The sequence below is a fragment of the Ranitomeya variabilis genome, chromosome 2 (assembly GCF_051348905.1).
Source record: "Ranitomeya variabilis isolate aRanVar5 chromosome 2, aRanVar5.hap1, whole genome shotgun sequence".
Taxonomy (NCBI): domain Eukaryota; kingdom Metazoa; phylum Chordata; class Amphibia; order Anura; family Dendrobatidae; genus Ranitomeya; species Ranitomeya variabilis.
This window is the reverse complement of record NC_135233.1, coordinates 1,100,012,479-1,100,084,567: the sequence shown is the minus strand read 5'-3', so window position 1 is coordinate 1,100,084,567 and position 72,089 is coordinate 1,100,012,479.

Below are 72,089 nucleotides of genomic sequence, written 5' to 3'. Positions count from 1 at the left end.
CTCATGTAGCTCCAGATTCTGGTGAATTTCTTTCTATCTTCTTTGAATCTTGAAATTACGGGGTTGTAAAAGTAATAAGAATTAAATGTTTGTCCAGGAATCAGATGACAGATGTCAGAGTTCAATTTCCTTCTATATGATTCAATAGTTTTCTAAAAGTTTAGTTTTATTCTTTAAAGACAATCCGGCAATGTAATCTTTCAAAGTCAGATTCATGGTCCAGGATTTCTGCTGAGCTTCAAGCACCGAGGAGGTCCTATACCCCTCCACCATCAGTGAGCCATGGATTTTTATAAATGAGAAAGGTTTATGTTTCTCATACATAAAAATCAATAAGGAAAAATATACAGTAAGTTAGTTATGTGTCCATGTCACGGTTTGCACCATGCTGCCAACACTATGTCACAGATCCCACCAATATGTCAGGGATCCCGGGGAGGATATCTTTATCGTCCCCACTACTCACACCAGTTTGTCATGAACCAGGGTTGTTTGGCTGCCCCTGGTTCCTTCTGAAGGGGATTTATCTATATCCCACTTCCCAGTTCCGGTTTGGAGCTTGCAGCTCTCTGGCGCCCCCTTTACCCTCAGGTCAGACTAGGTACTGCACCTAGAGTAATTAGTCATCAGAAAGGCTGCCTGCTATGTACTGGCTATTGGGCACGCTGCAGCGAGGGCGATATAACTACTCCCACACAGGCGGGAACAATAATTATCAACGCTGCCGTCTCTACAAAGCCTCCCCAATCGCACAGAATAAAGTATGCTGCCACCATCTCCGATTTCCTAAGGATTAACGGGTCCAGAGCCAACCCAAATCAGTAGCATAATTCACTTCAGAGGACGCATCAGTTCGTTTATAGAGCAGGGGAGACAAGCTAGTAAATTATATATTTTACTCCATAAACAGGTAGGCAGTGTTTACAAAGTATTAACAAGATATTATAAAGAAGACAATTCATATGTACAATACAGATTACAAATAAAATAAGGATTAAAATGGAAAAACACTTGCATAGCGTTCAGATCATTTCATATCATCATGGCTGGCCTGTGGGCTTTGTAGGACACATACATCAAAATGCATGTCCCATTTATATATCAGCCACATCCCAGACCCAAACACCCAGCAAGAATGCTGTCTCAGTAAGTTATTCTTAACTCAAAACCCAGGCAATCCCCCTGTGGTGACATCACTTAGAGGCTGACCCCTCCCCTTTACTTAGAATATGAAAACTATTTTTTATGCCTAGCTCACAGTAGGAATCTCATATACGAAATACACGATGATCAGGATGTGCCTCACATCATGAGGATTCTTTTAAGTGTAAACCCGAATTAATTACCTGAACCGCTTACTGAGAAATCCGCACTTTGCACTCGTTGCGTTTAGCTGCTAGCGCTTTCAGTGAGTGATAAATCTACCGATGGACATCCGGAATATATAATTCTTATCTCTCTAGGCCAAATCGGTGCTGCTATATATAACTTTAATAGAACAAAGAAACTCAGGGCTTCCACACCCGTTTTTGCTGGTATTAGATGGGAGGAGGGAATGAGTAGTTTGCAGCTAAGCCATAAAACTTCTCACACATTGGTATCAAGTTGCACAGAGTATCTGCCATAGGGCTTTGTTTGTTGTATGAGCAAATGCAGAGGGGGAGAAAGTGGGGTCGAAACTGCAGTGTGTGTGTCTGTGCCATGGTACTTTCTAGAACTAATCTCACTTTATGAAATTTTAAATTATCGTGACAGTCGAGGACAAACATTTACTCCTACAGAGATGACAAATAACTAACAAATACAAATTGTTTTTTAGAGAATAATGCAAACGTAAAATATATGTAGAGATGGGATCAACCATAAAGTTTGCTAAAAAGCTCAAGGTAAAAGAATAGATGGGGTGAGTATAGCCGCATAGATGTAACATAAATATACATATAGTAAAAAACAACAATGAATAACCAGTGGCGCTGGCGTGGCTTAGGACCGTGCTGCAAATAATGAGACAATGCTACCCCTTTGTCCCACTGTATTTAAACAAATATAAAAGATATATATTTGCACTCGGTTCAATACCTCATTGATGTTAACGCTTTGATGGAAAGTGTTTAACAAATGAATGGCAGTTGCGGATCTTTAGACCGCCCGTAATAATAGTGTGACAATGTAGTAGTTAGATGATGGCAAAGGATTAGAATAGTACTTTGCCTCTGTTCCACGTAACAAATAAAACTGTAATACAATTTGGGAAAATAAGGGCACTTAAGTTAAAAGCTGAATTGAATTACCTGTTCTGCAGCGGTGCTGGACGGATCACTGGGTTCTTCCAGTTCTTCAGTGCCATCGTGAGAATATTGTATGCTTGGTAGTCAGAGATTCTATCTTGGATGTGAGGAGCCTGGGCGCTGCCCCGGCCGGTGGCAAGAATATCCCAGGAGTCAGAATGCAATGCCGCTGCAGAAAGTAGCCACTAGTTTCACTGTAGGTACAGGACCTTACGGGACGTCACGGTCACGTGACTGGCTATAGGAAGCGGGATGGACCAATATCCGATGCGTTTCGGAATAGACGCATTCCTTCTTCAGGGATGGTCCATGGAAGCACATCTGTACCTTTATAGTTAGCGGCAATCATGTGACCTCCTCACGTGTTAAAAGCGAACAACTCTATCTCACTGTTGAGGCCCTTGGGGATTAAAGTGTCCAATTCAAAGATCATCCTACTTTCTTCCCTTGACATTTGCAGGATGTAGTTACCCTTTCTCCAGCTCTTTTGGACTATTTTCAGGCATGTAATGATGGTGCCTCTTGAAGAACCTCCACGATGAGTCACAAAGTGTTTTGATAGTGGATGGCCTAGGAATTTTTAATTTATGTTCCGTAAATGCTCATTTATTCTCACATGAAGCGGACGCTTCGTTCTACCTATGTATAGTTTCGCACAGGGGATTGAATAACTAACGCCTTCTGTGCTGCATGAGATGAAATCCTTAATTTGTAAATCAATGGTTCCGTTACAAATCAAAAGTTGCTTTCTTGTATTTAATTTCCTGCAAGGTTTACATTTTGAGCATGGGTAGAAGCCTGAACACTTTTGTTGAGAAGGATGTGTAGTTGGAACCAGGGAATTTGGGATGGTAGGAGCTATTTTGTTGCCCAGATTATTGGCCTTTCTGTTAGAATAAATGAGCACTTATGGAACATAAATAAATAAGAAAAAACGGGCGGGCAGGCGGATCCCCTGGGCCACCACTGATACATCTGACAGGTAATAGTGCGGACTATATAATCAATCCACTATATTTGACCATATACCTCAGCACATTAGCACTTTACCATTTTATGCTGGAGCCAGGATTATTTGGTCCTTGATTCCATAGGTCCCTATTCTGTTGGACTGTCTATTATATGTTTGCATATTTGATAGAGGCACCTAATATTATACAGTATATGGTGCCATCATGCAAGGATACTTTCTATGCGCCTTCCTGTCTCTAGTGATGTAAGTATTTACTATTTGATTTATTTGGACTATTGGCCCATTCGGGTCTTGCGTGTCCTCAAGCGTTTTCTTGTGTGTTACACAGTCGTTGTAATATTCCCTTTACTATGTATTTGTCAATAAAGTATAATTTTTCTATATATTCACAACTTTTTGTACTTTTTGATCGTGAGGTTCGTTTCTCTGTGTTTTGCTTGTCTAATTGACGATCTGTCCAAATTTGGTCCTCATTATTCATTGGTTGGCTATTGTCTTGGAGTTTGATTTTCATATTTAGAATTTATCCAATACTATTCATAAGATATTGTTGTGAACTCACATATGTATAACACAGTAACTTAGTATATAGTGTACTCACTTATTATGTATACCACAGTCCCTTAGTATATAGTGTACTCACTTATTATGTATAGTGCCATCCTTAGCTACATAGTTTCCTCTTGTATTATGTATAACACCGTACCTTATTACATCCCATCCTCTCTAGTTATATATGGTGCTGTCCCTTATTATATAGCTTGCTCCGCTGTTATGTACAGTGCTGTGTCTTGTTGCTGTCCCCTCTCTTGTTAGAAATAAAATTACTTCTGATGTAGGAGCCGGTGACCAGATGACTAGTCCATCATCTCCTCCACTAGAAAAGAAGGTTTCCCATGCTCCATCAGCCGTCATGACTTTATACATCTAACAAGAGAGGACGGTATGTAATAAAGACAGGGGGCTATATAATCCGATATATAAGGGACAGTGCTGTACATAATAAGAGAGGGCACTGTGTAATGAGGGATGGCAATATACATAATAAAGGAGACTATGTAATATATATATACATGTATGTGTGGCGCTATATATACTGTATATATATACACACATGTAGCTTTGTCATCATAAAAGGAGGGGGGCCCAGACACATTTCTTGCACAGAGGCCCCAAGCTGTCAGTGTCCACCCCTGTAAAAGGTTATGCTTCATATAAGGTTATGCTTCATGTAGGGTTATGCTTCATGTAAGGTCATGCTTTATGTAGGGTAATTCTTCATTTAGAATCATACTTCATGTAGGAATATGCTTTATGAAGGGTCATGCTTTATATAAGGTTATACGTCATGTAGGGTCATGCTTCATATAAGGTTATGATTCATGTAGGGTTATGCTTCATATAAGGTTATGATTCATGTAGGGTTATGCTTCATATAAGGTTATGCTTTATGTAGGGTTATGCTTCATATAAGGTTATGCTTCATGTAGGGTTATGCTTCATATAAGGTTATGATTCATGTAGGGTTATGCTTCATATAAGGTTATGCTTCATGTAGGGTTATGCTTCATATAAGGTTATGCTTCATGTAGGGTTATGCTTCATATAAGGTTATGCTTCATGTAGGGTCATGCTTCATATAAGGTTATGCTTCATGTAGGGTTATGCTTCATATAAGGTTATGCTTCATGTAGGGTTATGCTTCATATAAGGTTATGCTTCATGTAGGGTCATGCTTCATATAAGGTTATGATTCATGTAGGGTTATGCTTCATATAAGGTTATGCTTCATGTAGGGTTATGCTTCATATAAGGTTATGCTTCATGTAGGGTTATGCTTCATATAAGGTTATGCTTCATGTAGGGTCATGCTTCATATAAGGTTATGATTCATGTAGGGTTATGCTTCATATAAGGTTATACTTCATGTTGGGTCATGCTTTATGTAGGGTTATGCTTCATATAAGGTTATACTTCATGTAGGGTTAAGCTTTATGCATGTAGAGTAATGCTTTATGTAAGGCTATGCTTTATTTAGGGTCATGCTTTATGCTTCAGCTGGTATTTTCTTCGACACCTGCAGGATGCTGGACAGAACTTCAGACTTGACATTGACATGAGAGTGACAAGCAAATAAACCAGAATGAGACAAGGAAATTACTGAGAAAAGCAAATTATGGCCGTGACAGTGACCACAAAGTATATTGTGCTTTATTGATGTAAGGCGGCGATTCTTGCAGGATGGAATGTTCCAGACGTTACATGGTAACACAAGACCAGCTCACTATAAAAACATAACAATCATTAATGAAAAAATAAACGGAAACAAATGTTGGATCAAACAGGCCGTGATGTTTTATTAAGAGTTACTAACAAAATTTAAAAAAAAACAACCTAGATAACCAACATTAAATAATAAATAAACATCAGAATCACCGAATGTCCAAATCCACCGGGCCTAATCTGAGCGATTATCCATATGCCAAGGCTCAAAGAGACTTGGTGCCGCTACAACACCACAGACACTTCTCTATTAAGGTTTGAAAACCCAAATTTAAAATGTCCAATCCAATATCCAAAAAATGAACATCGTCGTTTCTATATGAGCCTGGAGTAAATCCATCCAAATCAACATGATTGAAAGAAAAACTACCTAACACAGGAAGGAATTTCTCCAAGGCTCTATTAATCCTTTTCTGAATTGTCTCCACCAACAAAAAAACCATTTAATGCCCAAACTAGTTTTGGAACCACGAATTTGTGAAACATATACCGTAATCCCTTAAAACATACCATATATATTTTTATTTATTAGTTCCTTCAAAAACATTACCCAGTATGGAACACTGACAATATATTAGGATTAGTGTTGACTGTTGAGCGATACCTTCCGATATTGGGAAATATCGGATCGGATTGGATCGGACCGATACTCAAAAAGTATCGGATATCGCCGGTTCCGATACCGGAAACCAATGCAAGTCAATGGGACAAAAATATCGGAATAAAAAAAAAAAACCTTTCTTTCCTTGTAGGTTAATTCTACATGAAGGAAAACAACTAAGAATAATGTAGAATGTATTGGGGGAGGTGGAGGAGACAGTAAAGGCATAGAGGTTTAGCCCAATCAAATGGAATAGCAGGAATTAAAAAAAATTTTTAAGACGTTCGGAGTTACAAAAGATATTGACTATATTAATCTTTTTTATATTTTGTCAGATATTTATGTTTCACTACTTCCATGCTCTTCACCTTCTTTTTTACTTCTCCCACACTTTCTCCTTCATCATCCTCAGCAGCAGCATCTTTTTCATCAACTTCTTCTTCACCTTATTCATCTTCTTCTTCTTCACCTTCTTCCTATTATTTTTTTCTTAACATTATTCATATTCTTCTTATTCAACTATTATTCTTCTTCATATTATACTTCTTCATATTCTTCTTCTTTATCATATTCTTATTTGTGACAGGCATTCCTGTAGTTGTTATCTATAAAAGTTTGAAGATTACGCCTTCCGTTCTGCCTGTCACAAAAGATTTACAACAGGATTTGTCCGCGTTCAGTTTGGCCTGCAGCAGCAGGTTTTTTTCCAGGGGCAACACGAGGAGGAACGGACTTACCCCCATACACTGCTTAGTCTTCTTCTGCTTATAATTTAGATAATATCTACCGGATAAGGTACAAGAGCCAATGGAACTAACGAAGACCAGCTGACAGTACTGGAACCTGGTTACTAAGCAGGAGGTACCTGTGCCCAAAAGCACTACCAAGGACCAGCAGACGTTACTGGAACTTGGATACCGAGAAGGAGGCAGCAAAGCCAAAGGCTCTGCCGAGAACCAGCTGATGGTACTGGAACCTGGATGGGTAGCAGAAGGTGCAAGAGCCAATGGAACTACTGAGGACCAGCTGACGGTACTGGAACCCAGTTACTAAGCAGGAGGTACCTGTGCCCAAAAGCACTACCAAGGACCAGCAGACGTTACTGGAACTTGGATACTGAGACGGAGGCACCAAAGCCAAAGGCTCTGCCGAGAACCAGCTGATGGTACTGGAACCCGGATGGGTAGCAGAAGGTACTTATGAAAAAAAAGTAGCAAGGCCGTGAGCCGACTGCAGTTACCAAAACCCACAGTCCTACAGGGGGTGCTGTTGTGAATTCCGTTCTCGGACTCCCTCCTGTGGTCATGAATGGTACTTTGGTTAGTTCTGCTCTTGGACTCCCTCTGGTGGCTTTGAGTGGAACTGCTGGTCACTGAGGTTGGCTTCCTCAGCTGCCCTCGTTATTGCTTCTGGCTTCCCTATTTAATTCCACTTAGATCGTTACTTCATGCCAGCTGTCAATGTATCAGTACTGGTTCAGTTCTCTCTTGGATTCCTCTGATTACCTGTCTACTCCAGCAGAAGCTAAGTCCCTGCTAGTTTATTCGTTGTTCATTGCTTACTGAATATATTTCTTAGTATTTGCTAAGTTCTAGTCCAGCTTGCTATCATGTGATTTCCTTGCTAGCTGGAAGCTCTGGGGGTGCAGGGTGGCACCTCCACACCGTGAGTCGGTGAGGAGGTCTTTTGCACACTCTGCGTGGTTTTTTGTAGATTTTTATGCTGACCGCATAGTTTACTTTTCTATCCTCTGACTATTTAGTTATACTGGCCTCCTTTGCTAAAACCTGTTTCATTCCTGCGTTTGTGACTTTCCTCTTAACTCACAGTCAATACTTGTGGGGGGCTGCCATTTCCTTTGGGGAATTTCTCTGAGGCAAGGTAAGGCTTTATTTCCTATCTTTAGGGGTAGTTAGCTCTTAGGCTGTGAAGAGGCGTCTAGGGAGAGTTAGGTACGCTCCACGGCTATTTCTAGTGTGTGTGATAGGATTAGGGTTTGCGGTCAGCAGAGTTCCCACGTCCTCAGAGCTTGTCCCGATTTCCAGTTTAACCATCAGGTCATTCTGGGTGCTCCTAACCACCAGGTCCATAACAGGGTGCGTGTCCTATTTGCACTAAGTAACCAGCCTTCATTGCCAGATCCCGCAGCCCACATAGGAAGCACCTAAACTGCAGGCACCATAGAGTCGGCTAACCTGACCACAACACGACCGGACAACGTATTGGAGGCAAAGTGACGTTGACACTACCCGGAAACAGCTGGCGTGCTGGAACCAGGCTGGGTAGGAGGGAGTGCCTATGCCAAAGACACTGCCGAGAACCAGCTGATGGTACTGGAACTCAGATGGGTAGCAGAAGGTGCAAGAGCCAATGGAACTACCGAGGACCAGCTGACGGTACTGGATCCCGGTTACTAAGCAGGAGGTTCCTGTGCCCAAAAGCACTACCAATGACCAGCAGACGTTACTGGAACTTGGATACCAAGATGGAGGCACCAAAGCCAAAGGCTCTGCCGAGAACCAGTTGAAGGTACTGGAACCCGGATGGGTAGCAAAAGGTACCCATGAAAAAAAGTAGCAAGGCCGCGAGCCGGCCGCAGTTACCGAAACCCACAGTCCTACAGGGGGTGCGTGTCCTATTGGCACTACGGAACCAGCCTTCATTGCCAGATCCCGCAGCCCACATAGGAAGCATCTAAACTGCAGGCACCATAGAGTCGGCTAACCCGACCGCAACACGACAGGACAACGTATTGGAGGCAAAGTGACATTGACACTATCCGGAAACAGCTGGCGTGCTGGAACCAGGCTGGGCAGGAGGGAGTACCCGTGCCAAAGACACTGCTGGGAAACAGCTGGCGGTGCTGGAACCCAGGGTAAATACTCAAAACAGAGTGGAGGCAGAGGCGTAATTGGAGCAAGTTTAAAGGGAACCTGTCACCCCCAAAATCGATGGTGAGGTAAGCTCACCGTCATCAGGGGCTTATCTACAGCATTCTGTAATGCTGTAGATAAGCCCCCAATGTTACCTGAAAGAAGAGAAAAAGACGTTATATTAAACTCACCCAGGGGCGTTCCTGCTGCGGTCCAGGTCCGATGGGTGTCTCAGGTCCGGTTCGGGGCCTCCCATCTTCATTCCATGACATCCTCTTCTGGTCTTCACGCCGCAGCTCTGGAGCAGGCGTACTTTGCCTGCCTTGTTGAGGGTAGAGCAAAGTACAGCAGTACGCCTGCGCCGGATCAGCGGCGTGAAGCCCAAAAGAGGACGTCATGGAATGAAGATGGGAGGCCTCGGACCGGACCTGAGACACCCATCGGACCCGGACCGCAGCAGGAACGCCCCTGGGGTGAGTATAATCTAATGTCTTTTTCTCCCCTTTCAAGTAACATCGGGGGCTTATCTATATTCTGTAATGCTGTAGATAAGCCCCTGATGACGGTGAGCTTACCTCACCATCGATTTATGGGGTGACAGGTTCCCTTTAAAATCAGTAGTACTGTGAATGTGCACACAGCAGTAGAAATTGCCATACACACAGCAGGGGAACAGCTGACGTTACTGAACCCCAATAACACCGGAGCAAGTGTTGACTGTGCAGACGGCACTTCTGAGCAGCAACTGGCGGTGTTGAAGCCCAGGATCAATCAGAGCCACAGAGTGCAGGCAGAGCAGGAGAAATTGCCGGACACACAGCTGGGGATCAGCTGACGTTACTGAACCCCAATAACATGGCAGCAAGTGTTGACTGTGCAGATGGCACTTCTGAACAGCAACTGGCGGTGTTGGAGCCCAGAGTCAATCAGGGTGTAGGCTGAGGCATAATTGGAGCAAGTTTAATGTTGTGAATTCCGTTCTCGAACTCCCTCCTGTGGTCATGAATGGTACTTCGGTGAGTTCTGTCCGTGGACTCCCTCTGGTGGCTGTGAGTGGAGCTGCTGGTTCTGAGATTCCTTCTCCAGCTGCCCTCGTTTAGGGCTAGGCTGGATTCTCTATTTAACTCCACTCAGATCGTTACTCCATGCCAGCTGTCAATGTTCTAGTACTGGTTCAGATCTCTCCTGGATCTTTCTGAGGACCTGTCTACTCCAGCACAAGCTAAGTTCCTACTTGTTCATTTTTTTCTTATGGTTTTTCTTGCTAAGTTCTAGTCCAGCTTGCTATCATGAAACTACCTGGCTAGCTGGAAGCTCTGGGGGTGCAGAGTGGCACCACCGCATCGTGAGTCGGTGCGGGGGTATTTTTTGCACACTCTGCGTGGTTTTTTTGTAGCTTTTGTGTTGACCGCAAAGATCCCTTTTCTATCCTCAATCTGTTTAGTTAGTCTGGCCTCTCTTTGCTAAAACCTATTTCATCCTGTGTTTGTGATTTCCTCTTATCTCACTGTCAATACTTGTGGGGGGCTGCTTTTACCTTTGGGGAAATTTCTCTGAGGCAAGTGAGGCTTTGTTTCCTTTCTTTAGGGGTAGTTAGCTCTTAGGCTGTGAAGAGGCATCTAGGCAGAGTCAGGCACGCTCCACGGTGTGATATATGTGATGCAGTAACCCCTGTAACAGGTAGGGGGCGCTGCATGGTCTCCCCGGGATGTGCACAGAGTTGTATTGAGGCCGTGAGAATTGACCTGCAGTGATGTCAGGATCACGTGACCAGTCCATGTGATCCATTACTGTGGGTCACATGTTCCTGTGTGGTTCCAGTGTTTGGACCTGAAGGGTCCAAGTGCAAAATCCCTGAGGGAGTTCCTGAGGGCTCGGTGTGTTCCTGTGTTGGAAGCCTGAGAGGAGGCTTCCTGGAAAGCACCTGCTGGCGTGGGAGGTCCTAGTAGGAGGACCGGATCCCGGAGCAGTGCACAGTGGAACTGGGGAAGCTGGAGTCCTTCGGTGAGGTCTGGACTGACTACTGTATGCCGGACAGGCAAGTTGGGGATCCCTGTTAGGCAGCTTACCCAGAAGAGTGTTGACGGAGTCTGGGGAAGCTGGAGTCCTTCGGTGAGGTCTGGACTGACTAGTGCGTGCCGGCCAGGCAAGTTGGTGATCCCTGTAAGGCAGCTTACCCGGAGGTGCGGACTGGCAAGGAGTCAGCAGGTGGAGCCGGAGCTCCCGTCAGGTATCGTACAGGCCGGTAGTGCTTGTGAAGTTCTATGAACTGTGTGGTCTCCCTTGGGAACTGGTTAAGGGAAGACCAGCGTGTTAGTGGCCGTGAGGCAAAGCTGTACACTGAAGTGTTAGATGCTGCAAGTAAATATCACCAGTTGGTGCCTGTTGTGTTTCATGTTATGAACTGTGCGTACCCCGGTTTATGAGGCTTAATAAACCGCATGGACTGCTTTGTTTTATAAACCCGCGCCCGTGTGCTTGAATATCGCGGCCAAGTGAGTGTCCCCCAACACTCTCAGTAAGAGAAACCTTACAATTGGTGGAGAATTTTGGCAACAATCCCGCTAGCACACGTGGAGTTAATTGCTGTGGCAGAGCCACGAAGGTGACAAGCGTCTAGCGGTAACTCGGCGGGGTTACGAAAGTGACAAGCGTCTGCTGTGACTCGGCGGGGTCACGAAGGTGACAAGCGGCGGCGGTGGACCCGTGCAGAGCCGTGTGGAGAGTAGCCGTGGTTGCAGCGAGAGGTTCCACAGCAGGCGGAGCTGTAGTGGCTTGTGGTTGGCAGCACCTGGAGGTGCCGGTTGTGTGTGACTGCAGCGGGAGCTGTGGCGGTACCAGCAGGAGCTGGTGAAGTGACAGAGAAAAAAAAAAAAATTTTTTTTTTTCCTTTCAGGTTGTGCAGCCTCTTAAAGGGCCAGTACAAGCCCAGAGACAAAGGGGTGTACTGTATGAACTGGGGCCTGAGTGCCGTGGGGGAGTCCACGGGGTGTATCCCAGGGAGGGTATTATCCCTAATAGTGAGCGGTGGCCCAAACGGGGATGGTTGCCCAAAAGGGGGCGGAGACCCAAAAAGGGGCGGTAACCCGAATAGGGGTAATGGCCCAAAAAGGGGTGGAATCCCGAAGGGGGGCTGAATCTCGAACCGGGGTGGTATCAAAAAGCGGAGCACTTGCCCAGAAAGGGGGCGGAGCCAAAAAAGGGGCGGCAATCAGTGAGGTGTCACGACTGCGTCCTTTTTGGCTGGATGGAAAGTGTGTGCAAGGGTTGATAGACCCGGGGAGAGAAGCGTCTGTGCTGAGAACCCGTCCAGGAGATTCTGTGTCACCTGGCGACACTGAATATCTCCAGGTAGCCACTATCTACATTGTCGCAGCGGAGGTTTCCACATACCATGAGGTGGTTGTAGACCCGATCTTGCCGTATCCTATGGTAATAGGACAAGATTTGGTAGCACTGTGGGAAAAGGCTGAAGTGTTTGTGGATATAATGTGGATGTCAGTTAGTAATGTTGAGAAGGCAGGCCTGACCAGAGGGAAAGGTTCGACTGCCCAACTAACTGACCTGACGTCACTTGAAGTGTGCCACAATACGACTGGAAGTGGTCTGCTGGATAAAACATGTGGAGCTGACACCCAGACAGAGAGTGACTTGCAGGGTCCTCAGACTGTGGGGTGTGACACAGATTCTGGGGGTGACTGTGACAAGTCATGGCCAGTAACAAACGCGTATGCCCTGGTGACAGGTGGAGGACGGGGTCCAGGACCTGTGGTAACGGGTGGAGGACGGGGTCCAGGACCTGTGGTAACGGGTGGAGGACGGGGTCCAGGACCTGTGGTAACGGGTGGAGGACGGGGTCCTGGACCTGTGGTGACGGGTGGAGGACGGGGTCCAGGACCTGTGGTGACGGGTGGAGGACGGGGTCCAGGACCTATGGTGATAGGTGGAGGACGGGGTCCAGGACCTGTGCTGACGGGTGGAGGACGGGGTCCAGGACCTGTGCTGATGGGTGGAGGACGGGGTCCAGGACCTGTGCTGACGGGTGGAGGACGGGGTCCAGGACCTGTGCTGACGGGTGAAGGACGGGGTCCAGGACCTGTGGTGACGATTGGTGGCGACTCCCATTCAGACGGTGACGCCAGTGGAAAAGAGTGTAATAAGGTTGACTCAGGCAATTCTTCCTCCCGTCGACGGAGACGTAAAAGAGCCAAAGGGGCTGAACCCGTTGCTCCGTGTGGGGAATTGACGGAAGATGCTGAGGACCTGGGGTGTATGAAGAACTCTGAAGTCCCAGGGAAAAGGGACGAACCTAATGACGTCACCGCTGAGACGCAAGAGAGGGCCGACCCTGACAGTGCAGAGTCGGAGGGTGCGGAAGTGGAGGAGGCCACCAAGGAGATGGTGCCGGAAGTGAATACCTCCTCAAGTGATGGATGTTTCACCAGTCCGGAGGATGGGAGAAGCGAGATGGAATTGGTTATAGAGACGGTGAACGACCATGTCGAACGAGAAAGGGTCCTGAGACAAGCGGCTGAGAGCAGAGTGGATGAGCTGGAGAAGGAAGTCTCTGAGCTCAGAGGCCACCTGTTCAGATGGCAAAGTGTGTATCAGACCCTAAAGGAAGACATTGTAGTGCTTAGAGAAGCACTAAAAGGCCCTCTACAAGGAAAAGAGGTGGTGGTCGCAGACTTCTCGTGCCAGTACCAGAGTGGTAATGAGAGTAAAGCTGAAGAGGAGTTGGCGCTAAAAGCAGAACAAGATGGTCACCCGATTGTGACAGGTGTCTTGATGGAAAGGTCCATGGCAAGGCAGGAGCCATCTGTGTTGTGAAATTGGATTCTGGGCTCCCCCGGTGGCCACTTGTGGAATTGTACTTGTGTGCATCATCCCCTCTGTTCACCTGCTCCTATCAGGATGTGGGAGTCGCTATATAACCTTGCTCCTCTGTCAGTTTCATGCCGGTCAACAATGTAATCAGAAGCTTTCTGTGCATGTTCCTGCTACTAGACAACTCCCAGCTAAGTTGGACTTTTGTCCTTGTGTGTTTTTGCATTTTGTTCCTGTTCACAGCTGCTGTTTCGTTACTGTGTCTGGAAAGCTCTTGTGAGCGGAAATTGCCACTCTGGTGTTATGAGTTAATGCCAGAGTCTTAAAGTAATTTCTGGATGGTGTTTTGATAGGGTTTTCTGCTGACCATGAAAGTGCCCTTTCTGTCTTCCTGCTATCTAGTAAGCGGACCTCGATTTTGCTAAACCTACTTTCATACTACGTTTGTCATTTCATCTAAAATCACCGCCAATATATGTGGGGGCCTCTGTCTGCCTTTTGGGAAAATTTCTCTAGAGGTGAGCCAGGACTGTCTTTTCCTCTGCTAGGATTAGGTAGTTCTCCGGCTGGCGCTGGGCATCTAGGGATAAAAAAACGTAGGCATGCTACCCGGCCACTTCTAGTTGTGCGGCAGGTTTAGTTCATGGTCAGTATAGTTTCCATCTTCCAAGAGCTAGTTCTCATATATGCTGGGCTATGTTCTCTCGCCATTGAGAATCATGACAGTTTGACCGGCCCAAAAAAGGGTTAAATTACTGGCTGAGAAAGGAGAGAAAAAAGAAGTCTGCTACAATTTTTTTTTTTTTTTTTTTTCCTCTAGTTCTGAGTGTGCTCTTAATTTAATCACTTGCTAGTCTGCCTATACTGCAGCCTTCCTCTCTTTCTCTCCTTCTAATCCTTGAATGGCTCTGTGTTCACCTGTTTCAAATGGATCTTCAGAGTGTAGCTACAGGTTTGAATAATCTCGCCACAAAGATACAAAATTTGCAAGATTTTGTTGTTCATGCACCTATGTCTGAGCCTAGAATTCCTTTGCCTGAATTCTTCTCGGGGAATAGATCTCACTTTCAAAATTTTAAAAATAATTGCAAATTGTTTTTGTCCCTGAAGTCTCGCTCTGCCGGAGACCCTGCACAGCAGGTCAGGATTGTAATTTCCTTGCTCCGGGGCGACCCTCAAGACTGGGCTTTTGCATTGGCACCAGGGGATCCTGCGTTGCTCAATGTGGATGCGTTTTTTCTGGCCTTGGGGTTGCTTTATGAGGAACCTCATTTAGAGCTTCAGGCGGAAAAGGCCTTGATGTCCTTGTCTCAGGGGCAAGATGAAGCTGAAATATACTGCCAAAAATTCCGCAAATGGTCTGTGCTTACTCAGTGGAATGAGTGCGCCCTGGCGGCGATTTTCAGAGAAGGTCTCTCTGATGCCATTAAGGATGTTATGGTGGGGTTCCCTGTGCCTGCGAGTCTGAATGAGTCCATGACGATGGCTATTCAGATCGAGAGGCGTCTGCGGGAGCGCAAACCTGTGCACCATTTGGCGGTGTCTACTGAGAAAACGCCAGAAAATATGCAATGTGATAGAATTCTGTCCAGAAGCGAGCGGCAGAATTTTAGACGAAAAAATGGGTTGTGCTTCTATTGTGGTGATTCAACTCATGTTATATCAGCATGCTTTAAGCGTACTAAGAAGCCTGACAAGTCTGTTTCAATTAGCACTTTACAGTCTAAGTTTATTCTATCTGTGACCCTGATTTGTTCTTTGTCATCTATTACCGCGGACGCCTATGTCGACTCTGGCGCTGCTTTGAGTCTTATGGATTGGTCCTTTGCCAAACGCTGTGGGTATGATTTGGAGCCATTGGAGGCTCCGATACCTCTGAAAGGGATTGACTCCACCCCATTGGCTAGTAATAAACCACAATACTGGACACAAGTGACTATGCGTGTTAATCCGGATCACCAGGAGGTTATTCGCTTTCTGGTGCTGTATAATCTACATGATGTTTTGGTGCTGGGATTGCCATGGCTGCAATCTCATAACCCAGTCCTCGACTGGAGAGCTATGTCTGTGTTAAGCTGGAGATGTAAAGGAACTCATGGGGACGTACCTTTGCTTTCCATTTCATCATCTATTCCCTCTGAGATTCCTGAATTCTTGTCTGACTTTCGTGATGTTTTTGAAGAACCCAAGGTTGGTTCACTGCCTCCGCACCGGGAGTGCGATTGTGCTATAGACTTGATCCCGGGTAGTAAATACCCTAAGGGTCGTTTATTTAATCTGTCTGTGCCTGAACACGCGGCTATGCGAGAATATATAAAGGAGTCCTTGGAAAAGGGACATATTCGTCCTTCGTCATCTCCCTTAGGAGCCGGTTTTTTCTTTGTGTCTAAGAAAGACGGCTCTTTGAGGCCGTGTATTGATTATCGACTTTTGAATAAAATCACGGTTAAATATCAATATCCGTTACCACTGCTGACTGATTTGTTTGCTCGTATAAAGGGGGCCAAGTGGTTCTCTAAGATTGATCTCCGTGGGGCGTATAATTTGGTGCGAATCAAGCAGGGGGATGAGTGGAAAACCGCATTTAATACGCCCGAGGGCCATTTTGAGTATTTGGTGATGCCTTTTGGTCTTTCAAATGCCCCTTCAGTCTTCCAGTCCTTTATGCATGACATTTTCCGCGATTATTTGGATAAATTTATGATTGTGTATCTGGATGATATTCTGATTTTTTCGGATGACTGGGACTCTCATGTCCAGCAGGTCAGGAGGGTTTTTCAGGTTTTGCGGTCTAATTCCTTGTGTGTGAAGGGTTCTAAGTGTGTTTTTGGGGTTCAAAAGATTTCCTTCTTGGGATACATTTTTTCCCCCTCTTCCATCGAGATGGATCCTGTCAAGGTTCAGGCTATTGGTGATTGGACGCAACCCTCTTCTCTTAAGAGTCTTCAGAAATTTTTGGGCTTTGCTAACTTTTATCGTCGATTTATTGCTGGTTTTTCTGATGTTGTAAAGCCATTGACTGATTTGACTAAGAAGGGTGCTGATGTTGCTGATTGGTCCCCTGATGCTGTGGAGGCCTTTCGGAAGCTCAAGCGCCGCTTTTCTTCCGCCCCAGTGTTGCGTCAGCCTGATGTTGCTCTTCCTTTTCAGGTTGAGGTCGACGCTTCTGAAATCGGAGCTGGGGCGGTGTTGTCGCAGAGAAGTTCCGACTGCTCCGTGATGAGACCTTGTGCTTTTTTTTCCCGTAAATTTTCGCCCGCCGAGCGGAATTATGATATTGGGAATCGGGAGCTTTTGGCCATGAAGTGGGCTTTTGAGGAGTGGCGTCACTGGCTTGAGGGGGCCAGACATCAGGTGGTGGTATTGACTGACCACAAAAATTTAATTTACCTTGAGTCTGCCAGGCGCCTGAATCCTAGACAGGCGCGCTGGTCGTTGTTTTTCTCTCGGTTTAATTTTGTGGTGTCTTACCTACCGGGTTCTAAGAATGTTAAGGCGGATGCCCTTTCTAGGAGTTTTGAGCCTGACTCCCCTGGTAATTCTGAGCCCACAGGTATCCTTAAAGATGGAGTGATATTGTCTGCCGTTTCTCCAGACCTGCGGCGGGCCTTGCAGGAGTTTCAGGCGGATAGACCTGATCGTTGCCCACCTGGTAGACTGTTTGTTCCTGATGATTGGACCAGTAGAGTCATCTCTGAGGTTCATTCTTCTGCGTTGGCAGGTCATCCTGGAATCTTTGGTACCAGGGATTTGGTGGCAAGGTCCTTCTGGTGGCCTTCCCTGTCACGAGATGTGCGAGGCTTTGTGCAGTCTTGTGACGTTTGTGCTCGGGCCAAGCCTTGTTGTTCTCGGGCTAGTGGATTGTTGTTACCCTTGCCTATCCCGAAGAGGCCTTGGACGCACATCTCGATGGATTTTATTTCGGATCTGCCTGTTTCTCAGAAGATGTCTGTCATCTGGGTGGTGTGTGACCGTTTCTCTAAGATGGTCCATCTGGTTCCCTTGCCTAAGTTGCCTTCTTCTTCCGAGTTGGTTCCTCTGTTTTTTCAAAATGTTGTTCGTTTGCATGGTATTCCGGAGAATATCGTTTCTGACAGAGGGACCCAATTCGTGTCTAGATTTTGGCGGGCATTCTGTGCTAGGATGGGCATAGATTTGTCTTTTTCGTCTGCTTTCCATCCTCAGACTAATGGCCAGACCGAGCGGACTAATCAGACCTTGGAGACATATTTGAGGTGTTTTGTGTCTGCGGATCAGGATGATTGGGTTGCTTTTTTGCCTTTGGCGGAGTTCGCCCTCAATAATCGGGCCAGCTCTGCCACCTTGGTGTCCCCGTTTTTCTGTAATTCGGGGTTTCATCCTCGATTTTCCTCCGGTCAAGTGGAATCTTCGGATTGTCCTGGAGTGGATGCTGTGGTGGAGAGGTTGCATCAGATTTGGGGGCAGGTGGTGGACAATTTGAAGTTGTCCCAGGAGAAGACTCAGCTTTTTGCCAACCGCCGTCGTCGTGTTGGTCCTCGGCTTTGTGTTGGGGACTTGGTGTGGTTGTCTTCTCGTTTTGTCCCTATGAGGGTTTCTTCTCCTAAGTTTAAGCCTCGGTTCATCGGCCCGTACAAGATATTGGAGATTCTTAACCCTGTGTCCTTCCGTTTGGACCTCCCTGCATCCTTTTCGATTCATAATGTTTTTCATCGGTCATTGTTGCGCAGGTATGAGGTACCGGCTGTGCCTTCCGTTGAGCCTCCTGCTCCGGTGTTGGTTGAGGGTGAGTTGGAGTACGTTGTGGAAAAGATCTTAGACTCTCGTGTTTCCAGACGGAAACTCCAGTATCTGGTCAAATGGAAGGGATACGGTCAGGAGGATAATTCTTGGGTCACTGCCTCTGATGTTCATGCCTCCGATCTTGTCCGTGCCTTTCATAGGGCTCATCCTGATCGCCCTGGTAGTTCTGGTGAGGGTTCGGTGCCCCCTCCTTGAGGGGGGGGTACTGTTGTGAAATTGGATTCTGGGCTCCCCCGGTGGCCACTTGTGGAATTGTACTTGTGTGCATCATCCCCTCTGTTCACCTGCTCCTATCAGGATGTGGGAGTCGCTATATAACCTTGCTCCTCTGTCAGTTTCATGCCGGTCAACAATGTAATCAGAAGCTTTCTGTGCATGTTCCTGCTACTAGACAACTCCCAGCTAAGTTGGACTTTTGTCCTTGTGTGTTTTTGCATTTTGTTCCTGTTCACAGCTGCTGTTTCGTTACTGTGTCTGGAAAGCTCTTGTGAGCGGAAATTGCCACTCTGGTGTTATGAGTTAATGCCAGAGTCTTAAAGTAATTTCTGGATGGTGTTTTGATAGGGTTTTCTGCTGACCATGAAAGTGCCCTTTCTGTCTTCCTGCTATCTAGTAAGCGGACCTCGATTTTGCTAAACCTACTTTCATACTACGTTTGTCATTTCATCTAAAATCACCGCCAATATATGTGGGGGCCTCTGTCTGCCTTTTGGGAAAATTTCTCTAGAGGTGAGCCAGGACTGTCTTTTCCTCTGCTAGGATTAGGTAGTTCTCCGGCTGGCGCTGGGCATCTAGGGATAAAAAAACGTAGGCATGCTACCCGGCCACTTCTAGTTGTGCGGCAGGTTTAGTTCATGGTCAGTATAGTTTCCATCTTCCAAGAGCTAGTTCTCATATATGCTGGGCTATGTTCTCTCGCCATTGAGAATCATGACACATCTGTTCTTGAACTAAGTGAGACTCCGCTCTTCAAGTGCGTGATAGATGTACCCGTAGAGGCGCAAGATGCATGTACCCGCGAGGGTGTGCATGAGGCCTTTAAAAAGGCGGTGGAAGCGTCTAGTGTGCACTGGGCACTAGAGACGAAACAGTTGGTGGTACTGTCTACTAAGGAAGTCACAGTGAAGAGGGTGGCTGTCCTGAGGGACATACACCTACGGTGCCTCCGCACGAAGCAGAGGGTCCTGTTGGGGAATGGTGAGGCCACTCGTTGTTTGGAGCAAGCCAGGAAAGCTCAAAGTCGTCTGGGCTTGGTAGAGGACACAGTCCAAGTGCCCAGAGCTCTGGTAGCGAAGCTCACTGGCCGATTTGGAAAAGCGATGCAGGAGATGGTGGTTGTGTCCGGTGTGAAGAGACTGAGGATTCCGGCTGAAGACAAGGCCCAGGTGGGTGAAGATGGAATGGTGTCATTCCTGGTTGTCGGGTCCAAGGAGAGTCTAGCGAATATCCGGATGCTCCTGAAGTATCGCGTGGCCTACTTGAGAGAAATAGAGCAGCTAAGACTGTACAGACGGCAGGTCAATAAACAGCTGCAGAACATAAGGTGGCGGCCGCCTTCTTCCCAAGGAAAAGGAAACAAAAAGGACATGTACAGTAGTAGACGTAGTGATGGAGGGTCAGACTCTGATCAGTTGCTAGTCTCGACTGTAAGTGGGACTAATGTCCGTACCAACCGTGGGTGGCGACCCTGGAGAGAAAGGTCGAGTAAAGAGACAAACTTGACTAAAGGTTTGGTGTCACGGACAGACTGTAACTTAAGGGCCAAAGCTCAAGGCCTACATGTTGACCGCTGGGGGCGGGGTAAACTCAACAACTGGATGGGTCTGTGTGATGCTCAAAACCGACTGAGACGGTTCTCTCGACAGGTAGGGCAAGGCAACGTGCATGACATATCCCGTGATCCCACGTGTATGACAGGTGTTCAACCCTACAGGTGTGAACAGAGGGGGGGATATGTGATATATGTGATGCAGTAACCCCTGTAACAGGTAGGGGGCGCTGCATGGTCTCCCCGGGATGTGCACAGAGTTGTATTGAGGCCGTGAGAATTGACCTGCAGTGATGTCAGGATCACGTGACCAGTCCATGTGATCCATTACTGTGGGTCACATGTTCCTGTGTGGTTCCAGTGTTTGGACCTGAAGGGTCCAAGTGCAAAATCCCTGAGGGAGTTCCTGAGGGCTCGGTGTGTTCCTGTGTTGGAAGCCTGAGAGGAGGCTTCCTGGAAAGCACCTGCTGGCGTGGGAGGTCCTAGTAGGAGGACCGGATCCCGGAGCAGTGCACAGTGGAACTGGGGAAGCTGGAGTCCTTCGGTGAGGTCTGGACTGACTACTGTATGCCGGACAGGCAAGTTGGGGATCCCTGTTAGGCAGCTTACCCAGAAGAGTGTTGACGGAGTCTGGGGAAGCTGGAGTCCTTCGGTGAGGTCTGGACTGACTAGTGCGTGCCGGCCAGGCAAGTTGGTGATCCCTGTAAGGCAGCTTACCCGGAGGTGCGGACTGGCAAGGAGTCAGCAGGTGGAGCCGGAGCTCCCGTCAGGTATCGTACAGGCCGGTAGTGCTTGTGAAGTTCTATGAACTGTGTGGTCTCCCTTGGGAACTGGTTAAGGGAAGACCAGCGTGTTAGTGGCCGTGAGGCAAAGCTGTACACTGAAGTGTTAGATGCTGCAAGTAAATATCACCAGTTGGTGCCTGTTGTGTTTCATGTTATGAACTGTGCGTACCCCGGTTTATGAGGCTTAATAAACCGCATGGACTGCTTTGTTTTATAAACCCGCGCCCGTGTGCTTGAATATCGTGGCCAAGTGAGTGTCCCCCAACACTCTCAGTAAGAGAAACCTTACAATGGCTATTTCTAGTTGTGATGATAGGAGTAGGGTTTGCGGTCAGCAGAGTTCCCATTTCCCCAGAGCTCGTCCCGATTCTGTGTTTAACTATCAGGTCATTCCGGGTGCACCTAACCACCAGGCCCATAACAGTACAGCTGGCCACAAAGTGTTAATGCATCTCAATAGAGGGAAAAGAGAAGTTCTGAGACCATTTTTTTTTTCCTCTGCAGTGTGTTCTGCCTTTCTTTTCCCCTTAAACTCTGGTGGTTCAGAACTCAGGTGTGGATATGGACATTCAAGGTCTGTCCTCTAGTGTAGATCAACTCGCTGCAAGGGTACAAAATATTCAAGATTATGTAGTTCAGAATCCTATGTTGGAGCCAAGAATTCCAATTCCTGATTTGTTTTCTGGGGATAGATCTAAATTTCTGAATTTCAAAAACAATTGTAAACTGTTTCTTGCTCTGAAACCCCGCTCTTCTGGTGACCCTATTCAGCAAGTAAGAATCATTATTTCTTTGTTGCGTGGCGACCCTCAAGACTGTGCATTCGCCCTGGCGCCAGGAGATCCTGCATTGCGTAATGTAGATGCGTTTTTTCTGGCGCTGGGATTGCTTTATGATGAACCTAATTCTGTGGATCAGGCAGAGAAAATTTTGCTGGCTTTGTGTCAGGGTCAGGATGAAGCGGAGGTATATTGCCAGAAGTTCAGAAAGTGGTCTGTGCTTACTCAGTGGAATGAGTGTGCCCTGGCAGCAATTTTCAGAAAGGGTCTTTCTGAAGCCCTTAAGGATGTTATGGTGGGGTTCCCCACGCCTGCTGGTCTGAATGAATCAATGTCCTTGGCCATACAGATCGATCGGCGCTTACTAGTGTTGAGCATTCCGATACCGCAAGTATCGGGTATCGGCCGATACTTGCGGGTATCGGAATTCCGATACCGAGATCCGATACTTTTGTGGTATCGGGTATCGGTATCGAAACAACATTAATGTAAAAATGTGTAAAAGAGAGAATTAAAATAAAAAATATTGCTATACTCACCTCTCCGACGCAGCCTGCACCTTACCGAGGGAAGCGGCAGTGTTCTTTGTTTAAAATTCGCGCTTTTCTTTCCTTTACGTGAAGTCCCGGCTTGTGATTGGTTGCGTCGCAGTCACATGGGCGACGCAACCAATCACAGCAAGCCGTGACGTAATTTCAGGTCCTTAAGGATTTTAAAATTACGTCCCGGCTTTGTGATTGGTTGCGTCGCAGTCACATGGGCGACGCAACCAATCACAGCAAGCCGTGACGTAATTTCAGGCCCTTAAGGATTTTAAAATTACGTCCCGGCTTTGTGATTGGTTGCGTCGCAGTCACATGGGCGACGCAACCAATCACAGCAAGCCGTGACGTAATTTCAGGCCCTTAAGGATTTTAAAATTACGTCCCGGCTTTGTGATTGGTTGCGTCGCAGTCACATGGGCGACGCAACCAATCACAAGCCGTGACGTCACGGGAGGCTAAACACGCGCGCATTTTAAAATGCGCGCTTGTCCAGCCTCCCGTGACGTCCCGGCTTGTGATTGGTTGCGTCGCGGTCAACCAATCACAAGCCGGGAGGCTGGACACGCGCGCATTTTAAAATTTTAAAATGCGCGCGTGTCCAGCCTCCCGGCTTGTGATTGGTTGACCGCGACGCAACCAATCACAAGCCGGGACGTCACGGGAGGCTGGACAAGCGCGCATTTTAAAATGCGCGCGTGTCCAGCCTCCCGGCTTGTGATTGGTTGACCGCGATGCAACCAATCACAAGCCGGGACGTCACGGGAGGCTGGACAAGCGCGCATTTTAAAATGCGCGCGTGTCCAGCCTCCCGTGACGTCACGGCTTGTGATTGGTTGTGTCGCCCATGTGACTGCGACGCAACCAATCACAAAGCCGGGACGTAATTTTAAAATCCTTAAGGGCCTGAAATTACGTCACGGCTTGCTGTGATTGGTTGCGTCGCCCATGTGACTGCGACGCAACCAATCACAAAGCCGGGACGTAATTTTAAAATCCTTAAGGGCCTGAAATTACGTCACGGCTTGCTGTGATTGGTTGCGTCGCCCATGTGACTGCGACGCAACCAATCACAAAGCCGGGACTTCACGTAAGGAAAGAAAAGCGCGAATTTTAAGCAAACAACGCTGCCGGTTCCCTCGGAGAGGTGAGTATAGCAATATTTTTTATTTTAATTCTTTCTTTTACACATTAATATGGTTCCCAGGGACTGAAGGAGAGTTTCCTCTCCTTCAGACCCTGGGAACCATCAGGAATACCGTCCGATACTTGAGTCCCATTGACTTGTATTGGTATCGGGTATCGGTATCGGATTGGATCCGATACTTTGCCGGTATCGGCCGATACTTTCCGATACCGATACTTTCAAGTATCGGACGGTATTGCTCAACACTAGCGCTTACGTGAGTGCAAAACTGTGCACCATTTGGCGGTACCCTCTGAGCGGAGGCCTGAACCTATGCAATGTGATAGGACTTTGACCAGAGCTGAACGGCAAGAACATAGACGTCAGAATGGGCTGTGTTTTTACTGTGGTGACTCCACTCATGCCATCTCTGATTGTCCTAAGCGCACTAAGCGGTTCGCTAGGTCCGTCACCATTGGTACTGTACAGCCTAAATTTCTTTTGTCCGTTACTCTGATTTGCTCTTTGTCATCCTATTCTGTTATGGCATTTGTGGATTCAGGCGCTGCCCTGAATTTGATGGACTTAGAGTTTGCCAGGCGCTGTGGTTTTTTCTTGGAGCCCTTGCAGCATCCCATTCCTTTGAGGGGAATTGATGCTACGCCTTTGGCCAAGAATAAGCCTCAGTACTGGACCCAGTTGACCATGTGCATAGCTCCTGCGCATCAGGAGGATATTCGCTTTTTGGTGTGGCATAATCTGCATGATGTGGTCGTGTTGGGTCTGCCATGGCTGCAGGTCCATAATCCAGTACTGGATTGGAAATCAATGTCGGTGTCCAGTTGGGGTTGTCAAGGGGTACATGGGGATGTTCCATTGTTGTCAATTTCTTTCTCCACTCCTTCTGAAGTCCCTGAGTTTTTGTCAGATTACCGGGATGTATTTGATGAGCCCAAGTCTAGTACCCTACCTCCTCATAGGGATTGTGATTGTGCTATTAATTTGATTCCTGGTAGCAAGTTCCCTAAGGGACGACTTTTCAATTTGTCTGTGCCAGAACATGCCGCTATGCGGAGTTATATAAAGGAGTCCTTGGAGAATGGGCATATTCGCCCGTCGTCGTCACCATTGGGAGCAGGGTTCTTTTTTGTGGCCAAGAAGGATGGTTCTCTGAGACCTTGTATAGATTACCGCCTTCTTAATAAAATCACGGTCAAATTTCAGTACCCTTTGCCTCTACTGTCTGATTTATTTGCTCGGATTAAGGGGGCTAGTTGGTTCACCAAGATAGACCTTCGAGGGGCGTATAATCTCGTGCGTATTAAACAGGGCGATGAATGGAAAACAGCATTTAATACGCCCAAGGGCCATTTTGAGTACCTGGTGATGCCATTCGGCCTTTCTAATGCTCCCTCTGTGTTTCAGTCCTTTATGCATGATATCTTCCGAAAGTATCTGGATGGATTCATGATCGTATATTTGGATGATATTTTGGTCTTTTCGGATGATTGGGAGTCCCATGTGAAGCAGGTCAGAATGGTGTTCCAGGTCCTTCGTGCTAATTCCTTGTTTGTGAAGGGATCTAAGTGTCTCTTTGGAGTTCAGAAGGTTTCCTTTTTGGGCTTCATTTTTTCCCCTTCTACTATCGAGATGGATCCTGTTAAAGTCCAGGCTATTTATGATTGGACTCGGCCTACTTCTGTGAAGAGCCTTCAGAAATTTCTGGGCTTTGCCAATTTTTACCGTCGCTTCATCGCTAATTTTTCTAGTGTTGTTAAACCGTTGACTGATTTGACCAAGAAGGGTGCTGATGTGGTGAATTGGTCCTCTGCGGCCGTTGAGGCTTTTCAGGAGTTGAAACGTCGTTTCTCTTCGGCTCCTGTGTTGTGTCAGCCAGATGTTTCGCTCCCTTTTTAAGGTCGAGGTTGATGCTTCTGAAATTGGAGCAGGGGCTGTTTTGTCTCAGAGAAGTTCTGATTGCTCTGTAATGAAGCCATGCGCTTTCTTTTCTAGAAAGTTTTCGCCTGCTGAGCGTAATTATGATGTTGGCAATGGGGAGTTGTTGGCTATGAAGTGGGCATTCGAGGAGTGGCGACATTGGCTTGAGGGAGCCAAGCATCGCGTGGTGGTCTTGACAGATCACAAGAATCTGACTTATCTCGAGTCTGCCAAGCGGTTGAATCCTAGACAGGCTCGTTGGTCGCTGTTTTTCTCCCGTTTCAATTTTGTGGTTTCGTACCTTCCGGGTTCTAAGAATGTGAAGGCTGATGCCCTTTCAAGGAGTTTTGTGCCTGATTCTCCTGGGGTTCCTGAGCCGGCTGGTATTCTCAGAGAGGGGGTAGTTCTGTCTGCCATCTCCCCTGATTTGCGGCGGGTGCTGCAGGAGTTCCAGGCTGATAGACCTGACGGAGAAACTGTTTGTCCCTGATAGATGGACTAATAGAGTTATCTCTGAGGTTCATTGTTCAGTGTTGGCTGGTCATCCTGGGATTTTTGGTACCAGAGACTTGGTGGCTAGGTCCTTTTGGTGGCCTTCCTTGTCGCGGGATGTGCGTTCTTTTGTGCAGTCTTGTGGGACTTGTGCTCGGGCTAAGCCCTGCTGTTCTCATGCCAGTGGGTTACTTTTGCCCTTGCCGGTCCTGAAAAGGGCGTGGACGCATGTTTCCATGGATTTTATTTCAGATCTTCCTGTTTCTCAAAGGATGTCGGTCATCTGGGTGGTTTGTGATCGCTTCTATAAAATGGTCCATTTGGTACCCTTGCCTAAATTGCCTTCTTCCTCTGATTTGGTTCCATTATTCTTCCAACATGTGGTTTGTTTGCATGGCATTCCGGAGAACATCGTGTCTGACAGAGGTTCCCAGTTTGTTTCAAGGTTTTGGCGGTCCTTTTGTGCTAAGATGGGCATTGATTTGTCTTTTTCTTCGGCTTTCCATCCTCAGACAAATGGCCAAACCGAACGAACCAATCAGACTTTGGAAACTTATCTGAGATGCTTTGTTTCTGCGGATCAGGATGATTGGGTGACCTTCTTGCCATTGGCTGAGTTTGCCCTTAATAATCGGGCCAGTTCGGCTACTTTGGTTTTGCCTTTTTTTTTGTAATTCTGGTTTTCATCCTCGTTTTTCTTCAGGGCAGGTTGAGCCTTCGGACTGTCCTGGTGTGGATTTTGTGGTGGACAGGTTGCAACAAATTTGGACTCATGTGGTGGACAATTTGACCTTGTCCCAAGAGAAGGCTCAACGTTTCGCTAACCGCCGTCGCCGTGTTGGTCCCCGACTTCGTGTTGGGGATTTGGTTTGGTTATCATCTCGTTATGTTCCTATGAAGGTTTCTTTTCCTAAGTTTAAGCCTCGTTTCATTGGTCCTTATAAGATTTCTGAAATTCTTAACCCTGTATCATTTCGTTTGGCCCTTCCTGATTCTTTTGCCATCCATAATGTGTTCCATAGGTCGTTGCTGCAGAGATATGTGGCGCCTATGGTTCCCTCCGTTGATCCTCCTGCCCCGGTGTTGGTCGAGGGGGAGTTGGAGTATGTGGTGGAGAAGATTTTGGATTCTCGTATTTCGAGACAAAAACTTCAGTACTTGGTCAAATGGAAGGGCTATGGTCAGGAGGATAATTCCTGGGTTGTTGCCTCTGATGTCCATGCTGCCGATTTAGTTCGTGCCTTTCATTTGGCTCGTCCTGATCGGCCTGGGGGCTCTGGTGAGGGTTCGGTGACCCCTCCTCAAGGGGGGGGTACTGTTGTGAATTCCGTTCTCAAACTCCCTCCTGTGGTCATGAATGGTACTTCGGTGAGTTCTGTCCGTGGACTCCCTCTGGTGGCTGTGAGTGGAGCTGCTGGTTCTGAGATTCCTTCTCCAGCTGCCCTCGTTTAGGGCTAGGCTGAATTCTCTATTTAACTCCACTCAGATCGTTACTCCATGCCAGCTGTCAATGTACCAGTACTGGTTCAGATCTCTCCTGGATCTTTCTGAGGACCTGTCTATTCCAGCACAAGCTAAGTTCCTGCTTGTTCATTTGTTTCTTATGGTTTTTCTTCCTAAGTTCTAGTCCAGCTTGCTATCATGAAACTACCTGGCTAGCTGGAAGCTCTGGGGGTGCAGAGTGGCACCACCGCATCGTGAGTCGGTGCGGGGGTATTTTTTGCACACTCTGCGTGGTTTTTTTGTATCTTTTGTGTTGACCGCAAAGATCCCTTTTCTATCCTCAATCTGTTTAGTTAGTCTGGCCTCTCTTTGCTAAAACCTATTTCATCCTGTGTTTGTGATTTCCTCTTATCTCACAGTCAATACTTGTGGGGGGCTGCTTTTACCTTTGGGGAAATTTCTCTGAGGCAAGTGAGGCTTTGTTTCCTTTCTTTAGGGGTAGTTAGCTCATAGGCTGTGAAGAGGCGTCTAGGCAGAGTCAGGCACGCTCCACGGCTATTTCTAGTTGTGATGATAGGAGTAGGGTTTGCGGTCAGCAGAGTTCCCATTTCCCCAGAGCTCGTCCCGATTCTGTGTTTAACTATCAGGTCATTCCGGGTGCACCTAACCACCAGGCCCATAACAGTTTAATATCTGATGTAATGTGAATGTGGAGGGTGCAGGAGACATTGCCGGACACACAGCAGGGGATCAGCTGACGTTACTGAACCCCAAAAACACGGCAGCAAGTGTTGACTGTGCAGACGGCACTTCTGAGCAGCAACTGGCTGTGTTGGAGCCCAGAGTCAGTCAGGGTGTAGGCCGAGGCCTAATTGGAGCAAGTTTAATATCTGATGTAATGTGAATGTGGAGGGAGCAGGAGACTTTGCCGGACACACAGCAGGGGATCAGCTGACATTACTGAATCCCAATAACACAGGAGCTAGTGTTTTTCTCTGTGCAGACGGCACTTCCGAGCAGCAACTGGCGGTGTTGGAGCCCAGGTTCAATCAGGGTGTAGGCCGAGGCCTAATTGGAGCAAGTTTAATATCTGATGTAATGTGAATGTGGAGGGAGCAGGAGACATTGCCGGACACACAGCAGGGGAGCAGCTGACGTTACTGAACCCCACTAACACAGGAGCTAGTGTTTTTCTCTGTGCAGACGGCACTTCCAAGCAGCAACTGGCGGTGTTGGAGCCCAGGGTCAATCAGGGTGTAGGCCGAGGCCTAATTGGAGCAAGTTTAATATCTGATGTAATGTGAATGTGGAGGGAGCAGGAGACATTGCCGGACACACAGCAGGGGAGCAGCTGATGTTACTGAACCCCACTAACACAGGAGCTAGTGTTTTTCTCTGTGCAGACGGCACTTCCGGGCAGCAACTGGCGGTGTTGGAGCCCAGGGTCAATCAGGGTGTAGGCCGAGGCCTAATTGGAGCAAGTTTAATATCTGATGCAATGTGAATGTGGAGGGAGTTGTCATGCAGCTTCAGTGCAGTACAGCGCAACCTCCACCAGGGGGAGCTTGGTAGGGAAGCGAGACTGCACACACAGAGCAGCTGAACAGATGCCACCAAGTGGCGAGAGCGAGGTCAGGAAAGCCAAGTCACAGCACAAGACAGCACAACAGTACAAAAGGATTTAGACAGAATGGACGTCAGGACGTAGCAAGGGATCAGTAAACCAGGACGGGCAAAATACGGTACAATAGGGACAATCTGAAGCGGAGTCAAAAAGCCAAACCAGGGGGTCAGAAACAGAGAGTCAAGCAGATATAGACAAACAAAGAGACACTGGGAAAGGGCAGGCAGGGGGAGATAACAGACACAGGACAAGTCAGGGTTCACAGTAGGACAAATCAAGGGCTTCCAGAGTCAGGTTCACACACTGAAGACAGAGCTATAGCTGACATTATCCTCAGGATACCTGGGAGCTAAATAGCAAACCAAGCCCAGAATGAGGCAGAGCAAAGTTAACCCTTGACATACTCCACCAAGAGAAAGAGCAGACAGGACTAAACTCTGGAACGGATCGTGACAGGAGCAGGAGACATTGCCGGACACACAGCAGGGGAGCAGCTGACATTACTGAACCCCACTAACAAAGGAGCTAGTGTTTTTCTCTGTGCAGACGGCACTTCCGAGCAGCAACTGGTGGTGTTGGAGCCCAGGGTAAATCAGAGCAACAGAGTGAAGGCAGAGCAGGAGACATTGCCGTACACACAGCAGGGGAACAGCTGATGTTACTGAACCCCAATAACATGGCAGCAAGTGTTGACTGTGCGGACAGCACTTCAGAGCAGCAACTGGCGGTGTTGGAGCCCAGGGTCAAGTTTAATATCAGTAGTTTTCAAAATGTGGACAGAGCAGGAGACATTGCCGTACACACAGCAGGGGAACAGCTGACGTTACTGAAGCCCAATAACACTGGAGCAAGTGTTGACTGTGCAGACGGCAATTCTGAGCAGCAACTGGCGGTGTTGGAGCCCAGGGTCAATCAGAGCAACAGAGTGCAGGCAGAGCAGGAGAAATTGCCGTACACACAGCAGGGGAACAGCTGACGTTACTGAACCCCAATAACACGGCAGCAAGTGTTGACTGTGCAGACGGCACTTCTGAGCAGCAACTGGCGGTGTTGGAGCCCAGGGTCAATCATATAAATTTAGTGCAGGCTGAGGCCTAATTGGAGCAAGTTTAATTTCTGTCTTAGTAGTGTGACTGTGGACAGTGTTATGAGCTGGTGGTTTAGGAGCAACATGGGACGTGCTCTGCAGGAGGTGGTACCTGTACTGACCGCAGTTCCTGAGCTTAACACAACACTAGAAGTAGCCGTGGGATGTTCCTGTCACTCCCTAGACACCTCGTCACAGCCGGAGGACTAACTACCCCTAAAGATAGAAACAGGAAAGCTATCTTGCCTCAGAGAAAATCCCCAAAGGATAGGACAGCCACCCACAAATATTGACTGTGAGTGGAGAGGGAAATGACATATGCAGAATGAAACCAGGATGTAGCAAAGGAGGCCAGTTTAACTAGATAAATAGAACAGGGAAGAATACTGTGCGGTCAGTATTAAAAACTAGAAAAATCCACCACAGAGTTTACAAAAATCTCCACACCTGACTAAAGGTGTGGAGGGTAAATCTGCTTCCCAGAGCTTCCAGCTTAACTGAATAAATCCATACAGACAAGCTGGACTAGAAAAAACATAGAAAGTGCAGAAAGATTAAGTCCACAACAAGTGGACTGCAAAAGAACAAAGCAAGGACTTATCTTTGCTGAACTGGTCAGAATATCAGGGAAATCCAAGCAGAGATGTGAATCCAACCAGGAACCATTGACAACTGGCCCAGGCTGAAGGATAGAACCAGGCTAAATAGTCGAGCCAGAAAGACAATCAGTGGAAGCAGCTGCTGACTACTAAATCCAAGGAGCAGCAGTACCACTTAAAACCACCGGAGGGAGCCCAAGAGCAGAACTCGCAAAAATGCCACTTACAACCACCGGAGGGAGCCCAAGAGCGGAATTCACAACAGTACCCCCCCTTGAGGAGGGGTCACCGAACCCTCACCAGAGCCCCCAGGCCGATCAGGACGAGCCAAGTGAAAAGCACGAGCCAAATCGGCGGCATGGACATCGGAGACAACAACCCAAGAATTATCCTCCTGGCCATAACCCTTCCACTTGACAAGATACTGAAGCCTCCGCCTCGAAAAACGAGAATCCAAAATTTTCTCCACCACATATTCCAACTCCCCATCAACCAACACCGGGGCAGGAGGATCAACAGAGGGAACAACGGGCACCACATATCTCCGCAACAAAGATTTATGGAAAACATTATGGATGGCAAAAGAGGCTGGAAGGGCCAAAGGAAAAGATACCGGATTGATAATCTCAGAAATCTTATAAGGACCAATAAACCGAGGCTTGAACTTAGGGGAAGAAACCTTCATAGGAACATGACGAGAAGATAACCAGACTAAATCCCCCACCTGAAGCCGGGGACCAACACACCGACGGCGGTTAGCAAAACGTTGAGCCTTTTCCTGAGACAACGTCAAATTGTCTACCACATGAGTCCAAATCTGCTGTAACCTGTCCATTACAGAATCCACACCAGGACAATCAGACGGCTCAACTTGCCCCGAAGAAAAACGAGGATGAAAACCAAAATTACAAAAGAAAGGCGAAACCAAAGTAGCCGAACTAGCCCGATTATTAAGGGCAAACTCGGCCAATGGCAAGAAAGCCACCCAATCATCCTGATCAGCAGACACAAAGCATCTCAAATAAGTCTCCAAGGTCTGATTAGTTCACTCGGTTTGGCCATTTGTCTGAGGATGGAACGCCGAAGAAAAAGACAAATTAATGCCCATCTTAGCACAAAAGGCCCGCCAAAACCTGGAAACAAACTGGGAACCTCTGTCAGACACAATATTCTCCGGAATGCCATGCAAACGAACCACATGCTGAAAAAACAATGGAACCAAGTCAGAGGAGGAAGGCAATTTAGGCAAAGGTACCAAATGGACCATTTTAGAGAACCGGTCAAAAACCACCCAGATAAAAGACATCTTCTGGGAAACAGGAAGATCCGAAATAAAATCCATGGAAATATGCGTCCAGGGCCTCTCAGGGACCGGCAAAGGCAAAAGCAACCCACAAGCGCGGGAACAGCAAGGCTTGGCCCTGGCACAAGTCCCACAGGACTGCACAAAAGAACGCACATCCCGCGACAAGGAAGGCCACCAAAAGGACCTAGCAACCAAATCTCTGGTACCAAAAATCCCAGGATGACCAGCCAACACCGAACAATGAACCTCAGAAATTACCTTACTTGTCCATCTATCAGGAACAAACAGCTTCCCTACAGGACAGCGGTAAGGTTTATCATCCTGAAATTCCTGAAGCACCCGCCGTAAATCAGGGGAGATGGCAGAAAGAATCACCCCTTCCTTAAGAATGTCAACCGGCTCAAGGACTCCAGGAGAATCAGGCAAAAAACTCCTAGAGAGGGCATCAGCCTTAACATTCTTAGATCCCGGAAGATACGAGACCACAAAATCAAAACGGGAGAAAAACAGGGACCATCGAGCCTGTCTAGGGTTCAGCCGCTTGGCCGACTCGAGGTAAATCAGATTCTTATGATCGGTCAAGACCACAACGCGGTGCTTGGCTCCCTCAAGCCAATGTCGCCACACCTCAAATGCCCACTTCATGGCCAACAACTCCCGATTGCCGACATCATAATTACGCTCCGCAGGCGAAAACTTTCTGGAAAAAAAGGCACACGGTTTCATCAAAGAACCATCAGAACTCCTCTGAGACAAAACGGCCCCTGCCCCAATCTCAGAAGCGTCAACCTCAACCTGAAAAGGAAGAGAAACATCCAGCTGACGCAACACAGGGGCAGAAGTAAATCGGCGTTTAAGCTCCTGAAAGGCCTCAACAGCCGCAGAGGACCAATTTGTCACATCAGCGCCTTTCTTCGTCAAATCGGTCAGGGGCTTAACCGCACTGGAAAAGTTGGCAATGAAACGGCGATAAAAATTAGCAAAGCCCAAAAATTTCTGAAGACTCTTCACAGATGTGGGTTGAATCCAGTCATGAATGGCTTGGACCTTAACAGAATCCATTTCTATAGACGAGGGAGAAAAAATAAAACCCAAAAAAGAGACCTTCTGAACTCCAAATAGGCACTTAGACCCCTTCACAAATAAAGCATGATCACGAAGGATCTGGAATACCATCCTGACCTGCTTCACATGAGACTCCCAATCATCGGAAAAAATCTAAATATCATCCAAATACACAATCATGAATTTATCAAGATAATTGCTGAAAATATCATGCATGAAGGACTGAAATACAGAAGGAGCATTAGAGAGCCGAAAGGCATCACAAGGTATTCAAAATGGCCTTCTGGCGTATTAAATGCAGTTTTCCATTCGTCACCCTGTTTAATACGAACAAGATTAGATGCCCCTCGAAGGTCAATCTTAGTAAACCAACTAGCCCCCTTGATCCGAGCAAACAAATCAGAAAGCAAAGGTAAAGGGTATTGGAATTTGACCGTGATCTTATTAAGAAGGCGATAATCAATACAGGGTCTCAAGGAGCCATCCTTCTTGGCAACAAAAAAGAATCCCGCTCCCAATGGTGACGAAGACGGCTGAATATGCCCCTTCTCTAAAGACTCCTTAACATAACTCCGCATAGCGGCATGCTCTGGCACAGACAGATTGAAAAGTCGGCCCTTAGGGAACTTACAGCCAGGAATCAAGTTAATAGCACAATCACAGTCCCTATGTGGAGGAAGAGAACTGGACTTGGGCTCATCAAATACATCCTGGAAATCCGACAAAAACTCAGGAACTTCAGAAGAGGGGGAAGAGGAAATTGACATCAAAGGAACGTCACTATGTACCCCTTGACAACCCCAACTAGTCACAGACATAGATTTCCAATCCAGCACAGGATTATGTCCCTGTAACCATGGAAAACCCAGTACAACAACATCATGCAAATTATGCAACACCAGAAAACGGCAATCTTCCTGATGTGCTGGAGCCATGCACATGGTCAGCTGAGTCCAATACTGAGGTTTATCCTTGGCCAACGGCGTAGCATCAATGCCCCTCAAAGGAATAGGGCTCTGCAAAGGCTGCAAGGAAAAACCACAGCGCCTGGCGAATTCCAAGTCCATCAAGTTCAGGGCAGAGCCTGAATCCACAAATGCCATGACAGAAAAGGATGATAATGAGCAAATCAAGGTCACAGATAAGAGAAATTTAGGCTGTACAGTACTGATGGTAACAGACCTATCGACCCTCTTAGTACGCTTAGGGCAATCAGAAATAACATGAGCAGAATCACCACAGTAAAAACACAGCCTATGCTGGCGTCTGAATCCCTGCCGTTCTGCTCTAGTCAAAATCCTATCACATTGCATAGGCTCAGGACTCTGCTCAGAGGACACTGCCATATGGTGCACAACTTTGCGATCGCGCAGGCGCCGATCAATCTGAATGGCTAGAGACATAGATTCGCTCAAACCAGCAGGCGTGGGGAACCCCACCATAACATCTTTAAGGGCTTCAGAAAGACCCTTTCTGAAAATTGCTGCCAGAGCCTCCTCATTTCATTTAGTGAGCACAGACCATTTTCTAAATTTCTGGCAGTATACTTCTGCCACTTCCTGACCCTGACACAGGGCCAACAAGGTCTTTTCTGCATGATCCACAGAATTAGGTTCGTCATACAATAATCCGAGCGCTTGAAAAAATGCGTCTACATTAAGCAATGCTGGATCCCCTGATTCAAGGGAGAATGCCCAGTCCTGAGGGTCACCACGCAGCAGAGAGATGACAATTTTAACCTGCTGAATGGAATCACCAGAGGAACGGGGTTTCAAGGCAAAAAACAATTTGCAGTTATTTTTGAAGTTCAAAAACTTGGATCTGTCTCCAAAAAACAAATCAGGGGTTGGAATTCTAGGCTCTGAAGCCGGAGTCTGGACAACATAATCTTGGATACTCTGTACTCTTGCAGCAAGTTGATCCACACGAGAAAACAAACCCTGAACATCCATGCCAGCGCCAAAATCCTGAACCACCCAGAGATTAAGAGGAAAAAAAAGACAAAACAGACTGCAGAAAAAAAAATGGAGTAAAATAGCCCAAACACCTTGATTATGGACACACCAAAGATTAGCACCACACCAGGGAATAAGATTAAAAATCAACTTTTATTGTACAATTATGGTAGCAACAAATAATTCATAAAAACATGTATTGTATAAAATATCATAATATAAAAAATGAATTAAACTGAACAAACACAGTGCTATGTGCCAAATGATCAAAATGAACTACAAGCTTCAAAATGTGCTTGCAGGCTCACATACCATGAGCCTGAAAATGAAAGTGACCACCGTGCACAGAGGGGACCTAACGAAATCCTATGTCATCAATACCTTGAGTAGCTTCGTCCTCTTCTGGTCTTCACGCCGCAGCTCCGGTGCAGCCGTACTTTGTCTGCCGTGATGAGGGCAGAGCAAAGTACTGCATTGCACATGCACCAGACCTCTATGACCTTTCTCAGCACATGCGCACTGCAGTACTTTGCTCTGCCCTCAACAGGGCAGACAAAGTACGCCTGCGCCGGAGCTGCGGCGTGAAGACCAGAAGAGGACATCATGGAATGAAGATGGGAGGCCCAGGACCGAACCTGAGACACCCATCGGACCCGGACCGCAGCAGGAACACACCCTGGGTGAGTATAATCTAACGTCTTTTTCTCTTCTTTCAGGTAACATCGGGGGCTTATCTACAACATTCTGTAATGCTGCAGATAAGCCCCTGATGACAGTGAGCTTGCCTCACCATTGATTTTGGGGGTGACATGTTCTCTTTACAATCACTAGTAGTGTGAATGTGGACACAGCAGGAGAAATTGCCGGATACACAGCAGGGGATCAGCTGACGTTACTGAACCCCAATAACACTGGGTCATATGTTGACTGTGCAGACGGCACTTCTGAGCAGCAGTTGGCGGTGTTGGAGCCCAGAGATTACAGTTCAGGTGGTAGAAACATGAACAAAACAGGAGACCTGGATACTGTTGCCAACCAATTATTTAATCTGGAGGAGGAGTGGCAAATTCCAGGCTATGTATCCAGCTTAGAGACCAAAAACTTGAAGGGGGAAGAGCCGTCTGGGAGTACACTGAGATGGCAAGACATGTAGTTTGTCACCATCTGACGGAAACGTTGCCTCCTGGTGACTGGAGCCATCTGTGATGGTGTAGACATTTGTGGCGGGCATACAAAACTTTGCCACATTTGGGCCATACAGGTCTTGCCTTGTGCTGAGGTGCTGCTTCTGCTCCCTCTTTCTGCAGAGCTTCCTCCACTGCCTCGATGCACTGAGCTGCTTTGTAAAGCACTAGCAGCACTGCTCTTGGGTGGAAGGGAGAACATGATGGAATGCGCCAGTGTATCCTGGTACTCCTGCATTTTACGCTGCCGGTTCAATGGTGTTATGAGGGTTTGTAACTTGTCCCGGTAGCGAGGATCTAGGAGGGTGGACACCCAATAATCAGCCGTGTTGCGAATGTGGGCGATGCGGCGGTCGTTTCTCAGGCACTGCAGCATGAACTCAACCATGTGCTGCAGACTGCCAACTGGCCAAGAAACGCTGTCCCCTGCTTGAGGGGTCATCTCTGCCTGCTCTGCATCAGCCCACCCTCGCTCTACATACTGACTACTAGAGAATTGTGTACCTCCCTCCTCTGGACAGATGTCTTCCTCCTCCTCCTCCTCCATTGACTCTTCCTCATGCTCCTCACAAAGTGTCCCCAGCCTAGGCCTTTGTGAGGAACCACGTTGCGCAGACTGTCCAGAAGCAGATGGCATTTCTGAGTCCTCATCCTCCACCTCTTCCGAAACTTCCTCCCTCATTGCTTGCAGTGTTTTTTCAAGCAGGCAGATAAGGGGGATAGTCATGCTGACTAGTGCATCATCTGCACTCGCCATCCACGTGGAATCATCGAAGGCACGCAAAACGTGGCAGATATCCTTCATAGAGGCCCACTCAGTGGTGGTGAAGTGTGAACCGCGCGCAGTGCGACTTGTTTGCGCCTGATGCAGCTGGTACTCCATTACTGCTGCCTGCTGCTCACACAACCGCTCCAACATATGTAACGTTGAATTCCACCTGGTAGGTAGGTCACATATGATGTGATGTTCCGGAAGGCAGAATCGGCGCTGGAGAACGGCAAGGCGCGATCTTGCCATGCTAGAATGCCGCAAGTGGACGCACTCTAGGCGGACCTTGTTCATCAAGATCCGGATAGTCCCTCAAAAACCTCTGCACGTCCAAGTTGAGCACATGTGCCAGACATGGGATGTGAGTGAGGTTGCCTAGGCCCAGAGCTGCCACAAGATTTCGGCCATTGGCACACACTACCTTGCCTGGTTGGAGATTCGCTGGCACAAACCACAAGTCGCTCTGCTGCTTGATGGCAATCCAGAGCTTCTGCACTGTGTGGCTTCGATTCCCCAAAGAAATTAATTTCAGTACGGCCTGTTGACGTTTGGCCACAGCTGTGCTCATATCGGTCGTAACAGGTAAGCGTTCACGGGTCAATGTGGAGGTAGACCGTGACGGCTCCTGCAGCGATGAATCAGAGGAACTGGAGTATGAGGAGGAGTCAATGTGTACAGACTGGATTCCTGCAATACTTGGAGTTGGCTGAACACGTGCAGCGCCACTCTCAAGATCTGTACCTGGCTCCACAACATTTACCCAATGGGCAGTGAGGGAAAGGTATCGTCCCTGTCCATGGTTACTGGTCCACGCATCGGTGGTCAGGTGGACCTTGCTACTGACGGCGTTTAGTAGTGCATGTTTAATTTTTGCCTCCACATGCTTTTGCAGGGCTGGGACGGCTTGCCTGCTGAAATAAAAGTGGAGCGCCCCCAGACGCAGGGCCGCGGGGTACTCGATACCGGGCCTCTCTGTCTCAGTTCTGGGGTTGTCACACCCTGCTAAGGGGCGTCCAATGAAAGATAAGATGATGGTGCGTGGTGCAGGTCGCGATGAATAACGAGGACACAGGGTTGCAGTCTCTTTACCTCTCTACTGAAGTCTTCAGGATCCTCAATCCAGAGTACTGATAACAGGGCTGGCTGAGACCGGCCGGTCCGATGGCACATCCAGAATTCCCTTTGCAGGTGGAAATCAGTGCCTACCTTCTAGCGCCTGTGTGTTGTAGTACCTCCCTGCTGAGCACCACGGGATAGTACTCACAACTGTTGTGTCTGTTTCTGATGTTCTTCTTTCTCACAACTTGTATCTATTCTGATGTTCTTCTCCGTCCCCCAGATGATATGGATAGGACGCACCTGTATGACGGGTAGGCCTGGAGTTCTTCCGGGACCCTAGCGTCGCCCCTCTCCCACAATTGCCCCCTATGTCTGCTTAGGTGATTTAGGTGAGACAGCCAACCTAAAATTAACTGTCCTGCTGCTGTTTGAAGGATTGCTTGGAGCCTAATACTTCCTCGGCGTTCCGGCCACCGGCTACGCGCCTCAGTAGGATGTTGCCTCGATCTTATGGCACGACTCCTACTGGCTTTATCTTCTTTTTTGCTGCGATCTCGTTTCTCACTTCTCCACAGTAAACCTCGCTTCTTTTCCTTTCTTAGGATGCCACCGCATTCGAGTGCAGGCGCGGCTCCGTAACGTTCTGTTCTGTTTGCTAGGCCACTGTCAGGATCCCACCCCTGACAGAGACCCCCCTGAATCTTCCACCGCAACACCCTCTGCCACAGGATGTTGACTGGTTCCAACCCAGTCAGCTTCTGACTAACTTCCTATCCAGCCCCCAGTTTTACCAGATTGTGAGGAGTGGCCTAATGCATAGAACCCTTTGCTCCCCCTGGTGGCCAGAATGTGAAGTGTAAAGTGTGACTGTGATACCTGGTCAGGTGAACTCCTAAAGTGCCATCAGACGTACCATCACTCCCCTTAGCGGCGGAGCGTCAGTACTGCAACGACCAGGACTCTGGGGCGCTGCAAAAGCGGCTGGGCACGTTGTATTGTGGGACTGCCAATGCCATGAAGTTACGGAAGGTGTCAGTCTCCACCAGCCTGAATGACAGCATTTCAAGGGACAGTATTCAGAGCCTGTGCACGGGGGTGGTTTGCCGAGTATGGGTGCCTTTTCTCCCATGCCTGTGCTACCGATGGCTGTAGAGTGGCCTGGGAGTGTGAGGATGACAGGGAACGTGGTGCTGTGGGTGGAATTACACTGTGTCTCTGTACAACTGTGCCAGAGGTTCTTCCATGGCGATCCTGTGAGGAAGCTGAATCAGCTGTGTGTGAGCTGGAGGAAGAGGCTACAACACCAGCACCTGAAGAGGTGGTAGATGGCGCTGTAGGTTGGCCTAGGCCTTCAGTGTGTGTAACTCCACCGCGTGCTTGGTCCGCACATGTTTGACATATTGTTGGTATTGAGGTTGCCGACACTTTCCCCTCTTTTGACTTTCTGATTACACAGCTTGCATTTGACAAAGCAAATGTCATCTGCAAGTGTGTCAAAAAAGGACCAGGCACTGCAAGTTTTGGGAGTGCCCGCTTTGCTTTTTGGAGTTTGCATGCTCCTAATGGGTGCCGGAGTGGAAGCTACAGGCAACCAAGTCTGCCCCCTCCCTCTTCCTCCTTTTTTGGCCGTTCGGGGAATCTCTTCCTTAGAGCTGCTCCCACCACCTTCCTGTACCTCACGCCATGTTGGGTCAAGGACCTCATCATCTACACTACCCTCTTCAAACAACTGCTTCTCCTGGGTAGTTTTGTCAGCACAGTACGCACCAGAAAGTGGCACCTGAGTCTCATCATCAGATGCTTACTGAGGTGTGCTGACCATAGGCACTGGCCCGCCTGCCTCTTCAGATTCAGAAGGACAAAATGGTTGCGCATCACTGCATACTACCTCTTCTTCAGATTCACGAATGCTGCTTGGCTGGCCCCTTCTTTCCAAGCCAAGAGATTCAGAGAACAGAAGTAGAGATTAGAGTTGAGCGACTTTTACTTTTTTCGGATCGAGTCGGGTTTCGCGATACCTGACTTTGTCAAAAGTCGGGTCTGGTGAAATCGGCCGATTATTGCAAAAAGTCGGGGGCCGACTGAAACACGAAACCCAATGCAAGTCAATGGGGAATCAAAGTCGGCAGAGAGTGGAGGACAGGAAAACACCTACAGAACCCATTTTAATGCCAAAAACATCAATTCTTATTACTGAAGCTTGTCAATCTTAATTTACTTTATAATAATAGTTAGGCATTGAAAACTGGGGGTCATTTGGCTAAAGTTGTGGGGGGGTAGGTCTGGCTCAAGTTTTTTGTGGGCCCAGGAAACACGGAATACGTAACGGCGGTGGAGCAGGAAGAGGTAAGTATTTCAACTTTGGAAGTGCTGTGATCCTGAGCAAGCAGTGGGGGCCCACTCGTTGGCATTGGCACTGGCACAGTGCCCCTCATAGCGTGTTCGCGGTGTGCGGTGTGTTTGACGGCGGGTGGTGCCTCCCACCGGCAGAGACACTTTTGTGTACTATGAGGGGCCCTGTGCCAGTGACGTCTCCAACGAGTATGCCCCCCCACCTGATGAAGGAACCTGCACTTTCATCTGCACCTTCCTCTTTGTCCCCGTGTAAGGTGGTATAGTATGCGGGAAAGGGAACCTGACTTTCAGCAGGGTCAGATTCTGGCTGTGTAGAGTGCAAGGAGAATGTAGTGGTCTGGGTCAATTTACCAGCAGACTCATCTAGCAGTGGCTGAGCAATGGGCAGGATGAGGAGGAAACACAGATATAGGCCCAAATAATAAAGTGGGCTAAATGCAGTTCAAAATTGGTAACAGGACTAACCAGGCGGCATTGCTTTGTTCAGAGGAGGACAACTGTAATGAGAGGCTGACACAGTGAGTAGGCCCAAATAAGTAAGTAGGCTAAATGCAGCTCAAAATTGGTAACAGGACTAAACTGGCGGCATTGCTTTGTTCAACGGAGGACAACTGTAATGAGAGGCTGACACAGTGAGTAGGCCCAAATAAGTAAGTAGGCTAAATGCAGCTCAAAATTGGTAACAGGACTAAACTGGCGGCATTGCTTTGTTCAGCGGAGGACAATTGTAAAGAGAGGCTGACACAGTGAGTAGGCCCAAATAAGTAAGTAGGCTAAATGCAGCTCAAAATTGGTAACAGGACTAAACTGGCGGCATTGCTTTGTTCAGCGGAGGACAATTGTAAAGAGAGGCTGACACAGTGAGTAGGCCCAAATAAGTAAGTAGGCTAAATGCAGTTCAAAATTGGTAACAGGACTAAACTGGCGGCATTGCTTTGTTCAGCGGAGGCTGACACAGTGAGTAGGCCCAAATAAGTAAGTAGGCTAAATGCAGTTCAAAATTGTTAACAAGACTAAACTGAGGGCGTTGCTTTGTTCAGCGGAGGACAATTGTAAGGAGTGGCTGACACAGTGAGTAGGCCCAAATAAGCAAGTAGGCTAAATGCAGTTCCAAATTGGTATCAGGACTAAACTGCCGGCATTGCTTTGTTCAGCGGAGGGCAATTGTAAGGAGTGGCTGACACAGTGAGTAGGCCCAAATAAGCAAGTAGGCTAAATGCAGTTCAAAATTGGTAACAGGACTAAACTGGCGGCGTTGCTTTGTTCAGGGAGAGGTGTCATGGTTCTCAACACACAGAGAACATAGTTGAGCATACAAAAAGGACTAGCTCTTGGAAGATGGGAACTCGAGCTGACCGTGAGCTAAACCTATCACAACAACTGAAAGTGGCCGGGTAGCGTGCCTACGTTTTATCCCTAGACGCCCAGCGCCAGCCGGAGAACTGACTGACCCTAGCAGAGGAAAATACAGACCTGGCTCACCTCTAGAGAAATTTTCCCCAAAAGGCGGACAGTAGCCCCCACAAATATTGTCGGTGATATTAGAGGAAATTGACATACGAAGTATGAAAATAGGTTTAGCAAAATTGAGGTCCGCTTGCTAGATAGAAGGAAGACAGAAAAGGGGACTTCACGGCCAGCTGAAAACCCTATTCAAAATTCCATCCTGAAATTACTTTAGAACTCTAATATCAACTCATGACACCAGAGTGGCAATTTCAGTTCACAAGAGCTTCCAGTCTCAGAAATATTCAAACACAGAGAACTGGAACAAAAATGCAAACAAACTTAGGACAAAAATCCAACTTAGCTGAAAGTAGTCTAGGAGCAGGAACATGCAACAGAAATGCTTCTGGTAACATTGTTGGCCGGCATAGAAATGACTGAGGAGCAAGGCTAAATAGAAACTCCCACATCCTGATGGAAACAGGTGAACAGAGGAGATGACAAACCCACGTTCAGTACCACCAGTGACCACCGGGGGAGCCCAAAAACCAAATTCACAACAGTACCCCCCCCCCTCAAGGAGGGGGCACCGAACCCTCACCAGAACCACCAGGGCGATCAGGATGAGCCCTATGAAAGGCACGGACCAAATCGGAGGCATGAACATCAGAGGCTGTCACCCAAGAATTATCCTCCTGACCGTAGCCCTTCCACTTGACCAAGTACTGAAGTCTCCGTCTGGAAACACGGGAGTCCAAGATCTTCTCCACAACGTACTCCAACTCACCCTCAACCAACACCGGAGCAGGAGGCTCAACGGAAGGCACAACAGGTACCTCATACCTGCGCAACAATGACCGATGGAAGACATTATGAATAGAAAAAGATGCAGGGAGGTCCAAACGAAAGGACACAGGGTTAAGAATCTCCAATATCTTGTACGGGCCGATGAACCGAGGCTTAAACTTAGGAGAAGAAACCTTCATAGGGACAAACCGAGAAGATAACCACACCAAATCCCCAACACAAAGACGAGGACCAACACGACGACGGCGGTTGGCAAAATGCTGAGTCTTCTCCTGGGACAACTTCAAATTGTCCACCACCTGCCCCCAAATCTGATGCAACCTCTCCACCACAGCATCCACTCCAGGACAATCCGAAGGCTCCACCTGACCGGAAGAGAAACGAGGATGAAACCCCGAATTACAGAAGAAAGGAGAAACCAAAGTGGCAGAACTAGCCCGATTATTGAGGGCAAACTCCGCCAAGGGCAAGAAGGCAACCCAATCATCCTGATCCGCAGAGACAAAACACCTCAAATAAGTCTCCAAGGTCTGATTAGTTCGCTCGGTCTGGCCATTAGTCTGAGGATGGAAAGCAGACGAAAAAGACAAATCAATGCCCATCCTAGCGCAGAACGCTCGCCAAAATCTAGACACGAATTGGGTCCCCCTGTCAGAAACAAAATTCTCCGGAATACCATGCAAACGAACCACATTTTGAAAAAACAGAGGAACCAACTCGGATGAGGAAGGCAACTTAGGCAAGGGAACCAAATGGACCATCTTAGAGAAACGGTCACACACCACCCAGATGACAGACATCTTCTGAGATACAGGGAGATCAGAAATAAAATCCATCGAGATGTGAGTCCAAGGCCTCTTCGGAATAGGCAAGGGCAACAACAATCCACTAGCCCGAGAACAACAAGGCTTGGCCCGAGCACAAACATCACAAGACTGCACAAAACCTCGCACATCTCGTGACAGGGAAGGCCACCAGAAGGACCTAGCCACCAACTCCCTGGTACCAAAGATTCCAGGATGCCCTGCCAACGCAGAAGAATGGACCTCCGAGATGACTCTACTGGTCCAATCATCAGGAACAAACATTCTACCAGGCGGGCAACGATCAGGTCTATCCGCCTGAAACTCCTGCAAGGCCCGTCGCAGGTCTGGGGAAACAGCAGATAAAATCACTCCCTCCTTAAGGATACCCGTAGGTTCAGAATTACCAGGAGAATCAGGCTCAAAATTCCTAGAAAGGGCATCCGCCTTCACATTTTTAGAACCTGGTAGGTATGAAACCACAAAATTAAACCGAGAGAAAAATAACGACCAGCGCGCCTGTCTAGGATTCAGGCGCCTGGCAGACTCAAGATAAATCAAATTCTTGTGGTCGGTCAATACCACCACCTGATGTCTAGCCCCCTCAAGCCAATGACGCCATTCCTCAAAAGCCCACTTCATAGCTAAGAGTTCACGATTACCAATATCATAATTTCGCTCCGCGGGCGAAAATTTACGAGAAAAGAACGCGCAAGGTCTCATCACGGAGCAGTCGGAACTTTTCTGCGACAAAACCGCCCCAGCTCCAATTTCTGAAGCGTCGACCTCAACCTGAAAAGGAAGAGTAACATCAGGCTGACGCAATACAGGGGCGGAAGAAAAGCGGCGCTTAAGCTCCCGAAAGGCCTCCACAGCAGCAGGGGACCAATCAGCAACATCAGCACCCTTCTTAGTCAAATCAGTCAGTGGTTTAGCAACATCAGAAAACCCAGTTATAAATCGACGGTAGAAATTAGCAAAGCCCAAGAATTTCTGAAGGCTCTTAAGAGAAGAGGGTTGCGTCCAATCGCAAATAGCCTGAACCTTGACAGGATCCATCTCAATGGAAGAGGGGGAAAAAATATACCCCAAAAAAGAAATCTTTTGAACCCCAAAAATGCACTTAGAACCCTTTACACACAAGGAATTAGAGCGCAAAACCTGAAAAACCTTCCTGACCTGCTGGACATGAGAGTCCCAGTCATCCGAAAAAATCAAAATATCATCCAAATACACAATCATAAATTTATCCAAATATTCACGGAAAATGTCATGCATAAAGGACTGAAAGACTGAAGGGGCATTTGAAAGACCAAAAGGCATTACTAAATACTCAAAATGACCCTCAGGCGTATTAAATGCGGTTTTCCACTCGTCCCCCTGCTTAATTCGCACTAAATTATACGCCCCACGAAGATCAATCTTAGAGAACCACTTGGCCCCCTTTATGCGAGCAAACAAATCAGTAAGCAATGGCAAAGGGTACTGATATTTAATCGTGATTTTATTCAAAAGCCGATAATCAATACACGGCCTCAAAGAGCCATCCTTTTTAGATACAAAGAAAAAGCCGGCTCCTAAAGGAGATGACGAAGGACGAATATGTCCCTTTTCCAAGGACTCCTTAATATATTCACGCATAGCAGCATGTTCAGGCACAGACAGATTAAATAAACGACCTTTTGGAAACTTACTGCCCGGAATCAGATCTATTGTACAATCGCAATCTCTGTGCGGAGGCAGTGAACCAAGTTTAGGTTCCTCAAAAACGTCACGATAATCAGATAAGAATTCCGGAATCTCAGAGGGAACAGATGACGAAATGGCAACCAAAGGTACGTCCCCATGAGTCCCCTGACATCCCCAGCTTAACACAGACATTGCTTTCCAGTCGAGGACTGGGTTATGAGATTGCAGCCATGGCAATCCAAGCACCAAAACGTCATGTAGATTATACAATACAAGAAAGCGAATAATCTCCTGGTGATCCGGATTAATACGCATAGTCACTTGTGTCCAGTATTGTGGTTTATTACTAGCCAATGGCGTGGAGTCAATACCCTTCAGAGGTATAGGAACTTCCAAAGGCTCTAAATCATAACCACAGCATTTGGCAAAGGACCAATCCATAAGACTCAAAGCGGCGCCAGAGTCGACATAAGCGTCCGCGGTAATTGACGATAAAGAGCAAATCAGGGTCACAGATAGAATAAACTTAGACTGTAAAGTGCTGATTGAAACAGACTTATCAACCTTCTTTGTACGTTTAGAGCATGCTGATATAACATGAGTTGCATCACCACAATAGAAGCATAACCCATTTTTTCGCCTAAAGTTCTGCCGTTCGCTTCTAGACAGAATTCTATCACATTGCATATTCTCTGGCGCCTTCTCAGTAGACACCGCCAAATGGTGCACAGGTTTGCGCTCCCGCAAACGCCGATCAATCTGAATAGCCATTGTCATGGACTCATTCAGACCTGCAGGCACAGGGAACCCCACCATAACATCCTTAATGGCATCAGAGAGACCCTCTCTGAAAATCGCCGCCAGGGCGCACTCATTCCACTGAGTAAGCACAGACCACTTACGAAATTTTTGGCAGTATATTTCCGCCTCATCTGTACCCTGGGACAGGGCCATCAAGGCTTTTTCAGCCTGAATCTCTAAATGGGGTTCCTCATAAAGAAACCCCAAAGCTAGAAAAAACGCATCCACATTGAGCAACGCAGGATCCCCTGGTGCCAAAGCAAATGCCCAATCCTGAGGGTCGCCCCGGAGTAAGGAAATTACAATCCTGACCTGCTGTGCAGGATCTCCAGCGGAGCGAGATCTCAGAGACAAAAACAATTTACAATTATGTTTAAAATTCTGAAAGCGAGATCTATCCCCGGAGAAAAATTCAGGCAAAGGAATTTTAGGTTCAGATATTGGAGCATGAATAACAAAATCCTGTAAACTTTGAACCTTATTAGCGAGATTACTCAAACCAGTAGCTAAACTCTGAGGATCCATTTTAATCAGGTGAGATCAGAGCCATTCAAGGATTAGAAGGAGAGAGAGACGAAGGCTGCAGTATAAGCAGAGAAGCAAACTCAGGGAAAAAAAAAAAAAAAAAAATTCTCTGCAGACTTCTAATTCTCTCCTTTCTTCAGCCAATTATTTTAACCCTTGGCCGGCCAAACTGTCATGGTTCTCAACACACAGAGAACATAGTTGAGCATACAAAAAGGACTAGCTCTTGGAAGATGGGAACTCGAGCTGACCGTGAGCTAAACCTATCACAACAACTGAAAGTGGCCGGGTAGCGTGCCTACGTTTTATCCCTAGATGCCCAGCGCCAGCCGGAGAACTGACTGACCCTAGCAGAGGAAAATACAGACCTGGCTCACCTCTAGAGAAATTTTCCCCAAAAGGCGGACAGTAGCCCCCACAAATATTGTCGGTGATATTAGAGGAAATTGACATACGAAGTATGAAAATAGGTTTAGCAAAATTGAGGTCCGCTTACTAGATAGAAGGAAGACAGAAAAGGGGACTTCACGGCCAGCTGAAAACCCTATTCAAAATTCCATCCTGAAATTACTTTAGAACTCTAATATCAACTCATGACACCAGAGTGGCAATTTCAGTTCACAAGAGCTTCCAGTCTCAGAAATATTCAAACACAGAGAACTGGAACAAAAATGCAAACAAACTTAGGACAAAAATCCAACTTAGCTGAAAGTAGTCTAGGAGCAGGAACATGCAACAGAAATGCTTCTGGTAACATTGTTGGCCGGCATAGAAATGACTGAGGAGCAAGGCTAAATAGAAACTCCCACATCCTGATGGAAACAGGTGAACAGAGGAGATGACAAACCCACGTTCAGTACCACCAGTGACCACCGGGGGAGCCCAAAAACCAAATTCACAACAGAGAGGTAAGTATTGCAAGTGGTAGAGCACTGTTCGAGCTGGGGGGGAACACTCTCTCGTGGGCGGCGGTACTGGCACAGGGCCCCTCATGTTACGACGGTGTGTCTGACGTTGGTTGTGCACCACCATCGTCAGAGACACTTCATTGTACTATGAGGGACCCTGTGCCAGTGCCGTCGCCCAAGAGTGGGCACACCCACCTTTCCAGGCAAACGGCACTCGCACGCGTGCTTGCGCCAAGTGGTGACCACAGCCCTGTGGGGGGAGTCAGCCCATTTAGGGAGGTATAAAAATGGCCTATGGTGGACATTCAGCAGTTGCAAATGGAGGAATTGGAGAAGTCAGAAAGAGGAAGCCAAAAGCAAGACATTTTTCAGGCAAGCTACGTGTCAGCAGGGGAAGGTGGGGCAAAATAATTAGAAATCCATGATTGGTTCATTTTAATGAAGGTTAGATCATCAACATTTCAGGTAGCCAGACGTGTCCTTTTTCGGTCAGTATTGAACCAGCAGCACTGAATACTCTTTCTGATAGCACACTAGCAGCTGGGCAAGAATGCTCCTGTAATGCATATTCTGCCAATTCAGGCCAGGTGTCTATTTTAGATGCCCAGTAATGAAAGGGGAATGACCTGTGAGGGAGAACATCGATAAGGGCGGAAAAGTAGTTAGTAACCATACTGGACAAATGTTGTCTCCTGTCACTTTGAATTGATGCAGCAGTACCTGTCGTGTCAGCGGTCGTTGCAAAATCACTCCACAACCTGGTCATAAAACCCCTCTGTCCAGCGCCACTTCGGATTTGTGCACCTCTAACACCTCTGCCATGTTGCCCACTATGGCTCGTGTGAGAACCATCACCGCTGCTGTGTGCTGGGAATGCCTGAACCAAACGGTCTACAAGAATTGCTTGTTTGGTAGCCAATATTTGCTCAAGTTTCTCATGTGGCATGATATTTTGTAATTTTCCTTTATATCGTGGATCCAGGAGGCAGGCCAACCAGTAATCGTCATCGGTCATCATTTTGATAATGCGGGGGTCCCTTTTTAGGATACGCAAGGCATACTCAGCCATGTGGGCCAATGTTCCAGGTGTCAATTCACTACTTGTGCTGGGTTGAGGAGCACTTTCTTGCAAATCAACATTACTTGTGTCCCGCAAAACCCCTGTACCTGACCTTGCAACGCCACCAGTTTCTATTGCCCCCTGAGAAGCATCCTCCTCCCATAAATATTCATCCCCATCCTCCTCCTCCTCCTCCTCTTCATCCGCCACCTCGTCCAGGAGAGTTCCCTGAGCTGACAATGGCTGACTGTCATCAAGGCTTCCCTCCTCCTCGGCTGCAGACGCCTGCTCCTTAATGTGCGTCAAACTTTGCATCAGCAGACGCATTAGTGGGATGCTCATGCTTATGATGGCGTCGTCTGCACTTACCAGCCGTGTGCATTCCTCAAAACACTGAAGGACTTGACAGAGGTCTTGTAGCTTCGACCACTGCACACCAGACAACTCTATGTCTGCCATCCAAGTGCCTGCCTGTGTATGTGTATCCTCCCACAAATAAATTAGAGCAGTTCGCACAGCCTCTGAAGCATGTGCAGTGTGGAGTTCCACCTTTTTGCAATGTCGATTATTAGGCAGTGCTGGGGAAGATTCAGTGATCGCTGATGGTTCAGCATACGGCTGGAGTGTACGGGCGACCGGCGGATCTGCGAGCAAAGTCTTCGCACTTTCAGGAGCAGGGCTGGTAACCCCGGATAATTTATCAGGAAGCACTGCACCACCATGTTCAAGGTGTGAGCCAGGCAAGGTATGTGTTTCAATTCTGATAGGGCTATGGCAGCCATAAAATTCCTTCCGTTATCACTGACTACCTTGCCTGCCTCAAGATGTACAGTGCCCAGCCATGACTGAGCTTCTTGCTGCAAGTACTCGGCCAGTACTTCCGCGGTGTGTCTGTTGTCACCCAAACACTTCATTTGTAACACAGCCTGCTGACGCTTACCACTAGCTGTTCGATAATGGGACACCTCGTGTGCAACACTGGCAGCTGCGGATGGAGGGGTCGTGCGACTGCGCTCTGTGGATGAGCTTTCGCTTCTGGAGGAGGAGGAGGGGTGGCGAACGCCTACAGCCAATTGTATCCTAGACCGTGGGCTAGGCAGAACTGTCCCACTATGGCTGTCCACTGTGGACCCTGCATCCACCACATTAACCCAGTGCACCATGATGGACACGTAACGTCCCTGGCCATGCCTACTAGTCCATTCATTTGTTGTGAGGTGCACCTTTCCACTGACTGATTGCCTCAGTGCATGGACAATGCGGTCTTTGACATGCTGGTGGAGGGCTAAGATGGCTTTTCTCACAAAGAAGTGCCGACTGGGTAGGTCATAGCGTGGTACTACGTAGGCCATCAGGTCTTTGAAAGCTTCGCTTTCAACCAACCGGTAGGGCATCATCTCTAACGAGATTAGTCTAGCAATGTGGGCGTTCAAACCCTGTGTACGCGGATGAGAGGATGAGTACTTTCTTGTCCTAACGAGAGTCTCTTGTAGGGTGAGCTGGACTGGAGAGCTGCATAGGGTGGAACTAGCAGTGGTGATGGTGGTGGACATGGCGGATTGAGAGAGGGTTGGTGATGGTATTCTTGATGTTGGCCTACATACAGTGTTTCCTACCAATAACCTTGTTATTCCCTGACTGCTATGGCCTTGCGACGATACCTCCACATTTGCTGCTGGTGGTGTCCTAACCGGTGGGCTTACAGTGGGGGAAGCAATGTAGCGTTGCTGACTACCTTCATTCTGAGCAGGTGCACCAACGGTACGTGATGTTTGGTAGTTAGTCCAGGCTTGCAAGTGCATGCTGGTTAAATGTCTACGCATACACGTTGTATTTAAATTTTAAAGATTCTTCCCTCTGCTAAAGGTCTTTGAGCATTTCTTACAGATAACTTTGCACTGATCATTCGGATCTTGGTTAAAAAATTGCCACACTGCACTCTTCCTACTATGGAATACCTTTTCAGGCATTGCACGCTGTGCTACTTTCACCGGATGGCCACGCTGTCCTAAAACTGTTTTTGTTTTTGACACACATTTTTGGCCTGATACGGGCCTGCCAGATGAAAGCTGTTGCGATGTAGATGGCTGCTGCGGACCATCCTTCTCTGCTTCTGAGCTACTGGTAGCGGCCCCCTGTTCCTCCAATGGCTGCCAATCTGGGTCAACAACTGGGTCATATATCACCTCCTCTTCAATGTCATGTGCACCTTCCTCTGTGTCACCCTGTAAGGTGCTATAGCGTTTGGGATGGGACACCATAGACTCATCAGGGTCAGATTCTGGCTCAGTACACTGCGAGGGCAATGTAGTGATCTGAGTCAATGGAACAGCATAATAATCTAGCTGTGGCTGTGCATCTGTGCACTCCATGTCCGATTCATCTTGTAATGGCCTGTTAACAATTTCCCTTTCTAACCCAGGCACGGTATGTGTAAAGAGCTCCATGGAGTAACCTGTGGTGTTGCCTGACTCATCCTTCACTTTTGGTTTGGGAGAAGGACACAAGGAAACATCTTGTTCCTGACCAGTAGCATCCACTGACGACTCACTGCTTTTATATTTTGAACTTTCTGAAGAGGAGGCGAAAGAGCTAGAGGCTGAGTCAGCAAGGAAAGCCAAAACTTTTTTTCTGCTGCTCCGGCTTTAAAAGCTGTTTTCCTACTCCCAGATAAGGGAGCCTTCGAGGCCTTGTGTAGCCAGACGATGACGCTGGCTCAATACCTCCAGCCTTAGCTGCTATTTTGTTTTTCCCACTACCACCAGATGCTCCACCACCACCACCACCATCAGTACCAGCTGGCAACGACCACCCACGGCCTCTTCCACCAGACTTCCTCATTTTTGGGAAAATCTAACTAAAATAACAACCGTTATATGGTACTGTAAAACAAGGTAGAAGGTGTATATAAAATTGTTGAGAATTTAAATCTCCCTTTTTTGGGGGGAGACTAAACCCAAACTCAGGCCCAGTGTATAAAACAATGCAATGTGAGTGGCAGAAAGTGGCTGGCTGATACACCACAAACTAAGAGGACTGAGTTATATCCACTTTGTGAGAATTTGAATCTCACTTTTTTTGGGGGGAGACTAAACCCAAACTCAGGCACAGTGTCTAAAACAACGCAATGTGAGTGGCAGAACGTGGCTGAAAGATATATGAAAAAATACAAGGACTGTAGTACAATTTCAATCTCCCTACAATGTTCTCAGGACAAGTATGGCAGCAATAAAAAGGACTGCTGCACACAAAAGTGTGGACAAATAAACAAGATAACTGCAGAAAGGAGCAACAGGATTTTTGCTTTTAAAAAGCAGTTGGTTTGCACAGCAGCGTGCAAACAGCAATGCAGCTATCAGGGAGCCTTATAAGGCAGCCTAATAAGCTACAGAGCTGATGCACAAAGATATAGCCTCCACTGTCCCTGCAAAAAAAGATGATGTTGGACAGTGGAAATCTCTACAGCACAAGCAGTTTGGGGGTTAATCTTCCCTCCCTAACTATGTCCCTTCTTCTGATGAATCTGCAGAAACCTCTCCCTATGCTGAAATCGGCAGAAGTAAGATGGCGGTCGGCGTGCACGCCCATTTATAGCCCCTGTGATGCCGCAGAAAGCAAGCCAATCACTGTCATGCCCTACTCTAAGATGGTGGGGACCGAGACCTATGTCATCACGCTGCCCACACTCTGCGTCCTCCTTCATTGGCTGAGAAATGGTGCTGAACGCGTCATATGAAACGCGACTTTGGCGCGAAGATCGACGACCGCATGGCCGATCCCACACTAGGATCGGGTCGGGTTTCATGAAACCCGACTTTGCCGTAAGTCGGCGATTTTTGAATTTGTCCGATCCGTTTCGCTCAACCCTAGTAGAGATGGCTCCTGTCCTGGGCTCTCTGACTGCCTGGGCAATTTGGCAGGTGTTGAAGAGACAGATGGGTGCTCTTCAGTGCTCAGGACCTGAGAGGATGTGGCACTAATTGAAGTCGATACGTTAGCTGCCATCCATCCAACAACGGCTTCAATTTGGTCCTCCCGCAGCAGTGGGGTACGGCGAGCTCCTACAAAGCTGCACATAAAGGACTGTTCCCTGGTAAAACTGGGGGATGCTGAGTCACTGGTGCCCGCAGCAGGCACAGAATCCCCCACATCCTCTTCCTGCAGAAACTCCACGCCCACGACCACGTGCCTTACTGCCTGCCTTCTTCATCTTGGTAGACTGATAAAGATAGGCAGAAAAATACTAAGGGCTTAGTGTGCTTATTCATGAACAGCTGCTAACAGGTATAAGAAACACTAATTTTATCAAATGTGGACTAGACTTTAATATGAGCTAATTTGGCCTACACAACTGTAAAGTGGAGTGTTTGGTGACCTTTTTTTTATGTTTTTTTTTTCATAATAACGACACTGGATGTGCCCAAAGAGCAAAGATGTAAAACAGATTGTATCACAAACCTTTTGTAGCTATTACAATGCAGGAAGGTGTTGTGAATTCTGCTTTTGGGTTCCCTCCGGTGGTAGTAGGTGGTAATGCAGTTGTCCCTGGGTTGCAGTCCTGGTCAGGTGTGTCTGCTGATTGCAGTTCTGACTGGGGTATTTAGGTATGCAGGATTCATTAGTCCTTGCCAGTTGTCAATTGTTGTTGGGAGGTGTATGACCTCTGCCTGGTTCCTCCTGCCTTTCTGCCAAATCAGCAAAGATAAGTGTCTGGTTTTTTTTTTCCTGTGGCACACATGCTGTGTGCTTCACAATTCAGTGCTATTCTTTGTGTTTTCTTGTCCAGCTTAGATTGTGTCAGTATTTTCTCAGTCTTGTTGGATTCTCTGGAGTGGCAGATATACATTCCATGTCTTTAGTTAGATTGTGGAACTTTTTGTATTATCTGTTGTGGATATTTTTGGAAGGGTTTTAATACTGACTGCCTAGTAATCTGTCCTATCCTTTCCTATTTAGCTAGAGTGGCCTCTTTTGCTAAATCCTGTTTTCTACCTGCGTGTGTCTATTCTTCTCCTACTCACAGTCATTATTCGTGGGGGGCTGCCTATCCTTTGGGGGTCTGCTCTGAGGCAAGATAGCATTCCTATTTCCATGTATAGGGGTATTTAGTCCTCCGGCTGTGTCGAGGTGTCTAGGGTTTGTTAGGCACACCCCACGGCTACTTCTAGTTGCAGTGTTAGTTCAGGATTTGCGGTCAGTACAGGTTCCACCGACTCCAGAGAAAGTTTTCATGCGGCTCCAAGGTCACCAGATCATAACAGTTCAACTGGCCCATAATGAGTTAAATGCATCTCAGAAGAAGGGAAGAAAGGTGTTGAGCCATTTTTTTTTCTGCAGTCTGTTCTGTGTTTTCTTCCCTCTTTATTTATGGGTGGCTGAGGAGTCTTGTGCCAGCATGGATGTTCAGGAATTAGCTTCTCGTGTAGACCAGCTTGCTGCTAGGGTACAGGGTATTTCTGATTATATTGTTCAGACTCCTGCTGTAGAGCTGAAGATTCCTACTCCTGATTTGTTTTTTGGTGATAGGTCCAAATTTTGGGGTTTTAAAAACAATTGTAAACTGTTTTTTGCTCTGAGACCGCGATCCTCCAGTGATTCCATTCAGCAGGTTAAAATTGTCATCTCCCTGCTGCGTGGCGATCCACAGGATTGGGCATTTTCCCTGGAATCTGGGAATCCGGCCTTGCTTAATGTAGATTCCTTTTTTCAGGCTTTAGGATTATTATATGATGAACCTAATTCTGTGGATCAAGCGGAGAAAACCTTGTTAGCCCTGTCTCAGGGTCAAGAGGCGGCAGAATTATATTGTCAGAAATTTAGAAAATGGTCTGTGTTGACTAAATGGAATGATGATGCTTTGGCGGCAATTTTCAGAAAGGGTCTTTCTGAATCCGTTAAAGATGTTATGGTGGGGTTTCCCACGCCTTCCGGTCTGAGTGATTCTATGTCTCTGGCCATTCAGATTGATCGGCGCTTGCGGGAGCGTCAAACTGTGCGCGCTGTGGCGTCGCCCTTAGAGCAAAGTCCTGAGCCAATGCAGTGTGATAGGATTTTGTCTAGAACAGAACGACAAGGATTCAGACGTCAGAATAGGTTGTGTTATTATTGTGGCGTTGCTTCTCATGTCATTTCAGTCTGCCCTAAGCGGACAAAAAGGATCGCTACCATCAGTACTGTACAACCTAAATTTCTGTTATCGGTGTCCTTGATCTGCTCATTGTCATCATTTTCTGTCATGGCGTTTGTGGATTCAGGTGCCGCATTGAACTTAATGGATTTTGAGTTTGCCAGGCGTTGTGGTTTTCCCTTGCAGCCTTTGCAGAACCCTATTCCTTTAAGGGGGATTGATGCTGCACCTTTGGCTAAAAATAAGCCCCAGTTTTGGACACAGGTGACCATGCACATGGCGCCAGCCCATCAGGAAGATTGTCGATTTCTGGTGTTGCATAATTTGCATGATGTTATCGTGCTGGGTTTCCCGTGGTTGCAGGTACATAATCCTGTGTTGGATTGGAAATCTATGTCTGTGACTAGTTGGGGTTGTCAGGGGGTTCATAATGATGTTCCTTTGATGTCAATCTCCTCTTCTTCCTCTTCTGAAATTCCAGAGTTTTTGTCTGATTTTCAGGATGTATTCGATGAGCCCAAGTCCAGTTCCCTTCCACCGCACAGGGACTGTGATTGTGTGATTGACTTGATTCCAGGCAGTAAGTTTCCTAAAGGCCGACTTTTCAACCTGTCTGTGCCTGAACATACCCCCATGCGGAGTTATGTTAAGGAGACTTTGGAGAAGGGGCATATTCGGCCATCTTCTTCACCGTTGGGAGCGGTATTTTTTTTTGTTGCTAAGAAGGATGACTCCTTGAGACCCTGTATTGATTATCGCCTCTTGAATAAGATCACGGTCAAGTTTCAATACCCTTTACCTCTGATTTCCGATTTGTTTGCTAGGATTAAGGGGGCTAGTTGGTTTACTAAGATTGACCTTCGGGGGGCATATAATCTTGTTCGTATTAAGCAGGGTGATGAATGGAAAACTGCGTTTAATACGCTCAAAGGCCATTTTGAATATCTTGTGATGCCATTCGGGCTCTCTAATGCTCCATCTGTTTTTCAGTCCTTCATGCATGATATCTTCCGGACTTATCTTGATAAATTCTTGATTATATATTTGGATGACATTTTGATTTTTTCCGATGATTGGGAGTCTCATGTGAAGCAGGTCAGGATGGTATTTCAAATCCTTCGTGATAATGCTTTGTTTGTGAAGGGGTCTAAGTGTCTCTTTGGAGTGCAGAAGGTTTATTTTTGGGGTTTCATTTTTCTCCCTCATCTATTGAGATGGATCTGGTTAAGGTTCAGGCCATTCATGATTGGATTCAACCCACATCCGTGAAGAGCCTTCAGAAATTTTTGGGCTTTGCTAATTTTTATCGCCGTTTCATTGCTAACTTCTCCAGCGTGGTTAAACCCTTGACCGATTTGACGAAGAAGGGCGCTGATGTGGCGAATTGGTCCTCTGCGGCTGTCTCTGCCTTTCAGGAGCTTAAACGCCGATTTACTTCGGCCCCGGTGTTGCGTCAACCGGATGTTTCTCTTCCGTTTCAGGTTGAGGTTGACGCTTCTGAGATTGGCGCAGGGGCCGTTTTGTCCCAGAGGGATCCTGTTGGTTCCTTGATGAAACCGTGTGCCTTCTTTTCCCGTAAGTTTTCGCCTGCTGAACGCAATTATGATATTGGCAATCGGGAGTTGTTGGCTATGAAGTGGGCGTTTGAGGAGTGGCGACATTGGCTTGAGGGAGCTAAGCACCGTATTGGGGTCTTGACCGATCATAAGAATCTGATTTACCTCGAGTCTGCCAGACGGCTGAATCCTAGTCAGGCTCGATGGTCCTTGTTTTTTTTTCCGTTTTGATTTCGTGGTCTCGTATCTTCCGGGTTCTAAGAATATCAAGGCTGATGCCCTCTCTAGGAGTTTTTTGCCTGATTCTCCTGAGGTCCTTGAACCGGTCGGCATTTTGAAAGAAGGGGTGGTTCTTTCTGCCATTTCCCCTGATTTACGTCAGGTTCTTCAGGAATTTCAGGCTGACAAACCTGACCACTGTCCAGTGGGGAAACTGTTTGTTCCTGACAGATGGACTAGTAGAGTTATTTTGTGAAGTTCATTGTTCTGTGTTGGCTGGCCATCCTGGTATTTTTGGTACCAGAGATTTGGTTGCTAGGTCCTTTTGGTGGCCTTCCTTGTCGCGGGATGTGCGTTATTTTGTGCAGTCCTGTGGGACTTGTGCCCGGGCCAAGCCTTGCTGTTCCCGCGCTAGTGGGTTGCTTTTGCCTTTGCCGGTCCCTGAGAGGCCCTGGACGCATATTTCCATGGATTTTATTTCGGATCTTCCTGTTTCCCAGAAGATGTCTTTTATCTGGGTGGTTTTTGACCGGTTCTCTAAAATGGTCCATTTGGTACCTTTGCCTAAATTGCCTTCCTCCTCTGACTTGGTTCCATTGTTTTTTCAGCATGTGGTTCGTTTGCATGGCATTCCGGAGAATATTGTGTCTGACAGAGGTTCCCAGTTTGTTTCCAGGTTTTGGCGGGCCTTTTGTGCTAAGATGGGCATTAATTTGTCTTTTTCTTCGGCGTTCCATCCTCAGACAAATGGCCAAACCGAGTGAACTAATCAGACCTTGGAGACTTATTTGAGATGCTTTGTGTCTGCTGATCAGGATGATTGGGTGGCTTTCTTGCCATTGGCCGAGTTTGCCCTTAATAATCGGGCTAGTTCGGCTACTTTGGTTTCGCCCTTCTTTTGCAATTTTGGTTTTCATCCTTGTTTTTCTTCAGGGCAGGTTGAGCCTTCTGACTGTCCTGGTGTGGATTCTGTGGTTGACAGGTTGCAGCAGATTTGGGCTCATGTGGTGGACAATTTGGTGTTGTCTCAGGAGGAGGCTCAACGTTTTGCTAACCATCGTCGGTGTGTTGGTTCCCGGCTTTGGGTTGGGGATCTGGTTTGGTTGTCTTCCCGTCATGTTCCTATGAAGGTTTCCTCCCCTAAGTTTAAGCCTCGGTTTATTGGTCCTTATAGGATTTCTGAGATTATTAATCCGGTGTCTTTTCGATTGGCGCTTCCGGCCTCTTTTGCTATCCATAATGTCTTCCATAGATCTTTATTGCGGAAATATGTGGTGCCCGTTGTTCCCTCTGTTGATCCTCCGGCCCCTGTTTTGGTTTATGGGGAGTTGGAGTATGTGGTTGAGAAGATTTTGGATTCTCGTTTTTCGAGGCGGAGGCTTCAGTACCTTGTCAAATGGAAGGGTTATGGCCAGGAGGATAATTCTTGGGTTTTTGCTTCTGATGTCCATGCTGCTGATCTGGTCCGTGCCTTTCATCTGGCTCATCCTGATCGGCCTGGGGGCGCTGGTGAGGGTTCGGTGACCCCTCCTCAAGGGGAGGGTACTGTTGTGAATTCTGCTTTTGGGTTCTCTCCGGTGGTAGTAGGTGGTAATGCAGTTGTCCCTGGGTTGCAGTCCTGGTCAGGTGTGTCTGCTGATTGCAGTTCTAACTGGGGTATTTAGGTGTGCAGGATTCATTAGTCCTTGCCAGTTGTCAATTGTTGTTGGGAGGTGTAGGACCTCTGCCTGGTTCCTCCTGCCTTTCTGCCAAATCAGCAAAGATAAGTGTCTGGTTTTTTTTTTCCTGTGGCACACATGCTGTGTGCTTCACAATTCAGTGCTATTCTTTGTGTTTTCTTGTCCAGCTTAGATTGTGTCAGTATTTTCTCAGTCTTGTTGGATTCTCTGGAGTGGCAGATATACATTCCATGTCTTTAGTTAGATTGTGGAACTTTTTGTATTATCTGTTGTGGATATTTTTGGAAGGGTTTTAATACTGACCGCCTAGTAATCTGTCCTATCCTTTCCTATTTAGCTAGAGTGGCCTCTTTTGCTAAATCCTGTTTTCTACCTGCGTGTGTCTATTCTTCTCCTACTCACAGTCATTATTCATGGGGGGCTGCCTATCCTTTTGGGGTCTGCTCTGAGGCAAGATAGCATTCCTATTTCCATCTATAGGGGTATTTAGTCCTCCGGCTGTGTCGAGGTGTCTAGGGTTTGTTAGGCACACCCCACGGCTACTTCTAGTTGCGGTGTTAGTTCAGGATTTGCGGTCAGTACAGGTTCCACCGACTCCAGAGAAAGTTTTCATGCGGCTCCAAGGTCACCAGATCATAACAGGAAGGTAACCTACAATGCAATAGATGAGGCTCCAAAAAATAGGCTAAGACAAATCTGGCTGGGGCTGCAGGGCACAAGGCTGCAGAAAGGCTCCTCTACCTACTCCTATATAGTGTTTGCAACCAATGTAGATGGATACGGATGGAAGCACAGTAATAGGAGAAATTCAGGAAAAATGTGCAGCTGCACTACTGCAAAAATGGACAATGTATGAGGCAGTGACGCACCCTGAGCGGACAACAACCAGTCGGTGGCTGCGGAACAGACTACAGCGTGAGCTGCACTTACACACAGAGACCTCGCAGACAGCTGTGAACAGTGCAGAGAACTGTGCACTATCGCTGCAAGGCTGCAGAAAGGTTCCACTATCGACTCCTATATAGTGTTTGCTACCAATCTAGATGAATATGGATGGAAGCACACTAATAGGAGAAATTCAGGAAAAATGAGCTGCACTAATGAAAAAATGGACAATGTATGAGGCAGTGACGCACGCTGAGCGGACTACAAACGGATTGTGGCTGCAGAATACTGTGCAGCGTGAGCTGCACTCACACACAGAGACCTCACAGACAGCCGTTTACAGTGCAGAGCACTGTGCACTGCAAGGCTGCAGGAAGGCTCCTCTATCTACTCCTATATGGTGTTTGCAACCAATCTAGCTGGATACAGATGGAAGCACACTAATAGGAGAAATTCAGCACAGAGACCTCACAGACAGCTGTGACAGTGCTGCAAGGCAAAAGAAAGATTCTCACTAGGTATCACACAGCGGTTGCTAAAGCAGCCTGGGTAAAGCACAATAAAGCAAATCGCTATCTCTAACTGTCCCTCAGAGTCAGAAGAGCAGCGTCCTGTCCCTAAGTAAATTCACAGCAGAGTGAACCCAAAATGGCGGCGGCGGCTCTTATAGGGCATCATGACATCATTTCAGCAGCCAATCTGGCAAGCGCGGTACTGAATAAGTTGCACGCCTCTGACTAGGGAGCATACAGATAGAGCAGCATTAAAAGGATGTCAGTGCCAGTTCCCCCCTGGCATCACTCCCCCTTAGTGATGCACTAATTAGGAGACCCCCGGCCGGCCAGTGGTCACTAGAGGGGAGGGGTCCTACGGCCACTCCTACAGGGGTTAAATCCAGGTGTCCGGCCGGGAACTTCCTCTTTTCCTCCAGGCGGACACCTAGAAGCTTTTGCATCCCTGCAGTAATGTCGGATCTTCTGTTTGAGGCCCTGCAGAGGAGAGCGGCACAGGAAGGTGAGCACTGGCTTCAGGCCCTTTTTACCGACGTCAGGGCTCACCTCCCTGGGCCTTCTCCCGATCCCAGTTTGTCCTCCCTCACCACTTCGCCCCCGGGTCCCCTTGGTCTGTCCTCCCTCACCCCGTCGCCTCTGGGTCCCCTTGGGCCTAGCTCACCTTCGCTGCCTTCCGGAGTGCCAGCACCCTGTGGACCGGAGGTTGGTGCGGCCCAGATCGGTGGACAGAGGCCCCTCTCTGTGCCGCTGCAGGTACCGGGGCTCTCGGCTGCAGATGGTCTGGGGACCTCACGAGGGCGGCGGGGAAGAGCTGGGCATCGCACCCGTTGGAGGGCAGTCGGCGTCTCCTCGCTGGCGGCGTCGCATGCTCCTGTGCGGGCTCCAGAGGGGGCGGAGGGTGGAGATGTGCAGCCGGCGCCGGGTGCTCCGTCCTGAGTTTGTGGGGCTAAGGCAGCACCAGGCGGCGCGCGGCATTGCCCCTTTCCCCGCCCGCTCCAGAGGCGCTGGAGTCGGCACCGGGGGGAAGGCGATCTACTCGCTTACCCCGCGCCCCGGAGCGGCTCCAGGTAGGGGAGGGGGCATCCTCGCCGCCTCGCAGCAGCCGGCGGCTTCCTACTCTCTGTGTTGGCCTGGCGCTCTGCTAAGGCTCCGCCCACACACTTCCGGTCCCCGCCCTCCAACTTCCAGTCGCCGCAATCTTTAGAAAATGTCAGCGCTGGCCAGTCCTCCAGTACCTTCCCTGCGGGCACATACATGCCACCCGCAGGGGGTAATCGGGAGGCTGGCATTAATGCCACGCAGTCCCCAGATCGCGCTGATCGGTCGAATCCGACCGATCAGCGTGCGGATTGCCCACCGGGCCCGACCTCCAGCATACCCCCGGCAGACGCAGCACTGATGCCTGCATGGGGGTATCAGTGGTCAGGCAGTACAAGTTACAGGGCAGCTGAAGAGCGCATCGTTCGGTCCACAAGGACCGATCAAGGTGCTCAACAGCTGCACAACACAAATTACTGTGAAATTTCGTTAATGGCACCAAACACGGACACATTTACACCGCCCCTCACAGACCATATTCTCAATAAAAATTATTCGTTAACCGCTGCCCCGTTAAATCCCAGTAATGGTTTTGCAGACAGTTACCTCCTAACGCCCCCCCTTCTAAGTAGCACGACGGGACCGTTTACGGCCAATTATCCCCCTCGGACTACTGATAGAGTCCCTCCCATAACACCGCATAGTAGCGGCGGACGAAGGCGTAGACGCCACACGTCCTCCCAATCTTCCTCCGATAACTCCAGTCGCCATTCGCGCTACCCCTCTAAAAGCCCCTCCCGTCACCGACGCAGACGCAGCTCCCATAGGAGCCAAAGCAGATCGCGTGCCTCAGAATGGCCATCATCAGCAACATCCGAGGGGCCCGAGGTATCGCAGAGCCCGGATAGGAGTTATCGTGCACAGGACATAGACTGTGGAGACCTGGGTGTCATAACCAGTGCCTTCCCCCCTCCCATCAATCCCGTAATGAAACACACACACTCCTAGGTGGGTTGAACAGATCGGTCACAGTTTATTAATTAAATAAGCAGAGAAAGGCAATTACATATCGTAACGGGCGCTCGCGCCGAGCTCCTGTCCGTGATTGACAGGGGAATTGGCCCAACGAGCGGTTACGACCTTTGCCCTCCTCCGCTTCTTCCACTGTGACTTAATTACAGATTACTAAGGTTAGTTACATCCACATACGTATATAAATTATTATTATTATTTTTTTTATATATTGCAATAGAATTTACAAATTTACTTTATCCCGCGGGTTAGTATCGCCATTAGCCTTTAAAAGGGAGGGAGGGTGGGACAAAAGCTTCCAGGTGTCCGCCGGGAGGAAAAGAGGAAGTTCCCGGCCGGACACCTGGATTTAACCCCTGTAGGAGTGGCCGTAGGACCCCTCCCCTCTAGTGACCACTGGCCGGCTGGGGGTCTTCCAATTAGTGCATCACTAAGGGGGAGTGATGCCAGGGGGGAACTGGCACTGACATCCTTTCCGTGCTGCTCTATCTAGGTGCTCCCCAGTCAGAGACGCGCACCTTATTCAGTACCGCGTCTGCCATCCTCTAAATCACGTGCACATGCTAGGGCTATCGGCCGGGGAGAACAATCCCCCGCGGCTTCCAGCCACAACAACTGCCATGCAGTTGCTGAAGACAGAGCCATTAATCCACCACTACGTGGTTGTAATCAGGCTCCAACGCGCGATAGTCTGCGCATCGGTCAGTCCCTCGCTGTAGCGGGAGCCAGAGTTTCCCCGTCCTGTGACATCAACATCAGCGGGAGCCGGGGTTCCTCCAGGATCGGAGTACACTCGTCCAGAGTCACACAGCGGTGAGTGTTCCAAGGGTAGCGAGGAAATGTTAAGCTACGGGGTTAACTTAAAGGAAATGGAGCTAACCTCAGCGGTAAAGGAGTTAATATAACTATAATAATAATAATAATACAACTATCACATCCGAGCGTAAAAGTGGTGAACAATACAGCACCACAGTCAGCTAATCTACACAAAGACGCCTTCTTCTGCGGTATCAGCCCGCTAGGCGCTCATATAGATCAGGAAACTAGACAGAAAATCTGGAGCAACGATTATATTGACATATGGTCGCTGTTATCAACGGACCAACAAACGGTGGATAAAGCTAACGAAAGGGGTTTCGATAGGGGTACATCTAAAATCGCATTAACCATGAATAATTGGCTCCAGGCCTTCGCAGTATTGGGCTGTATTATGGGCCAGAAACATCCGGAACGCTGCTCCGAACTGTTCATATATCAAGACATGATATATAGTTCGTACAAGTCGCACGGCGGTTCAGCCTGGCGGAGGTATGACAAGGAGTTCCGCAGGCGTCTGGCCCTACAGCCTGATCTAGGCTGGGGAGTTAAAGCGACAGACGTGTGGTTGCGACTGATGCTGTCCCAGAAGCAGCCCCCCTTTTCAGCCACGACCACTAATTACTCCGCAGCCGCAGGTCAGAACTCAGTGGTCGTACGAAAATCCGGGGCCTGCTGGTTATTCAACGAGGGAAACTGTCGTTTCCATGCTTTATGCAAATTCAGACATGATTGCTCTGCTTGCGGGGGGGACACCCAGCGTCAAGGTGCACTCGTCAGCCATACAAAGCGCCTACAAGGCAGAACCCCAGTGAGCGTAACCGCGATGGCCCCCTGGCTAAATCTCTACCCCAATAAGAAAGCGGCACAGCAGCTATAAGCTGGCTTCTCGGATGGGTTTTTCATCCCCTTCAAGCTTTCAAGAACTCCAATCCTATCAGATAACCTAAAATCTGCTTGCGAATTCCCCGAAATACTTAGACAAAAAATAGAAAAGGAGGTAGAGTTGGGTAGAATAGCAGGCCCCTTTGAGTCGCTCCCCTTCAAAAACATTAAAATATCACCGTTAGGCATCATACCAAAAAAGGAACCTGGTAAATACCGCCTAATCCATCATTTATCTCACCCAAAGGGCGATTCGGTTAACAACGCAATTTCCCCTGAGGAAGCTTCCGTCACATACGCGTCTTTTGATAAGGCGGTTGAATTAGTCCGGGCTGCCGGACCCGGCTCCCTGCTTGCCAAATCCGACATAGAATCGGCATTCCGGTTACTACCCGTGCACCCCGAATGTTTCCACCTTCTGGTCTGCAAAGTGGAACAGCTCTATTACTTTGATATGTGCCTTCCAATGGGATGTTCCATCTCATGTCACTATTTCGAGCTATTCAGCACCTTCCTAGATTGTGTAGTTCGGTACGAAACGGGCAGCAAATCCCTAGTTCACTACCTCGACGATTTCCTGTTCGTGGGCCCCAGAAATTCTAAACTCTGCTCTGATCTACTAGAAAAATTCAAATCTATCTCACACAAATTCGGCGTACCGTTATCACTGGAGAAAACGGAGGGACCATGTAATGTATTGCCTTTCTTGGGTATCGAAATAGATACCAATTCGATGGTTTTCCGTTTACCAAGGGATACAATTAAAAAAAACCAGCAAATGTTAAAAGACTTTCGCGAACTTAATGGGTAACCCTCCAGCAAATGCAGGCATTATTGGGCCTACTGACGTTCGCCTGCCGGGTAATGCCGGTGGGCAGAGCATTCTCGTGCAGACTATCTTTGGCAACTAAAGGTGCTTCGCAGCCCGGCCACAGAATTAGGCTCACTCGTTCGCTAAAAGCAGACCTGCTAGTATGGCAGATGTTCCTACAATCGTACAATGGTCACATGTGCGTCATGGCTAGAGAAATCACAAGCAAGGAATTAGGGCTGACAATAGGGTGGAACAGAAAAGCAGGTTTTGCAGCAATTTATAAAAACCAATGGTGCAAATCTGATTGGCCGGAGCAATGGACAGCGGCAAAATGGGGGCAAGACCCAGCCCTATGGGAATTGTTTGCGGTAGTAGCAGCGCTGGAGATATGGGCTGATCAGTTGAGAAACATGAACATTCGTTTCCAAACAAAAAATGCAAAAACAGCAAGGAGTCTAAATCACATGTCTTCTTCATCCTTGCCCATACTCGCTCTATTGCGCCGGCTAGCGCTGAGATGCCTATATCAATATCTGGTGTAGAGCCACCGGAGTGGCGGAAGTAGAGGATAATATCATTAACCCACTGTTATTTTCCAATTGGCAGGCTTTCAGAATCCAGCAGCCCAACGCGCAACCCCTGGGGTATTCCGTGTCCACTGTCCCTGTGGGACACTGTGGCCAATCATTGATGCCCTTAATCCGGGCCTCCGTTTCGCCAGCTACCTGGCAGGTGTATGGTAAGGCTTGGGAGGAGTGGTGCTCACTATTTCAGGGTAGGCCAGTTGATAAATGCGACCGAGCACGAAGCGCAGTGACGACCGATTTTCAATTGCAGATGAGGGAAGGCGGGGCGTCGGGCACCTCAGCACAACGGAAATTATCGGGGCTAGCCTTTTTCTTTCAATTATTGGGATGGGTAGACGTAACTAAGTCCTTCTGCATAAAGCAAGCCATTAAAGGTTGGAAAAGGCTTCAGCCAAGCCAAGAATGTCGCCGCCCCATCTCACTGAGACTATTGCATGACCTAATTTCGATATCCCCGTCAGTCTGTTCATCACAATATGAGGCGGCCCTTATATCAGCAGCTTTTGCAACCGCTTTTTAGGAGCACTGCGCATTAGTGAATTGCTACCGCGGTCAAAGAACGCGTCGGAAGGAGGCCTAATTAATGAGGACATAGTTATATGCAGTGACGCCCTGCGCATCAGATTTAGAAAATCTAAATGCGATCCCACCGGTAGGGGCACATGGGTCCTGGTTAACTCTACAGAGGGCCCATCTTGCCCGATAAAAATGGTTAAAAGATACGCCGTAATAAGACATGCTGGTAGATTTTTCTTCACTCATACAGACGGGTCCCCTCTGACCAAGTACCAATTCCAGGCAATGTTCAAGCTATGCTTGGAAAAAAACGGTGCAAATCCAAAGGAGTACGGAACACATTTGTTCCGGATAGGGGCGGCCACCGAGGCAGCTAGGGCAGGAGTGCCAGAGGCCGAAGTGCAGAGAATGGGTCGCTGGAAGTCCGCATGCTTCGCCAGATACATAAGACCCGACTTGCTTAATTAACATGTGTTGTCTCTTACAGGAGTTGAAGTTTGGGTGGTAGGAGATTCCTACGTATACTGGGCCGAAGAGAGGGCCAAACTGCGGCCAGGAGGAACAAATCTTCACCTCCCGGGCATAAAAGTTAATTAGAGGGGGATCAGAGGCCTCCAGTGGAAACAGGTGTTCAAGGAGATGGTTGGCATAGCAAGGATGGCGGAACACCCGGTGATAATGGTGTTACACGTGGGTGGCAATGACCTTGGCAAACAAAAGGTGGCCGAATTGTACAAATGGGTGACAACGGATATGGAACGGTTCAGCTGTCTATTCAGGAACATAATACTGGTGTGGTCGGATATAACACCATGGGCTATTTGGCGAGGAGCAAGAGATAAAAAAGCCATAGAACGGACAAGGAGTAAATTCAATGCTCGGATCGGAAAATATGTGAGAGGAAGAGGCGGTATCATGATTCATCACCAGTACCTACAAGGGGATACACACCACAATTGAGACCGGACGGATTTCACCTAACGGACATTGGCCTCGATATTTTTCTGTCTGGTTTACAGGATGGGGTTGAACAGGCCCTAACATTGAGGGGTGGGGTCAGAGTCCCGCGTAGGTAATACACGGGATCCTCCGTGGCCGAAGAAGCGGAGGAGGGCAAAGGTCGTAACCGCTCGTTGGGCCAATTCCCCTGTCGATCACGGACAGGAGCTCGGCGCGAGCGCCCGTTGCGATATGTAATTGCCTTTCTCTGCTTATTTAATTAATAAACTGCAACCGACCTGTTCAACCCACCTAGGACTGTGCATGTTTCATTACGGGATTGATGGGAGGGGGGAAGGCACTGGTTACGACACCCAGGTCTCCACAGTCTGGCAGACACGGTACTGTATAAGGTGCGCGTCTCTGACTGGGGAGCACACAGATAGAGCAGCACGGAAAGGATGTCAGTGCCAGTTCCCCTACTGGCATCACTCCCCCTCTTAGTGATGCACTAATTAGAAGACCCCCAGCCGGCCAGTGGTCACTAGAGGGGAGGGGTCCTACGGCCACTCCTACAGGGGTTAAATCCAGGTGTCTGGCCGGGAACTTCCTCTTTTCCTCCCGGCGGACCATATGTCAATATAATCGTTGCTCCAGATTTTCTGTCTAGTTTCCTGATCTATATGAGCGCCTAGCGGGCTGATACCGCAGAAGAAGGCGTCTTTGTGTAGATTAGCTGACTGTGGTGCTGTATTGTTCACCACTTTTACGCTCGGATGTGATAGTTGTATTATTATTATTATTATAGTCATATTAACTCCTTTACCGCTGAGGTTAGCTCCATTTCCTTTAAGTTAACCCCGTAGCTTAACATTTCCTCGCTACCCTTGGAAAACTCACCGCTGTGTGACTCTGGACGAGTGTACTCCTATCCTGGAGCAACCCCGACTCCCGCTGATGTTGATGTCACAGGACGGGGAAACTCTGGCTCCCGCTACAGCGAGGGACTGACCGATGCGCAGACTATCACGTGTTGGAGCCTGCTTACAACCACGTAGTGGTGGATTAATGGCTGTGTCTTCAGCAACTGCATGGCAGTTGTTGTGGCTGGAAGCCGCGGGGGATTGTTCTCCCCGGCCGATAGCCCTAGCATGTGCACGTGATTTAGAGGATGGCAGACGCGGTACTGAATAAGGTGCGCGTCTCTGACTGGGGAGCACCTAGATAGAGCAGCACGGAAAGGATGTCAGTGCCAGTTACCCCCTGGCATCACTCCCCTTTAGTGATGCACTAATTGGAAGACCCCCAGCCGGCCAGTGGTCACTAGAGGGGAGGGGTCCTACGGCCACTCCTACAGGGGTTAAATCCAGGTGTCCGGCCGGGAACTTCCTCTTTTCCTCCCGGCGGACACCTGGAAGCTTTTGTCCCACCCTCCCTCCCTTTTAAAGGCTAATGGCGATACTAACCCGCGGGATAAAGTAAATTTGTAAATTCTATTGCAATATAAAAAAAAAATAATAATAATAATTTATATACGTATGTGGATGTAACTAACCTTAGTAATCTGTAATTAAGTCACAGCGGAAGAAGCGGAGGAGGGCAAAGGTCGTAACCGCTCGTTGGGCCAATTCCCCTGTCAATCACGGACAGGAGCTCGGCGCGAGCGCCCGTTGCGATATGTAATTGCCTTTCTCTGTTTATTTAATTAATAAACTGTGACCGATCTGTTCAACCCACCTAGGACTGTGCGTGTTTCATTGAGGGAGTGATGGGAGGGGGGAAGGCACTGGTTACGACACCCAGGTCTCCACAGTCACAGCCATGCCAGTAGTTAACATGCCTACATGCCTAACAGGATGTGCCCACACTTCTTAGGATCCTCATTGGCTGAATAAAATGAAACTGGCTCATTGCATTATGGGAACTTCCGATTCCGGTATTCGATATTCAAAAAGTATCGGAATTCAGTATCGGAATTCTGATACCGCGAGTATCGGCTGATACCCGATACTTGCAGCATCAGAATGCTCAACACTAATTAGGATAATAATGCTTATCGATATAATTAATCAAACAGACTAATACAATTTACAAAATTGCCTACAGGGTCCCTGGTCTAGCCCTAAGTGACCGCTTCCTGGCTGTGGAGGTCGGCACCCTGAAGAGAGCGATTGTCTGTTGCCCCCACTATGCTAGGCAGGTGGGAAAACATAAAGATTTTAAGATAAGAGATGAAGTAAAGATTTATTAATAATTTCTCAATTAGGACATTTTCTATAACTAGAAAAAAATGGTGTAAGTTAGGGATACATTTTTTTTTTTTGCCAGAACCAATGGCAATGGCAAAATGGGTGAATTACAATCCTTATTGCAAATAATGTACAATACATGTAAGCAAGAAATGTAAACCTGTTCTCAAACATAGTACAGAGATGATATAGGGCATAAACAGCCTCAGGAAGAAAAAAGAGCAGAAGGACTTATCATATCAGGAGCGTTTCGCCTCGACGCGTTTCCCCGTCCATACGGTTCATCAGGGGGCCCGGTGGATAATAGCTGAAGCAGAGATATAAAAGGTGCTCTGATGAAAGAAGCATACCCAGAAGGATTTACAGTATATATCCCACAATTAATCAGAGGACAAAAAAGAGATATATACGCCCACCTGAGAAAATCAATGAAGCAGTCACTGGGTCTCTCTGTCTGTAATCCTGCAGCCGTCTTATTGGCGTGAAAAGATGTACTCTTATGTGAGGAGGCAGTAAGGCGGTGGTGTGCGCTTTAACTTGGAGTACCACCACGATATGTGTGTATCTGGTACGATGCGCCGATGTGGGTCCCAAGCTGGAACGCCACCGGGAGTAACAACGAACTTCCAGTGATGTTAGATGTAAGGAGGGCTGCGCATTGGTAGCTCCGGTGTACGTTCGACGATCAGGTGTACAGCACACTTCATATGACGTCAGGGATGGTACCGGACTTATTAAGTCAAAGTCCCTAGATGCCTTTAAGAATGCCAACCAGCTTCACGGATAACCTAAAATCTTATGTTCTGGTAGACAATGTGCAAGGACTAAACAGCCCTATTAAACACGTAGCCTATGGCAGGCAAAGGGAGAGTGTATGATGAACACATTTAGTATATAGTATAATAATAAACAGACAGAGCATACAGATTCAGTACAGAATATAGAAATGTCTTATAACATTGAGAATTTATTTAATAGCCAGATATAATCACTGCAATGGAGGCCAAAGAAGAAGAAAATTGGAATAAATATGTAGTTAATGGAGGATCACCCATAAAAGCAAAGGGGGAGAGTGATGCCCATGCCAAGCATATTATATCTTAATATTCTTATAGTTATATTATATATTATTTTTACAAGTGGAGGGGATTGGTAAGGAGGCTAGCGAAATAAAGCAAGTGTAGGAGAGACATTCATTCAGGCCCTTAGGAGAGAGGGATTGCATTCTAAAAATGTCTTGGAACCACCTGAGAAAAGACAAATGTAGCATTTGGAAATTGGCAATGAAAAAGAGAAATATCCCTCTTCATAGCCCAAGGAAGGTCCAAAGTTCTACATTTGCCTAGATCGTTACCACCTACATGCAAAATAACCACATTAGGCAGGGCCGGACTGGCCACCTGGCAATTCTGGCAAATGCCAGGAGGGCTTGTCTGGTCGTGGGCTGTCTTGTCTGCTACATTGTTATTAGAATTTGCATCTTGAAGACGACCATACTGTTAACTGTTGTGAAGGAGCACAAAGTCACTGTTCCGTCACTCCAGCAGTCCGCAGGCGTCCCTTCTGTCTGCAACCTGTCGGAGGCCAGCACCAACAGGGGACTGGATCGCACCGCCAGCATCCACTGTGAGAATGGATAACAGAGGGGTCAGATGCTGCGGTGGACCATCACATTATACAGGGCGCTATCAGTTGGATCATCATATTATATAAGGGGCTGTGGGGTGGGCCACCATACTACATAGTGTACTGTTGGGGGCCCATCATACTACATAGGAGGCTGTTGGAAGAACCATCAAACTATTTGGGAGACTGTGAGGTGGACCATCATACTATATAGGGGCTATGACGTGAACCATCACACTATATGAGGGTCTGTTGGGGGTACCATCATACTACATAAGAGCTGTGAGGTGTGCCATCTTAATATGTAAGACAAAGTGGGCTGTACCATCATACTATATGGTGGGGTGTTGGGGGGACCATCATACTAAATGGGGGTCTGTGAGATGGATCATCGTGCTATATAGGGGGCTGTGATGTGAACCATCATACTATATAGATGGCTGTGGGTGGACCATCATACAGTATTGGGGCTATGGGGGATCTTCATGGTGTATGGGGTATCTATCATCCTGTGTGGGATACCTGTGGAGGGACCATATTACTGTGTAGGGTGGTTGTGGTGGACATTATACTGTCTGGAGGTCTATTAGGTACATTATACTATGTTGCGGGCTGTGGTGACCATCATACTGTATGGGATGGTTATGGGGGACATCATACTTTAGTGATGGAAATTACACTTTATATAGGGGCCTGTGGTCAGGGCTGCCACTAGGAATTTCGGGGCCCCATACTGGCAAAATTTTCGGGCCACCTTGAGACTCCGCCCATGCACCACCTCCAACCTTCCACAGTCCCACCGCCCGCTCTTGGAAAAAGTCAAATTCCTCACCGATCAGATATTAACAGTTCCCATCAAACTCCAGATCACATACATAACCAGCAGCTTTTGTTTTGGCCAAAATAATTTTTAAGACGCCACCACGACAAGGTAGACTCTTTTGGTCAGGCCCTACTCTACTCTAACCTATCAAACATTTGTTAAAATACCCAATACTCTTTTTAGGTATATAAAAAGGGGGATAGGGGAGACAGCACACCACCATGACGTCTATGATTCCAGCAATGCGGACTCAGGTAATATGTTCATAACTCACCATGACATTCTAATATGTTGGGTCAACAATGTTTATGTTTACTCTGCATGCTGAATATTGGTAGGACTCATAGATCTCTTTTGGCATTTCAAAATAGAGCATAGTGGCATGGCATGCTATGGAAGTACACTGCTCTTCTATAGAGATTTGAGCATCTGTATATTGACACTGTGTGTTTTTCATATATACTGTGGGTTCGGAAAGTATTCAGACCTTTTAAAATTTTTCACTCTTTGTTTCATTGCAGCCATTTGGTAAATTCAAAAAAAGTTCATTTTTTCTCATTACTGTACACTCTGCACCCCATCTTGACTGAAAAAAACAGAAATGTAGAAATTTTTGCAAATTTATTAAAAAAGAAAAACTGAAATATCCCATGGTCATAAGTCTTCAGACCCTTTGCTCCGTATTGAGGAGAAGCACCTTTTGAGCTAGTACAGCCATGTGTCTTCTTGGGAATGATGCAACAAGTTTGTCACCCCTGGATTTGCCATTCGTCCTTGCAGATCCTCTCCAGTTCCGTCAGGTTGGATGGTGATCGTTGGTGGACGCCATTTTCAGGTCTCTCCAGAGATGCTCAGTTGGGTTTAGGTCAGGGCTCTGGCTGGGCCAGTCAAGAATGGTCACAGAGTTGTTCTGAAGCCACTCCTTTGTTATTTTAGCTGTGTGCTTAGGGTCATTGTCTTGTTGGAAGGTGAACCTTCGGCCAAGTCTGAGGTCCAGAGCACTCTGGAAGAGGTTTTCATCCAGGATATCTCTGCACTTGGCTGCATTCATGTTTCCTTCAATGACAACCAGTCGTCCTGTCCCTGCAGCTGAAAAACACCCCCATAGCATGATGCTGCCTCCACCATGTTTCACTGTTGGGATTGTATTGGGCAGGTGATGAGCAGTGCTTGGTTTTCTCCACACATATCGCTTAGAATTATCACCAAAAAGGTCTATCTTCGTCTCATCAGACCAGAGAATC